This window comes from Dreissena polymorpha, unplaced genomic scaffold (assembly GCF_020536995.1).
Source record: "Dreissena polymorpha isolate Duluth1 unplaced genomic scaffold, UMN_Dpol_1.0 chrUn056, whole genome shotgun sequence".
Lineage (NCBI taxonomy): Eukaryota > Metazoa > Mollusca > Bivalvia > Myida > Dreissenidae > Dreissena > Dreissena polymorpha.
This window is the reverse complement of record NW_026273370.1, coordinates 8,732-80,820: the sequence shown is the minus strand read 5'-3', so window position 1 is coordinate 80,820 and position 72,089 is coordinate 8,732. Positions and strand designations below refer to the sequence as shown.

The window sequence follows — 72,089 nt, the reverse complement described above, 5'->3', positions numbered from 1 at the left end:
GCTCATAATAATATAAGGTATAAAATGTCGACACTATGTATTTAAGTTATCTTATTTTAAGCAATACTCTGTAAAACTGTAAAAAATAGCTATGTAAAGTTTAATGCCAAACATACGCAATAGAAACGAGTGGACGTAAATAAACGGTTGTAACTTAGCATTCAGTTATATAAAAAAATACATGACGGCGAAGAGTCTATACAAGATGTGTATAATGTTCAATGATCGTAAGAAAACAGTGCCAGTTTAGTATAGATCACAAAGAGAATCTTTTCTTGCGGTCTAATGACAAAGGATAAAGAAACATGAATGCGCACTTTGCCTCAATGTGTTCATCAAAGATATAATGCGTGGATGATTGAACATTTAATTTATATCTTTCAATAACACGTCACCTATACTGATTATTTGGAAACAGCGAAACAAATAACCCCGTCTCTAGCACTATGGCCATGAATTTCGTGATAAACGACTTTAACAAGCATGGTTCAACAAGCCTTTAAATCATATCTTTTTAATGTGACGTTCGTACAAAGCATGTGCATTTTCATTATATGCCGTTGGACTAACAAAATACCTAAGTAGTGATCGGTGTGTTCATGTGTAACACATTGCACTTTACACCTTCATAAATCAGATTAATATTACGATTTCCGACGATAATGTTGTCCTGTATTGAAAGCCAAATAAAACCTTCGGTGGGGGTTGAGAACATTTGTTACGAAAGTACGATGCGTTTTGTAAAGTAAAAACGAGTTAAGCTGGAAATATTTGTTTCAATGAACTTGAGCGTCATATCCTGTGCTATTTTCATCCTTTTATTAAATAAACACATTATGAACGATTGCTAAAAGATGGTTTTGACTTCGTGTATCGTGTTGTGTAGTTCACGACAAGGTAACGTTATGTAATTTTTATTGCTGTCATTGTTTGTCGAATAATTAGGTCATTATTTCCAGAGAGATGCAGGGGTAAATGTTGATGACTTAGTTTTTATGCTATTGTTGTTAATAATGTATACATAATAAAATATATTATTTCTTATTAATATTTACACGTTATCTCGACTTTATTCTCTACAAATGTTCTTAGCTGGAGCTGTTAGTTTTTGGTTTCGCTATGAAATTTCGCATCGAGTAAAGAACGAATTTTATTACGCAGTAAACGCAAATGACTTACTTGCTGATATGGCTAAAAATGAAAGGCATTTGAAAAGTTTATAAAAGTAATGAAGGGTATAAAACGACGAAAAATACCTGTCTGCGCATAGACGTTGCCATCTGGTTTGTCACGTGATTACCTCCTATGAAAAAGTTATACGATTTGTTAAAAAGCAATTATCACACGTGTGTTATGATTGTTTGGTTTTGAATTTTGTTTTGTTTGTCAGTACGAAATTTCTATTATTCAATTCAGAATAAATATATAATAAAATGTTGTTTATAAAAACTGTTTCAGCATACAAATATGTCCATGTTTGTTTAATGGTTGTTTCAGTACTGCAGTACCACGTTTAAAATCATATTATAATTTATTTTATACCAACTATTAAAGACATTGGAAATGCCAAAGCTGCTGTGATGGGTAACATTTATTAACGCCTTTCACGGCAGTGATAAATAAGGGTCTAAGGTTTGATCGCCCATGGGTTAAATTTCCTTCCGCTTTTACGACAGTAGTTGATAAATGTTTTAGGGTAGGTCGACCTCCCTGAATACGAACAAATTAAATGTCATCAATTTTTGTCATTTTGTCATTAACAGGGTGATCAAAAATATTGATAATTTATAAGATAGTGTCATGTGTAGGAATTACATCAAATAAACGTTTAATACAGCAATTTTTTCCATCACCACCAGTCATTACACACATATAAATGGTTTAACATAAAGGTACGTCAACTTCGCTATTTTTAAAAAGTATATAAATACCATCGACAATAACACTGCAATTAAGTAATCTATATGTCGGACAATAAGTTAACCTTTCGCATACGATATATCACAAAATAACGACGCATAACATATAAAAAAGGGTTTTATTCTTAGAAGACGCACAAAGTGAATTCTTACCAATTGACTGAAGACTGCAGACGCACTTAGTGTTTTGGCAAATTTTGTAATTAGTCATAATATTAAGTCTCATAATTATTTTCGACTATCAATGCTGTAAATATATACAATATTAAAGTTTTAGAATTAAAAGTGACTATTTTCGCTACTCTTCTTGCATTTATATTTTTATGTAATTATGATCGATAAAGTGCGTGGACGGACATATTGTTTTGCCCTGTTTGTCATTTGGAGAAGAGTTCATTCTAAAGGTTTCATATTTTACATTGCGATTATTTATTTGATGATTATCTGCTAAATATCTAGGGAGCTATTAGTTGTTGACTTAAATTTTTATTATACATTTTAAAAAGTCCTTCTACAGAGAAGATACTCAGTGATTTTGGAAGTATGTTATGATGCTCCGTGATTTTGGAAGTATGTTATGGTCAAACTGGTGGCCTATGTACATAAATGCATTCCGCTTAATATCTGGATAGTTATTAATAGTAGAGCTCTTGTTCATATGATTATATCGATATAGGCTAAGACAATGTGCATTCAATATATACAATGTCGATGCCACTTGTGTAATTGTGTAAACATTAGATTTATCTCTGTTAAATGTCTTCAGAATCTTTCAGATTTAAATTAGTGATATATACCGCTGTAGATATTTAGACCAAGTTGAAAAACGTCTCATTTTAAATCCCTGCAGATTTCTATATATGGTTACTTTATTTATAAGAAAACATACGTTTTATATTGCTATGTAAATGTAGTAGGTTACGTTTATTGGTATCAGTGAATATGACAGAAGTATATCGTATAATAAACAACTGTCAACTAACATACACGTTTTCGTTTTAATTAGCTTATCGATTCCCATATTTCTTGTCAGGATGGAACTTTAATTCGTCAATATATTGGCCAACAGGTTATTTACAGTCGATGAAGGACCAGATATTATTTCATTTAACTAAACAGCTTTAACCATATCGTAAGCATTAAGTATTCGTTAAGCCAACAACGTAAATAACACATGGTCACATTCATTAAAATATTAACATAATAAACATATGAAGCATCCTGTACACACTTTACACATCAACGCAACATACACCAATATATTAAACCATAACATTAATAAAGTTATCATTCAAAATAGTGTATATATATCATACGAATTCGAATATTATTTATACATGGGAACGACCAAATGTTACGTAGCTGCATTAAACATACATCCACAAACGACTTTAAATGTCCATTAAATCGTCCAAATCATAGGCCAAAAACAAGCCGACTTCAATTCTGTACCTCCCATGTAAATCGAGGAATATCCCAAATATTTCATGTGAGGCCTGTAAATCTTAATAAAATTGCAGGCATTTGTCAAATCACTTTTGTCATAAAGGAATCTTTTTTATCAAATAAAATCCGAAACAACATGCATATTTGTTTACTGCTTTCACAATTTTTTGTGAACGTTCGAGTCTCTCTTAAATCAAATATCAGGCGTTATTTGCCGGTACTTTAAATCGAACCGGTTAAATGATTAACTACACATGAGGCCTCGATACAGTTTTCAATTAAAATCCTATCTAACAAGTCATTTAAAGCTTCACACACAAAATCAGATTATAAAAGAACAGACTTATTATTCTTACAAAATATTTGTAAGGCTGTGTACGCAGTGGAATTTCAACCATTTTGTTTAACGTCTATAATAAAATCGTTTATAATTATACTCATCTTTGAAGAGTTCTATGCCTAGCTACGATGATTCACTTTCGGGAACTTGCTGCGTCACCGCTTAAAGCTCTTACTTGACCTGTTTGTCTATAGTAGTATAGATTGTCTCTATCCGCATGCAAAGCAGGGGCCCGGGGGATCTGCTTTGGTTATCTTGGTGGAAATTTCGTATCCAGGTTTAGATACAGTTCCGATTTTCCGTTGTCTATCGCCGATTAAGATTGTTTTAAACTCTCCAACAACCGATTGTTTGATCTGAACGGAACTGTATTCCCTTCAAAACGCCATTATTAGACTTCAGTTTGTTCATTTCAAAAAAAAAAATTGAACGAGAATTACCAAATATTTCGCTCTTCAAACTGGTTAGATCCGATAAAATATCCTTTGATTTTGATTGATTTGGATTGAAATCCCCACAGCTGCTATCTTTGTTTCTAAGTGGGTTATTTTTTTATTTCAATCAAGACAAACAAGCACCCAATTCTTAAACCCAAACGACGAAACTTATATTTTTTTCCAATGATTACGTCATCGAATACTATCAAAAACATTTAACCTTTATACTTAACATGCTATTTGGTCATAACAGTCAATTGGGTTTGATCTTATTTTCAGAAGCATTGGAACGGGTGTGTCCCAATTTTTTAGATAAACCACAGTCCCTACACTTAACTTGCTAAGGCTGTGAATGGGTCTTTCTTTATCATTCATTTATTAATTCTATGTTAAGTGAGCATCTTATTTGACCTTCATTGTATTTGATAAATAATTTTGGAAGTTATTATTATAACTTGTTTAATATGCTTAGTATTTTCGTGTTTTTAACTTGTGTACTTTTGAACATGTTCGCTATAAAATATTGGATGAGTACTTATCGGTCATGGTAGCTGAATGTTATGGTCCCTGGATGCGATAAAGGTGTTATGTGTGAATTCGGTTTCCGTTCGACTGGAAACGAATCACACTTATGTCAAATTAATAGCTGTATGATCTTTTGCTTATATAAGAGTGGCAAGGCGTTAAAGTCACTGTATAAAGGCATTTGTTGTAAACACATTTTAAAAAAATCGTCATGTGTTGCAGTTTCCATTAATATTTTATCAACCCTACGGAAGCGAACAATCAGAGCAGATATTATTGTTTACGGCATATCGATATATGTATTTATTTGCTTCAAAACTCATACATCGATTACTAAAAGTGAACCAAGGGACTAAGATAAAGTGAACTGTATAAATGAATAGTGTAGGACAGAGAACCAGAAAAAAAAGTAAAACATGTTAACCTTTGATAGTATAATTTACAACTCTTTTCTCAGCTATTTTCTTTGTCATTTTGCATTATTTAATCATTATTAATGATAAAAACATATCTCGTTGAACGTTCAGTGATCTCCATGTAAACAGTTATGTCTTAGTTACAAGTATAAGATCTCATTCACAATTTACGCAATAAACGAGTTATATATTTGTATTTACTGTACTACGATGGACAAACAGGTGAAGCAAATGAATGCCGTTATATCGAACTTAGTTAAGTATACAACGTCTTCTACGTCTTCGTTCATGTTTTCATAAATGTTTATGTTTGTGTACGTTTTCACCTGTCTTATGGACTGTGCCGGTCACGTTAGAATATTTTCCTACTTCCTTCAACTAGATGGTTGTGTTATAAAAACTATATAATTATTAAGCTTTTTAAAGTTGCATGCTTTCTTGATTATTCTCTCTTTTCCGGCTGCCATGATGAACCTGATGGGACTAAAGTAAAAACATAGACTTGAACGATTTAAGTTTACGATATTTTTCGACAGTCTTAATCCGGATATTAACGGTGCCGACAAGCTGAAAGCACTTGCGCCAAGCCGCCTACTTGTCATTCCTGTTGTCATCCGATCTGATTATCATATTGAACACGCGTCACCATTGTTTCATATGTGATGTTGTATATGGTTGCTATATGTATTCCAATCTCCTTCGTCGTGATGTAGCAGTATCAATATATTGTGTAAAATGTGTTAAATGTGTTAAAAGCTTAACGTGCACATGTAGCTGCGTGTATGATTAACGTAATAGTTATTTGTGAACTAAAATTGTTCCAATGCATAGTATGAGCAGAATGCTGCACCATTCACAATAATATTGTGTAATGGATGGATACATAAATAAATGAAACTTCACCAAAAGTAATCAATACGTATTTTCTTGTTAAATTCATCTAGTGACACACTTGCTGTGTGATGCAGTGCAAAACAAAACATGCACCACAACATAATACATACACATGATGATATCTATGGTAACTGCTTTGGAACTCGCAATATAAATAATTGAAAAGCGCCAAACAAACATAAACACACGTGTATATAAACATAAATATCATGGCATAGTAATTCAAATTTATAATAAATAAAAAAGTGGTATTTGCAATTTATAATAATGCAAAACAAAGCATTCTGCACGATTATTTGTTATTTTTGTGTCATTGGTTGCAAGTATTTGGTCATTATTGGTATCAATCCAATGTTCTGTAGGTAAAAAACAACACATTTTATCATTTGGTAAAAAGTAACGCTTGCCACTTCAACTGTTCCTTATTGATACTTTTTTAACATAACTGTATATGTTCGTTGTTATTTTTTTTTTATAAAAGTGACTAAATAAGTTAAGTGTTTGTTTGTTAAAAGAGTGAAGAACGTCAGTGCGTAAACTGGATATAAAACTTTATTTGGTATAACATGTTCTTTAACTAGCCAATAAAGTAACATTTATTGTAAGCAATATAATACTACAATATATATGATTTGTGTGAGCGAAATTTAAATGTTATGAGTTTAATTGTGTCTTTAAGATTATTAAAATAAAACAAGAGCACCGCATAACGGGTGCCAACGCTCGGCTGCGGTGCATTTTTTGAATAAATGAAATCTTATCAGAATATTTTAGAGGTCACATTGACCTTGACTTTTGACCAAGTGACCCAAAAATGGTTATGGCGTGTAGAACTCAACAAGGTACCTCTACATATGAATTTTCAAAGTTGTAGGTGGAAGCACTTTGATTTTAGAGCAAAATGTCAATATAGCACGACGCCGGCGGACGGCGGACGACACGACGAGCTGGCTATGATAATACCCCGGTTTTTCTCCGAAAACAACCGAGCTAAAAATTAGACTAATAGAAAAAATAACATAGCTCATATTTTAACCAATCACAGCGAGATTGTACGATTTTCATATGTGTTAAAGTGTAATTTATTGATAAAAATATGTTACAATAAAACAAAATAGGCAAGAAAAATTATACATTAAAGACGAATTTCATAAAATGAAGCAAGACAAATAGGCGCGACGAAATGGAGATATTTCGTACATATTTTCCCACATTAACCGAAGCATTCGTCTTTCTATTAGGAACGGAGTTAGTGTTTGTATGTCGTATGAATAGATATCGTTACAGGAAATTAAATTGATCAGTAAAACTAAATTTAGATTCACATCGTACATGCATGATTTACATGCTGGCGAATTCGATTGTACAGACATTTTCGATTTCAGAATTAAATGTCTGGGTTATTTCGCATTTTTCGACACATGTTCTTCTTAACTTTTATTTTAATTTATATTGAAATATATGTATAATAATGTTTTACACATTTAATATAAATTAAATAACATTTGACAAAATCGTGCATAATAACTTTAAACCAATAAGTTTTTATAATAGACGGCGTTTTTTTTTCCATTTTTTTCTTATAATGAAAAAAACGCCGTCTATTATAAATAATTATTGGTTTAAAGTGAGTTAGCACGATTTTGTCAAATGTTTATGTTTTCATGAAACGAACTGATAATTCCAATCTCTACGCGTATGCATCTTCATGGCGGGCATAATTGCATTCTAATTGAAATAAAGAAACAAAACATTTATACCATTTACAGACAACGTTGTCCTGGTTGGTTTAGGACTACTGCATTTATATTGTAGTCGTCGATTGTTCTCTTGAGACAGCTTCGTCTGTTGAGGAATTTTTAAGTGCCATTATCCAGACCCGTGTGTCTTTATAAATGTCTGAGGCATCCCACTCAATTGTGTTATGTGCCTCTGATGTTGACGTGTTATTCTATTATTTTAGCTGGATTTTACACAGAAGAGACGATTGTTACCGATGAAGGTGGATTATGCGATATGTTCCATATCATTTTGAAAGAAGCATTATTCATTTAAATATCGGTTTATAAAATAAGGATAGGTAACGGCTCTCTAAATAATAACGAATGTTAAATTTGAATAGCTCGAAAGCCTAAGGTTTATTTGAAACGCTATCGAGTCTGTTTCCTGAGACTAGAACCAGTACTTGGTGTGTATGGGGGAGATCTTAACAACGCTCCCACATTTGAGGTCGAACCCATGACCGCCCGGTCGCTAGGCGGATATCATATCCACTACGCCACGTTAATCCTAAAGCTAACCTGTACGGTTATTGCAATACTGCTTAACGTGTTTATTACCTTAGGACATGTCTGTTTAAACCATTTGAGTATAAGGACGCTTAAAAGTACATTGTCACGTTTTCGTAAATTGACAAAATTCAAAAATGTTGTTTCAGATTCTCAAATTTTCGCTTAGCTATGATATTTGTGAGGAACATTAATACTGAACATTAACCATCCTCTAAAATAGCCATTATATGCATCTTTCGACGATTTAAAAACCCGATTTTATAAAGCGTTGCAACGAGAAACGATTAAATAATTTGGAGAGTTCTGTTGTTGTCGTTATATTTTGTGAAACTACGAGGATTGCTTGTATAAAGTATAAAATACATCAATCATGGTACAAGAAAGGGTGGTCGAGTGGTCTAATATGTAGACTTTTTACTCCAGGACTCCAGGGGTCAGTAATTCGAGCCCTGATGAGTGTTACTTTTTATTTCTTTTTTTAAAATTTTATTCTTGATTTTTTTACTGGAGCTTTTTAGATCCAATGTTTACATGTATCAATATAAAGCATTTAATGACAAACTTCAAAACATGCCGAAATCTGAGAAATGGCCCCGTTAAATACAAAATATATCTTAAAACGACATTAATATGTATATCTTTAGTAAAATTATATGAATGAAAAGCTATGTTCGTCTTCAGTTCTTAAAGAGAAAGAACCTCTGAATTTGATATGCGAGTGTTTCGCCAACAACATCCGATGAACAGATTCTCTTTGTGTCTAGTGCTATATATTCAATCCGGAAGGCGAATTCTTTTCCCAACAGATTGATGAGTCCATTGCATGTTTACTGATTGAAATGTCATACCGATGTACTTTTTCAATTTCTTTAATAAAACTAGGAAATAGTTTGCTTCACATATTTATGCTTAGATACAAGTACTATACAACCACCCCCAAGCAGGAAAACGGATGATACTTTGCGTTGATCGGTCGCACACCTTTTTGTTATCAAATGTTCAACAATATGGGGTGATTTAATATGGGTTAATACTGATATCGATCTTCCTTCAGACAAAGTCAAAATGTACATTTATCTCAGAGTGGGATAAATTAAGTGTTATTCTTTATTTTGTATACATTTTCAAAGGTTATTGCATTAATGCGCATACTTAAACGTGTTCACTTGAAACCAATCGCTCATTAGTTATGTAGTACATATGTTACCACAAGACGTCGTTAAAGGCAAAGTTCGGCTCAAATAATTTTATTCAAAACTATCAAATACACGACGCACTTGTATATCGATCGAAAGTTGTCTTGTAGTTAATATGCGATAAGCTTGTTTGATGAATGTTTCAAATAAATCTGCATAGTAACGATCCATAAAACGTTCGGATTTATTTCCGATCATCAAAATTGACAAGCACTTCACTTGACTTAAGTATTATTTTCGGTGGTTTTCATATAAATGTAAATATATAGAGAATAAAACGTGTTTAAATAAAGTGGTGTTGTAAAACGCTTCATATATTTGTAAGTGTTTTATTAATGTTAATGTTAGCTCCAGTGAAAGTTTATTCTTCGAAAAAAATTCTACCTTGACAAAATCTTCTAAGTTATAATAAATAGTTCATGTCTATGACAAATTCCAACAATTTATATCATTTAAATTGCCTGTATTAACGGAAAATGGTCTTACTTAAAACTAATATCAATGATTGTCGTAAAAAAGGAAAAAAAAATCACCCATAGGCGATCGCCCTTATACCCATCATTAATCACTGTCGTGAACAGCGGAAACACATTTTATCCATCACGACAGCTTTGAAATATCCAATGTGTGTACATATTTTGTAAATATTACATTATAATATGTATAAATTATTGCAGCACTGAATAACCATTCAACGTGGATATAATTTTTAGGTAACCGGTTTTTAATGTAAAATGTGAAATAATATATTTTCTGAATTTTGCAATGTTCATTCATTACAAATAAACACAATCCACAACCAAATAAGCATTGCCAACATGTTTTAATTGCTATTTCAACCAATCGTTTTGCTTATATAACGAAATTACATTCAGATCGGATTTTTTCATTAACAGAGGTTCATTAGAAAAAAATGTATAAGTTCTTCATGCTAAAATATTTTAAGTCTTAAAAGTTATTTTCTTTTGTTCATGTACAATCCTAAAATAGTAAGTATGTTTTTCTTATCTCCTAATGACATGGACATATAAAAATATATTCACCTTTAATGTAACATGTGTAAAAAGAAATATAACATTTTTCTTCCCGTGAAATGAGAGCTTGACAAATCTTTCAATTACTATTCGTATAGTATGAACGAACGTTTTAGTCGACATAAGTAACGTCTTAGACGTTTAGGTAGTACAAATAAAAACAATTCATACAAAAATTATATTTAAGATTATTTGTACATTTTCATTTCTGGACTGTCAAATGTTTGTATTCAATGTTGATAACAACAATCTTTGATTATGTTTTGTTTTTAAATTCAGAAATGCGTTTTGTTGACAGATTAAGACAGGAAAAAAATGCTGAATACGTACGCAAATACATATTCATTTAGGAGTATAGTGTGGGTATTTAGATTTTACATCGAATAATTCTTTCCACCATGCAAATTTAGAGCATCATAATGAACAACAATTAAAATTTTAGTGTCACTGTCTAATTTAAACCAGATGTTCATTACGTTCAAATATATGGGTACATACCGTAGATATCTGCCGAGTTCAAAATAATATGATGCAGAACAAGTTTTGCTTATTACCACCAGTAGTTATTCACACAATGTAAGGTGAATACTGTCAAGTTGCTTCGATTGTGTGTAACCCGAAACATAATAGGTTATGACATCAAGTGTTTTGGCGAACAGATCGAAATCGTTGCATTTACGAATTAAAATATTTTAGGATTTTATGGCCTTGTTATAAAGGTAATTAGTGAATTCGGTCATACCAGGTTTAATCGATTATGTGTTGTTTGATATTCATCTCACTGAATACAGCAAACAAAAAATTAAATTATTCGACAGCGGAATAGGTTCGTCAAATGGGTGGGGTTATTATCAAACGACATAGGGTGAAGTCAGATAACCGCATGTAGCATGAACATATGCATGCTTAACTGCATTTATAACACCAACAATGTGACTCTTTAGATGTAGCCTGACAAAAATGAAGTCAATATATTTCGTGAGAATCACGGGAAGTAAAATGCAACAAATTAAGTTATCTTATATAATAAGTGCACCTATCAAAAATGTTCACAGCGAAGCCGGCTGTTACATACAATCTTTCTTCAAACACTGTGTCTTATGAAGACATTTTGTCTATCGCATTATAATAGTCTAAAATAATTCAACTTCTATCGCTTGACCTAAAGTAAATCCAACATCACGTGAACCTACGGTGTCAGTGTTGCTCTCAATGTGTTCTGTGTTGAATATTGTTGTCCTAATACCGCTGGATATTTAAATGGGAGACGACACTCTTAAACCATTATCCTGAGAGATACGTATTACTCAATTACAAAACATTCTGATGTGTTTCCAGATCGTTCTCTTCTAAACTGTGAACAGTTTTAGAGTCCACATCCGCATAATCACTGTCGAACGATTAGTACCATTGAGGTTTTGCCTTTGCATTGAACTCTGTTTTGTCGTAACTTCAGTTAATCAAACCCACCATATTAATCAATTAATCTGTATTACTTGAGATGCTGTTGGGATGTTCAGAGACGTAACTAATAAGTATGAATTGTGAAGTTCATCGTTCTTCTAAACATGTTAAGTACACCAATGTATGCATTTGCGAAGAATATTATTTTACTGCACGTATAAAACCGATCTGTATTCTGTTGATGAAAAAGTACATATTTTTTGCGTAAATTTGAAATACAGCTTTCTTCGGTATAAGTAAAGCACATTGTTAGTATGTGCATGTGAAGTACACAATTCCCCTGTTAATGTGGACAATTTCCTGCTTCTGTAAATGTGAAGTATGAGCTTTTACTGTACATCGAAATAACGTGCTGCCACAGGCTTTTCCTAAAAATATATATTTGGATTTCTTTTTCTCAAGCCATGCTGGTCTTTTACACATATAAGCGAGCCAGTAATCACAGCGACAATATTGCTGACTTAGTTATATAATGCAGCATATTGATAATTAATTAGGCAAATTATTTTCTATGTATTAACGATAATATTAAATATACTACGTCAAAGTTAGTATCGATGTTCACACAATTAACAAGTAATTTATGTGACAGACAAGCACTATAGCTCAAAGACTGTTAGAAATAAAAAACATTGAACGTAGTTGCTTGCGAATTGCTCATACGATGATGTCACAAACATCGCATGACAAAGAAGCTACATTTTACAGTTGGAGGTTTCAACATGTCTCATACTCTCAGTCATAAAAGAACTTAAAAACAATGTATATCGATCGTTCATCAATTCAGCTGTGTGTATCATTACATTTTTTATTAAATAAAGGGATGTTTAAAGAATACGACGTTCAAGTTCATTTTCACGAATATTTCTCTCCACACCCGTATCAACTTTACATAATATATTGTACTTTAAGTCAATATATATCTCTGTTTTTATTTAGCATTCAAGTTAATATTCAATACGATATTATCGACGGAAATCATAATATTATTAAGAAGGGATAAAGTGCAACGTCTTAAATTACAAAATGATCACTGAAATGTATTTAAGAATATTATACTTATTATGACCAATAATAACAGATTTTGTACAAAATACTCGCGTTTGCTGCATGCTGTTATGTACTATCTGCATATTCTCCATATAATTTAGAAAAACGATGTATGTATAACATTTATCGGGACATTAAGTGTAGCCACCAATGGTATTTCGTCCTTCAATTATTTTAGGATGTTCAGTCAAACATTGTTTTCTTTAGTCAATATAACCGTATGGCTGCACCGCTTTGTTTAACACATCGTTCCACCTTCGGCACAATCATATTTATAAACTCGTTACGTTTCGACATTAACTGCTATTATTATTACCGAAAACGCCCATTATCTTAGCAACAATTCCTTATTAACGATCATTTTCTTAATTCAGTTTTTCTTCGCATTGATCAATCGATTCATTTTCAATGTTCATCTTTTTATCTTCGATTCCGTTCGCTTCAATCACGGTGGACTCATTATTTGCGTTAGTTATCAATATTTTACCAGTATTACAAAATACCGTCTCCTCTTCAGCGCCATCACTGATTGCAGATTTGTCGTCGTTTAGTTTCATCTCCTCGCGCATCGTCGAGGGGCGCACGTGCCTTGATTCCCCACTAGACCTGAGTAACGTTCCGGAATAGACGCTGTGTTGAGACCTCTGGAGGCGAAGGCGATGGAAGAGGAAGAAAGCCATGGGGTTCACGACGGGATTAAGATAATAGCTAAGCAGGAGAAACGCTAATGACGGGTGGTTGAAGCTTGCGTATATACCCATATACACCACCGTGAAGAACGGGATCCAGGCTATGAGGAAACCTAAATGAAACAGGATCAATCTCGTTATATAGACAGTATTTCACGAACAAAGCTGTAAGTGGAATGCTCATTTAATAAATAAGTATGTCATTGTTACATATATTCTTAGAGTTGTCTTATATGACAATAATAATACATTTACGCCATTTAGAAAAAAACATAATGTGCATTATTTATTTGTAAAAGCATTTTGTATCGTAGTTTTAATATTTTAACAGGGTAAGGGAAATTAACGGGTATAGTTTCTTTCATTTCATGAAAAATCATTGCTTCTAAAGGAATACATTCGTGACAGTTAAAAATGTATCTTGTTTTTATATGTGTCTATAATTCTGATCAATACCATCCATTTTAACATGTAATGGCAGCTAAGTAGACTTAAATATATTTACAATTTAAAATATTCACGTCAGCAGTTATTTAAATTTGACTTGTTTAATGTTAAAGTGATGTTTGCTGTATTTACGTTTACTCCATACAGAAGACTAGAATCTCACCGGACACAATTCCGCACATTAACTGAACGCTCCGAACTTTGGACCTTGGTAAATTACTGTTGAATACTCGGAAAGGGCGTGGGTCCTGCTCGCTAAGTGATCCTGAAAATATACTCTTAATACGTTGGTGTCATCCCCTATTGGATGCTTCCTTCTAACGTTGCTCAGTTTGGTATCGTTTGGTATCGTGTAAAGCCAAAGGCACATCATGAAAATGAAAATAAATCGTATACACTGGTATACACGTCAAATTAAAAGAATTGATTTAAAGGCTTGTTTAACCGTGTTTATTTAAGCAATATTTCACGGAAAACATGACCATTAGTGCTATATACAGGATTGATTTCGTTCGCTTTCGCCGTATAATCAATGTTTTTTAATTGAAAGATTAACATTAAATTTTCATTCATTTAAGCATTTGAGCTCGGATGAACTCCTTTAGGTAAAGGGCGCCTTCATATATCGCAATGCTTTGTCATGGGACCGCAAGAACAAATATTGCATTCGATCGATTCTAAAACGGTAAAGTTTTCTCATTACCATAGAATATTAGTTGTTTATATGTCACAGCGTAAATATAAAGTTAAGTTAATAATTAACACTTTGTTTTTATTATATAATTGTAGAGTAGTTTTAGTTATTTCTTATATTTAACCGAGACTGTAACCTCATTTAATTTATAGTTAACCTATAGATGAATCTAACCTATTCTGAACACGTGCACGTAACATCCAATCATTCACTTTCCCCCAATATTTAGTTAGCTTGTTGAAAGTTGTTTCAGACACCCATGCAACACTGGACATTATGATTGTGTATTTTAATTTAAATAAATGCATTTATTTGTTTATTATATTTCAAATTGCATGTATTAATTGAATTGTTTTTATTTCAGATATCCTTATCGACCAATGAAACTTTAGAAACTTCCTTTGAATCGATTGTTTGTCGCTCGAACCCAAATACGCAACTTGCGAGAAGCTAGGCCGGCAACACACACGTTGGGAATAACACTTTACTATTCATGAAATAACTCATAAAACACGTTTTACATAACTTATGTAACACCTCTCCGGAATTTACTCTGGTACGTTTCATAACGAGCAAGATTACCTATCATTTAAAAAAAAAAAAATATATAGTCAAACACATAATGAAACGTCTTGTTCAACAGTTTTAGTCAGGTGTCATAAGAGAGAAAGCCTGTATATTCTGAACAAACTGATATGTTAGACCGAATTCACTGTTTACGGACGTTAGCGATCGCATTCTGAGTGATTACTGCTATGATTTTCGAGTAATCTATACGTCTTCTATAAGGAGCCAGTTTGTTTGAAATATGTCTTATTTCAATCATAACGATAAGCCACGTCGTCGTAACCCATTGATAATATGTATATGTCAACGTTGTAAACCGTATGAAAGTTTGTTTTCAGTATTTCGATTTTGTTAAATTAAATACTAACGCACCCCTTTTTTTATCGAGTTTAGGCCTCCAAACGTAGAGCATTACTAATTTGGCTGCTACTCTCATTTTCATAAAGTAGAACAGAAGGGTTCGTTATACGTGCACGTTCAGCGTTATTTACGTTCTCCATAAACGTTAAGATGCAAAAAACTTCCAAAAATTAATGTCAGTAAATTTACTTGTGCTAGATTTAGCAATTCTGACCGCTTGCTGTGTATATATTACGATAGTAAGGGTATTAAGCAACAATGATAGACTGCTTAGCTTGGTATGCCAAAACAAAGAGTCGGCGCAAACAATAGGGCTGGTCGGTTAATTGGAAATAAACATTTTTTGTTAAATTGCACCTTACAGTTTGCTTTAAATACAAGTCAAACAGCTGCTTTTGTTAACAGTTGAGTATGTTTGAATTTAAATATATACCTTTTACGCGAATGGATCCTTCAATCCGTCTAATAAGGGATGTGATCAGCAAGAGGTAGCTGCAGACGACAACCAGAAGTGGAACCACAAATAACGCACCAAACAGCATATGTATAAGTACCTACAATATTGGTTGAATCTCGTTTGGATTCATATCAGTATACAAAACCCTAACAGCATGCAAATAATGTTTACGACCAAAGGGAAAAAACAATCAATAATAAGAACACATTCTAGAATACGCAATTTTTCCTTGTTTTACTACTGTTCAAATCTTCTTACTGCTGCAAAGATGTGTATGCTCGTATACAAAAACTACTGAAAGCGATATGCATATGTAATATGCAAAATAATTGCCTAAATAAGAGCGGGTAAAATTGGTCGGTGAATTTCATGAACTTGGACTTATCAATTGTAAGTGTGCTTGCAAAGACAAATGTGTAGTGAGACTCAATATCGCTGATTGCCAATACTCATGAAACATGACTTCTGCTAACGTCTAATAGTCAAATTGTCAAAAAGTATATCCAATGTATCCATTATTCTATAACTAGACCTCGCGCATAAACCAACACATATTTCAGTTTGTTTAGACATACATGTAGTGATTGCAATATTGCAGCAGGCCATAATCATCGCCCTTATCTTAGGCCAACATAAGTAATGTTTACATCAACTTAGAACGCAAACATGTTGACGCTAAGCGCAATGATAAAAAATACTTAAATTTCATTTTCGATAGAATCAGAGGTGAGCCAAAGCGTGAATAATATTGTGCTCATATGTGTCGAACATGTCTGCTGCAAGCATTCAGCTTAATGAATGCTGCCCGTCTGTACCAAAAATTGTTAAACGGATACTAAGCCGATCGTGTCGTGAAATGTGTAGGCTTAGCCAAATTAAATATAGAAAAACAAACACAACTTGGCAAATCCCACGAAGATCGGATTAATTTTTGTGGTCAATTCAATTGGTCGTTAAGAATTGAGAGGCCAATAAGACTGTTTGCAACACAGCGAAATGGGATAGCGGACAGCAGCGCTTTTCGAAGTTGGTAAAACCAATACGCTTAAATGAGTATATGGGATTTATATGTTGACATTATTGCAAAATGAACATACTGTTTAGGAAACATAACTATGTTATGTAGGAAGATACCTATGTCTTTGAAATAATAAATCGCCACAGAAGGTAACATAACATGTTTTTAAAGCAAAAACTTACCGCAAAAGGAAACACGGCATTGTCATGATGGCAGACCACAATTTGTGTGCCCTGAATTTGCTCAGTATGGAAGGAAATGTACACCGGGATATTGCAGCATAAACTGATTATCCAGCAGGCTGCTGTAAAGATTTTCTGCATTGTAAACCCTGAAAGATATTAAAACATAAAGTATTGTATTTATGTGTGTGCACTCTTCATTCTCGACATTACTTTGATTTTAAACGCTAATACAGTATACGTACTGTAGTTTCCCACTTCAAGATGTTAACGCAGGATTGCACATACATGCCGTAATAACATAATTAACATACATCATATACAATAAATAGGGAATTAATGAAATAAGTGTCCATTGTATAAATTATAGATTGGTTTTATATTTAATCAAACACAAAAGTTGAAATAGTTGTATTATGTAAAACATGAAGTGAATTTATTATAATCAACTTTTTAGAAACGCACATGTACAATCAATTACATGTGGTTTTAAATGGATAATGAGGATAATGTTATTATACGTTTGTTTCTTTTCTTCCCGAGCTCGTATTTACAGAAACTTAGCTCAAACCAAAAATGTACTTTTGTATTTAAATATTATTTTGTACTTAACATTGTTAAAGATTAATATTTTTAACAAAGCAAGTTGACACCATGTTTTTTCAATACTGAAACGAAATTTAGATTGTGCATTTATTTGCATCATTATTTAATTAATGTACCTAAAAAATCACCTCATTTAAAATGTATCATTGGCTTGGCAATTACAATCGCTCTATCCAAACTTGTGATCGCCAAAAGAAAGTTAGAAGCCATGGCGAATGCGTTAGAAAACGACCTCTGAAGTTTGCATGCCTGTGTACCGGCCGACCAAGGCATAAGCAAGATTTGGTAACCAGCAGTTAGCTCTATTGCTCGCACAACGGCGTCGAACACACCAGTAAGAAGATCTTAAAAGGAACAAGAACAACAGCACGATACAGCATTTTAAAGTAGAATTTTACGACATTTTGCTTAATCGTTGCATTTAAAGATTTCCGCAATACTTTTCTATTGGTTAGCTTACAGAAAATTCTCTCATGTTCGAGTATAAAACCATATAAAGAGTAGATTTACATTAATAATTGCCTTATTAAATAGCAAGCTAATCAAAGAAAAGCCATTGATAAAATAACTAGGTATGTGTAAATCAAAAGCCGTTCTTAATGTTAACGTTTGTCTGTTAACATATTTGAACGACTAGTTTCGCACCAGCTACGGCCATATTCAGCAACAGGAAGTAGAGTCTCGATGGTTTCCGGTACTTCAGTATGGTCACAATGACGGCAATGTTTAACGCGGGAACAAGTGTCGCAAATACCCAGCACATAGCCACGGAAGCTGTGAACCAAGCCTGAAAGACAGTTCGCAACAAACAATAAACAAAGGATATGTGTTGGTTTGGGTAGATTTTCGATTTAACTTGCCGAGTGATCATAGAAACGAGAGAATCGATTCGGTAATCTACCACAAACCAGAAAGTATATAATTGTTTGTTCCAACGTTTATTTAAATTTTAACTAAGTTCAGCGTATGAATTTCGCATAAATAATAACGCAGAGGTGTAAAAAAAACCAGAGGAATTATCACAGTAAAATAGTAAATTATATCAATACTTTTCATTGTTCTCTATTTTTATTGTTTATTTGTGTGTATACGTCATTGATATTTCCTTATAAACAACATAAAAGCATTTACGAAACAGTGTTTGTGTCTATGTCACACATCTAAAATATATGCCTCTCTACGCTTGTTTTCTTTAAAAAAAAAAAGAAGGCAATTCTGTACCACTGAAAATGTGTCGATGATCTTCATATCTTTACCTTATATATTGAGAGAAGATGAAACAACTTTACTATCCTATCAAATATCTTTTCAACAAGTGTAAGTTCCGACATAAGTTCGTACCTTCGATAAATAATCGCAGAACGTATTATTAAAATTTAAGAAACGGAAAGGACATGTGGGAGTAATGAAAACAGCATGCAATAACCAGAGTATTTAAATACGTTTGTTCTAAGCATCGTTAGGTGATTGTGACGCACGATGTTCAATAAGACGTGATCAATTTGTTGTATCAGTCTGTTTTTTACAGATTTTTCTGAACAAAAACACATAACTAAGCAGGTATTCTCTCCAAGACGATCGATGAGATATCGAGTCTTGTGTTATAATGATATGTATGTATTTAATGTGTGATGCTCTACATTTAAAATACATTATTATAATTAAAATAAGTATTAAAAAGGGCTGTATTTAATTGATATTTGGTTCGACCAGCTGCAAGTTTGTATATATTCAGGTACACAGAAATGTAAACAGCGCTTGAGGAGGAAAATTTTAACCAATACGCATTTCTCAAAAAGTGAAGAATGTGTGGGCGGAAAGTATGATAACATATGGTAAACATGGTATGGGACTAATCAAATGTATGCTACAAACAGAACAAGAATACTGCTATTTGCTATAACGATACAATATTTGAGACAAAATATGCATACTATAATATCCCCAGAAGGACGTTTATAAATCGCGCCCTGTTATAACCATTTAACAGCAGGTTGTGAAAGTGAAAAACTCTTTTAAGCCGACGACAATCGACTCTTTCTTTAAGTTAACCTAAAGGATAGTGTAATGATGAAAAGTACATATACATGTATTTTTTCATCTTGTTTGAAAAGCCGGACATATTATCTTTGTATACTGCATACATTAATAACTGTTATATTTTATGTAACCAAATTGCAATTCATTGAATATTATCATTTTTGTATTATCTGTCCATCAAATTCATGAAAACTCAAAATTAAGACCACCTCGATATTAAGACCACTTTTCAAAAGTCCCACAGGTGGTCTTAAAAGCGAGGTTTCACTGTGTTTAAAACGGGTAATGTACAATTATGATACTTTTTCCAGACAGATGTTTAAAAAAGCATTCCTCTTAAATCAGGAAAAATAGTTAATCTGTTAGTTTGACCTTTGTATTTATTATGTTATGTATGTAATTTTACTGGACTTATTATTTCAAACTAATTTACCAGTATACAAATGTATAGAAACGCCTCTCGGTATATATTGCCACGGATTTACAGTTAAGTGTTTGGTCGTATGGATGATGAAAACATGTGGCTGTATTAACAAAACAAGTATAAACCCATGATCAACTAAAGGACTGACTAACTTTGTATGGAAATCGTCCGGTTTTTAAACCACGCACAAGCACACACACACACACACACACACACACACACACACACACACACACACACACACACACACACACACACACACACACACACACACACACACACACACACACACACACACACACACACACACACACACACACACACACACACACACACACACACACACACACAGACACACACACACACACACACACACACACACACACACACACACACACACACACACACATACGTGCAAATGGTGCAAAGTCACTACACTGCATTTTCTCCCGGAAACCCACTACCACCAGATCTAGCTATGCCAGCGATTTAATATTTGGAAATATTATGTTAAATGGGCTACTTTACTGAACGATGATTTTATTATTTCAATATAATGTATTTTAACAAACTTATATTTTACCATGTTACCCACTACATACACGCTTCTGAAAAAAACACCGGGTGAATCACTACATTTATACACACTAGTTTGTCACTACATGTACACACACATTTTCCCAGACAACTCACTACTTGCAATAATATCAAAATATAACTACTGGACGCTATGGGTTTCAAGCAATACTTATTAGATTGATCAGGCAAACAAAGCCAATTATACACGCACTTGTTCAAAATCTCGATATTCCATGAAGTCTAATTAGTAGATATACAGCTTGTTGTCAAACCGTTCCGATCCGAATACTTAAATATGAAGTTTTTTATGAAACAATCATAACTGCAATACAAGTCTAGCTTTTATCACGACTATATATACATTATATACATATATAAATGTATTGCTCAAACATTTTGTGAATCTATATTGATATAAAATGTGTTAATTGACCTTGTGCTGAAATTGTTGTGTGTGATTTAATTAACTAACAATGCCTTTAGTAGTGGAACATAACCAGACAAAGTACTTGTCCGATTAATTGTGTAAGGATTCGTTCTCAGTGTTCTCGTATTCTGGATATAAAACGCCCCAGTTTATGTACGAGAAAGACGTTTACGAAGTTGCGCCTTTCTTTCGGTAAGTACCGAGCACAGTACACATATATAATATGATATGATTATATATTGTATAAATGGGTAGATTAATGATAAAAGAAGTTATGACCAATTTTAAACTCTCACTACGAATATCATATCTGTAAGAGTGCGATGATGAGCCAAAATACATGAATACGAATATGAATGATATTTTATAACATTTTTTTGGATTTTAAATTTGCTCCTGTTATAGCCGATTCAGTGCATAACATACCAGTGCAAACCGAAAAAGAAAAGATTTTGTATAAGTGTTAAGCATACTCGCTAATGAAGGCATTTCTTGAGTGCGCGAATATTCATGGAGGAATTACGCGAACATTGTTTCTCTATTTTTGAGAATTAAATATCTAGAATGTGTGAAGCGCGTCAGAAAATTCATATTTGTGCGCTTATAGATATTCATAAAATGTAAGTTAATACCAATAAGGGGGCGAGGTATAAAACCCGGAAATCTTTTTGGTAAAACCCGGAAAAGGTCAAAATGGTTATAAATGCATTATCATTCGACCGATATGAATTAAAATGGTACCGTTTGAAAGAATAACCTCCAAAGTTTCTAACAATGTCAAAATATTGTATGGCAGGGTCACAGTCAGCCTGTAAATCGCGGTCAAAGTCGGCCTATTTTAATGTTTTTTTTACACACACACATGTCTAAAGGAAAACCTGGAAAAGGTAAGAGTGGTTATAAAAACATTATTATAAATTCTATATTAATAAAATGCTACCGTTGTAAAGAAGATTTTCTAAGATTCTTAACGATGTAAAAATGGAGTTTGTCGGTATCAGACTCGGGCTTCGAATCGCGGATATAGTCGGCCTATTGATATGATTTTTTTTACACAAAAAATGTATTGAGGAAAACCCGGAAAAGATAAAAGGGGTTATAAAAGCAACATTTTTCCAACCTACCATACATTATTTTGTACAATATAATTAATGTAGAACATGCATTGGAGACAAATACCATTTCCTAATGAACCGACCACATATTTTTCAGATGCGTCACATTTGAATGTCCACCATTCCTTTGCAGTTATAAAAATGTTTAACATCGAAGTGTCATCAACTTTAAGCCATTAAGACTGTCTAAATAAATTGGAGTACATTGGCAAAATTAGATATCTTTACCAAATACCCTAGTAAAATATAAAATAATATGTAAATGTACTGCGTTCAAGAATGTGAAAACGTCAAAAACGACAGTTATAAAAACAAAACAAAAAAAACACGCATTCTTATATCAACGTATAACATAACTTTAAAAAGATAAGTTGCATTCAGGATTAGTTGGTAAACGATGACATTTTGTTTATATTTTTATTTTAGTAAGTTCCGAATCCTAAAACGTCATCCTACGTTTTTCAATTCTAATTCCCTGGGCGATGAAATAACCCATTAAGCGGAACCGGTAATTCATAAGCTTATATGGATAACGGATGATGCCAGGATGCTGATAAACGTGTAGTATTGTTGTTGGTTTTTGAAAGAAAATGACCAATTGTTGTTTGTGTCGAAAAGTATGAGCCGACAACATTGATCTGGCATTCATTTGCTTTCGTCGGTGAGTCGTGGATACTGAGGATTACCAATACACTTGTGTAACTTAGTGCTTGATTATAGTTCATACATGTATACAGTCATAATAATTAGCTATTAAGCCAAGCGGTTACGCAATTCCCTGCAGATCCAAAGTTCTTGAAATCGAGCCTCATTTTCTGCAATTGTTTTTTTTTGCAACTAAATGTTCTTCTTAAAATACATTATTTATAAAAACATTTGATGTACATCATATATTGATAATCATTTCGATGCAGTATATATTATTCTATAAACATATCTAAAAAAAATCGGAATTTGGCGCAAAATCGGGGTGCGAAGTACCTTTAATAAAGAGAGCTAAAATCTCTAAACTGTTCAAATAAATTCATGTACGTTCGTGAAAATAAAATGGAAGGCATACATAACTATACAATGTGAGAAACGTTAAGAAAGAACCTTGGTACACAGTCATCAGTACATGTTTATGCTGTATTAACCGTACACAACATATTTTTATTTCGATTTTTAACATTATCTTTGCATAATTACTTACAATTAGACTTGAAAGTAAAAACTGGAAATATGCGTATACTCACATTCGGACTAGGTGCGCAAATGGAATTTTAGGCTTGACTACATAACACCCTTGCAGGGACTTTTCGCTCTTGCACAATGAAGAAAAAACACAAATATTAATAAATATTGAACACATGTAAAATAAAAATAAAACGTATTATTGTGACTCCTTAATACTGGTTCAAAAGTAATTTCTTCAAACATCCTTACGAGCTTCTTATACCAATCGGTTCTGAAATGTTGACTTTGGGAAAAATTCTTCATACTTTTAAGAAACAGTTTACATGCGTGTAAGAGCATGGGCCCATAGGATAGGGTATGGGAACGCGGCAACACTATTTTTGGGGGTATAACAATATTTTCGAAAATTAACATAGCTTTGAGATTTCTTCCTGGTCGGCGGCTGTTTAGAAAATTGGGCCGCGGCTTCGATAGACTTAGGGCCGCGATCTCGATCAATAAACAAGTACATAAGTGCCAAGAAGCTTTATATAATCGGCGGAAAGTTTTTCCTCTATTTAAACACGAGGTAAAATACCACAGTTCTGTATTTGGAATTGTCAGATGACTGTTCTAACGCTAATTGAATTACGAGGTAATTACCAAAGTTATGCATCGAACCTGCAGATGACTGCCCTTTTTTCACACAAAAATAACCATTAAATGTTTGGCTAATAAATATTTTATTGCAAATAAAAAGGCGTGAAAACATTAATTCGTTCTTTTCTTTAACAACTTGGCCAAAATATTTATTAAAAAAATCCCAATAATAAAAATGTGTAATTGAATGTGCTGGATAAAATAGTTACGTTCTTTCATTAACGTGTTTGTTTCTTTAATCCAAAGTTTAGTTAGTTAACGATCATTTGGCAACAACCCGATCAGAGATCTTTTAATTTGTAGTTGTTTGATACCTATATATGTATCCTTATCCTATGTGTTGTAACTTGTCATGCGCAACTCAATTATGTACACAGATTTTCATTCAATAACACTAATTTGCAAACTTCTCAGAACAAATCTGTAAATTTTACAAAACAATTTTAGTAAAATATACCCGGGGTGGGGGGGGGGGGAAACTTCCCAAATTTTAGAGTAGGTGTGTCCCCTGTTTTAAATGAATATTGAATTTCGATTATAGAACGAAAAAAAATGGGCAGAGATTTTATTTAAAATGTATGGTTATTTTTACCAGTTTTAGTTTGACAATTGTATGCATGTCTCGACATATACAAATAGTTTATGGTGACCATGTAGACAAAAATTATTTTCCAAAAAGTGTGTTCATTGTTACTATTAACAAAGTGTGATCTGTATTTTAAAATTATATCTTAAGCAGGGGAATGGCCATGAACGAAATATCGGGAAAAAAGGTATGCTATCCCTCATAATCAGTGCGTATAATATCGTGTTATTCCGTAGTATGTTTGCAAGCAATGGACATCACAAACAAAGCAATACTAAATCGTATCCATGATGTTCTGTTTGAGAAGTGGATGTCCAGTGGTCGTATTCCAGAAACATCTTTAGTCATTTCTTCAATATGTTCACTTAAGTTCAAAATTACAATGTTTTGTATTTCTTTACTAAATAAAGACATGCATGTTTTTTTTGTATTCCTCAAATAACATTGACATAATGATGTTATTTTGATGTAACGCTCGATGCATAACTATTGCAGTATGAAATGAAACACTTAAGTAAAATCCCAATTTAAGGATACACATAAAATTTAACTTAAGTTTCTTCTGGAATACCACCCCAACCGTCTACCGATATAAGGCGGACTCGCGATCTTATTATGAATCAATGGTAAGCGCTTTTTTGTTTAGATTATTCTTTTATTCAATTGACATATGTCGTATCAAACAATATAACCATGCTCCTTGTCTTATTACTGTTCACTTAATTTTAAATTATTTACCGTAGTAGTTTTTATCATTAAAATGCGTGTGAAGACATTTTTTTATTGTAATTCACGTTGTAAAAGCTGCACAGCAGATCTCCCGATAAGTCGTTCTGTCAGCGTAAACAGACCGACGCATTCACTTAAAATTTTGCAAAAGTTTTTTAAGTTAAAATCAACACATGTAATACCACGCTGTATGGAGGATTAGTTAGACACCCACTGTATGTAAAAATCATATATATGTTCGTATAGTAAAATGTTGGCTTAAAGTTGTTTATAGTAAGGCAAAAATATATAAAAACTGTTTACTATGTGAATCTATCAGTTTTTAAGTTCCATACTTTATTGAACTCAACTTGTAAAATTTAACTTATAAATGTGTATAAATATATGAAGGACGCTCTAGCCGTCAGATATTCTATCACAAATAATATAGTTAACGAAAAATAAAGTATTTCCTTACTGTCAGGAAAATGATAATTAGTTACGGTAATATAAGTCGTACTCCTTGTTAAATATACTTTGCCTAAAAAAAATTTAGATAACATTTTGTTATAACCCATACGTTGTTATATATAGACATATGACAATGTTTTGTATTACATTTTGTGTATTTTGACGATTTGCCTTTGTATAAGTTTTAATAAACTGTCTGTTCTATTATGTTCTGTTAATAATGTTTAGAGTCCGTGAGTGCATATTCCCTCAGAAAAGCACGAGGCACGATGGCATTATGTTGGCTCATTTCTTGCACAGGCATATTCATAAATCACTTCTTGCACAGGCATATTCATAAATCACTTCTTGCACAGGCATATTCATAAATCAATCTACACTTATTGGATGAGTGAGTAAAACATGATTTATCAAACTTTGTGAATTACTTAAAAACATTATCAGACACGTGTTTACACTTTAAGTACAGAAAATACATAAAGCTTTTCTTTGCTAGTTATGAACAGTCTTGAACCCGGGTGTAAGGAATTAATGTGCAAACGACACTTTGAACCCGGGTTCAAAGTCTCTAAACTATATAGTTAACTGTTAAACCGTGGTTTAATTCAATAATGTGCACTTCGATAGCCATACTACACGTTTGTGTATCCACACCTTGCAAGTCACTACATTCGCATGTTCACACACGATGCAACTCACTACATTGTGTTAAACCGCTATGTAAGAAACTAAATTATCTACTCAAATCATATTTGTTTGTAGTGTATTGCATAATATGGTATCACACTTGTTCCTACTTCAGTGTATCAGTGACTTTCTATCTTGTTTCTCAGTGTTCCAATACCGTATTATTTTAGGGATTTCTAAATAACACTGATATCCATGATTTAAAGAGAGCATCTGGAAATTAACATACGAATAAGGAATTCCACTTTTCTTCTATAATATTTGTAACAAAAATCAAGTTGGCATTTACCTTAGTGACGCAAAACAAAAACTAGAACTGTGTCCAGAGGACACTGGTACCCCCACTTCGCACATTTGCTAAACAATTTGAGCATGAAGTCGTTGCAAATTCTTATGTCGTTTGCAGCAAAAATTCCCTTCTTCATGGTCATCTACACAATAAGGGTGTTTATCCCTGTAAGTAAGAGCGAAACCCGCTTTGTTTAAAAGGAGTTTCGTTCACAAAATTCGGGACGTTTGCACTAAACTATATAAAATTATGGGAAAATAAACAAAGGGCCATAATTCTGTCAACTTTTGGTTGCAGCAGAAATTTATTATTTCATGATCATCTACAAATATAAGGTGTTTATCCGTAACATTTTTAGCTAAATCTGCCAAGTGGTTTAAGAGGAGTTGCATTCACAAACTATATAATTGAAAAACCAACAAAAAGTTATAATTCTGTAAAAATTTGGTCGCAGCGAACATGCTCTCCTTTAAGATCATCTACACAATACTGGTGTAAGTGGAAGTTTGATCAAAATCCGCCAATCGGTTTAAGAGTAGTTGCGTTAAAAAATTTCGATACGGACGGACAAGGGCAACGCTATATGCCGCCCACTTTGTGGGGGCACAAAAAGGGCCTATTTACACACACAGTTGTTTCAATAGTTCATTACGAACTAGCTTTAAGCTATCAATAACGAATGCTTGATGACCGCTCATCTCCATTGATATTCACTGATCCATGACAGCAACCCCAATTTTTCAAATCGAATTACGGTAAGCTCCTAAGTACATACCGGTAGTATTGAGGGAAACTGTATGTTAAATAATCAACCTAAAACATGCGACTTATTATCTATCTACATTTTATACGCTTTACTGCAATTATTGGTTTTGAACCGTTTCTCCTCAGGAAGTTCCAAGAAATTGTGACACGAGTTTGAATGAATAAATATAAATGAGAGAAATATTCAGCTTTAAAATTTTATTTCTCATGTATGCTGCATTCAAAATATGTTCATTTCATGGGTACATTTCATACATCGATACCAACAAACAAACCAAGAGAGTGGTATTCAATTGATTCTCTGGAAAATGACATAATTCATTGGTCAAGACAATGTAATAGTATAACAATTTTAACGTAAAACATTTAAGATGCAGCATCTCACATGGTCCCATTGTCCATTAAAATCATGCGGTTGTAATCCCAAGATGACCAATTTCACAATATGGGGCCCTCAATACGTAGGGATATAGCAATTTTGTGACCTTCGCTTTTGACATACTAGTCACCTCAGTAAATAAAAGTAAGTTAATTAAAAAATATAACCTATGCAAATATTCAAGCATTTCCGTTTTTTTCTATGACAATGGGGACCATTCTGAGATTCAGTACTTCAACAATTTAATTTAACATAAATTACACCAGGTTTTTAATACATCAACTAAGCTGACCAGATTTGTAACTCAAAACACCCATATTGTATTTTTTTGCAACAAGGTATGAAGTTCATTTTGAAAATTCATATTATCACAGTATAAAATCACCTGTTGTTAAACACTGACATGTTAAATTGATATTAAGGGCACACATTAAATGAACGTTATGGGATTGGGTGATATAAAGGTATTCAAAACAAACAAGAACAATTGACAGTTAAAACTATAACTGTTAAAAAACTTGATGTATATAGATAGTTAATTAACATATAAACTTATCAGAAACATTTAAGAATCTCCTTTTAAGGGAAATATTTATTGAAACAACTTTTTAAAAATATACTTTTGTTATCATATGGACAGGTTAGTTGCTTTACATAAAAGTTTTGAATTATTTTTTGCAGTGCACAAATGACATATGATATACAGAATTTAAAAACATATCAGAAACATCGACATCACCTTAGAACATGTTACTATCTTAACATCAACGGCAGAATAGCCACACCTTTACAACTATACAATTCAAGCAAATTTATGCACTGTATGAATACACGCAAATATTTTTAGTTTCATTAAATTTCAATCGATTGTTACTGTGAAACAGCTCTGGCCTGACACAATTAATTATATTCTAATTTATTAAGGAGGCATAACTCAAAATACCAAGGCTGTTGAAGTCATTTGTTTGAAGTGAGCAAAGCTAGCCACGATATTTATGCAAGCACTTTTTACTGTAAAATATTTTGCTTTCATCAGTTGTTCACTGTAACATATTTTTTCTTGCTTTCACCATGTTGTAAACAGCAAACTTTATTTTTTTCCAATTTAAATTAAGAAGGCACGGATGTTTTCTTTGGGCATTTATACAGTCAAGCTTTCCTGGGACCTTTGATAATCTCAGATGGTTTTCAAAATAGGATTTCAGAGCCTGCTTTTCTTCATGGTTCCAAGAGTGTTTATCTGAAATAAGTTAAACAAATCACTAATATATAAATTAATATTTGTGAAGCAATAATTTGGCATTAATATATTTAATGATATTTGTTCATTTTGATTGTTAGCAGTATTCAACAGTATTTCAGTCATATAATGGCTGTCAGTTAATCTGCACACACTTCCTGCATAAGCTGGTTTCCAAGTACTAAGTGCACATACAGTAAATGACAACTGCCCAATGCCCATCTTGAATCAGGAGTAGGGGGAGATTGGCCACAGAAACTAGAGCTTTGTCACAGACGTGACAAATACCCGGCATGCCGCATTGACACAGAATATGTTGCATGTTGTCTTCACAAAAAACAGCGGACACCATGCTCAATGTTTAAAACGCATTAAGTTACCCCGTGACCTAGTTTTTGACCCGGCATGGCCCATGTTCCAACTTGACCTACACATCATCCACATACAACTTCTGACCAAGTGTGGTGAAGATTGGATGAAAACTACTTGAATTAGAGAGCAGACAACAGGCTCAATGTTTAAAAGGCACTAATCGACCCCCGAGACCTAGATTTTGACCCGGCATGACCCATTTTCGAACTTGACCTAGACATCATCTAGACACAACATCTGACCAAGTTTGGTGAAGATCGGATGAAAACTACTTGAATTAGAGAGTGGACACTTAATACGGACCGACAGACCTACGACAGACAAGCTCACTCCTATATACTCCCCGAAACTTTGTTTGTGGGGGTATAATTATTTTATGACACAAGTTATGTGGCTGGGCTGGGAATCGAATCAGCAATCCTCGAATTTGTAGTCCAGCAATTTACCAACCGAGCTAGCCAGCCCGGCTTATACTTGTGAATTAGTTACATACTTGTTTGACTCATATGTACTAAAAGTATGACACAAATACGATTACTTTTGAATTGCAAAATAAATATATGAAACTAAATATATTTTCTACAGAGAAATGTGAACATTATACTTTGCAGTCAGTTTTTATTATGCTAAACTAGATGTCTCACAGACACTGATGCACCCAAGACACATGCATGGGCACAGACAAATGACACTTTGGCAAAACTTATTTTGCCTCCACAAATTTATGTCATATACATGTAATATCTTATAATCGAGAACATAAAACAATGTCACAATTCGGCCAAATTTGCTTGCAAAGAAAATTACTATATTTACGATCACATACATATACATATTAAGATTTTACAGGCGTAAATGTTTGAGCGAAATCTGTCCAGCAGTTAAAGAGGACTTGACTCCACAAAATTTTGGGACTTACATACTAACAGACAAATGCAAAGCTAAATGCCGCCCAATTTGTGAGGGAATTAAAATCTGGTGCTCATGCCTTTAAAATTACTACTTAAATCAGGTATTACAATCAACATCACAAATTTGTCTCCTATGTGCGGTATTTCCCATTTTAACTTATGATATATTTTATATTAACTACTCCCAGTTATCAGAAACAAAAACCAACACAACTAATTTTCAGACACCAATCCTAAACCAGTTGTGCTAGGCACATTAAACATATCAGAAACAATTTAAGCTCATATTACCTGCTGTTTTCTTTGTTTTTTTCTTAGGTTCCTCCTTTTGATCCTCAATAAAATCTGCAATTTATAAAATTTTGTATACTTGCATTAAAAGAAACTCAATAGAAAAGGTCACTTTAGCAAATAATAATGTTCTTAAGTTAATGAGTGGAAGGCATTCTTCATATTTTCAAAACAAAGACCTTGACATAATCGACCCAATATGCAATGTCTCACCATATGGTATCTATTTTAACTTAGTTTCATTAAAATATTTCATTTTGTTCTTGTGTTATTCAACAAAACCTGTATGTTTTTTCAATTTATACAACAGTGACCTTGACCCCACTCAGCTCATCCCAATGCAATCACATTGAATAAGGGCAACTTATGTATTGTTTTAGGGCAAGTTAAGTATTGCATTAGGACAAGTTTTGTATTGCTTTAGAGCAAGTTATGAATTGTTTTAGGGCAAGTTAAGTATTGGTTTAGGGCAAGTTATGTTTTGCTTTAGGGCAAGACAAGTATTGCTTCAGGGCAAGTCACGTATTGCTCTAGGGTATCTATGTATGAAAAATTCGTTCTCAATTTATCAAAAGTTGATTCTACCACCCCACCTTAAGAAAAAATATCAAATGGTTAAAAGGCCCATAATTCTAACAGATTTCTAATAATTTTCATTTTAATATGGGGAATAAGGGTGTCAACTTTGAATAAAATCCCTCGAGACATTCCTGAGCAACTAGCTTACAGAAAAAAACATTAATATATCTACCTAGTTTAAATGTAACATTTTTGTGTGTAAAAAGGCCCATAATTTTGACAAATTTCACACACATTTGCAAAATCAAACAAAATAACCACCAGTTAACTAAACCCCTAGATGCAATGAGCATTTTATTAAATATTTTAAGCATACCATCTCTTCTGGGTCTCTTCCTTGCAACTTTTCCAACAGCTTCCTTGTCGCATTGGGTGTGGGCGACATCTGTATAAATGAAAATGTGTTTGATTTCATTACCCCACACAAACTACTGTGGAATCGAATAAATGCAAGGATCTTTCATCATTGGCATACTGACTATGCAAGCAACTAAATTGGCATACACAATATTCAAGTCCTAAATTTCACAAGGACTAAGATGACCGCTTCATTGGCATACAATTTTTGCAAGTCACTTTATTGCCAATAAGACTGTGAATACTGCTACATTGGCAAACACACTATGTAAGTAACTACAGTGGCATACAAACTATGTAATTCATGAAATTGGCATACACACTAGGCAAATCACTACACTGGCATACTAACTATGGAAGTTTCTTTTTAGTACTATATAGGCATACAAACTATGCAAGTCATTACATTGGCACACACACTATGTAAGTCATGAAATTGGCATACACACTAGGCAAGTCACTACACTGGCAAACAAACTATGCAAGTCATTACAGTGGCACACACACTAGGCAAGTCACTACACTGGCATAAAACAAGTACAGTGGCACACACACTATGTAAATCATGAAATTGGCATGCAGGGATACACACAAGGCAAGTCACTACACTGACATATAACTTTGAAAGTTACTACATTTGCATAAAACTATGCAAGTCACTATAGTGGCACACACACTATGTAAGTCATGAAATTGGCATACAATGATACACACTAGGCAAGTCACTACACTGGCATAAAAACTATGGAAGTTACTACATTGGCATACAAACTTTGCAAGTCACTACAGTTGCACACACACTATGTAAATCATGAAATTGGCATACACACTAGGCAAGCCACTACTCTGGCATAAAACTATGGAAGTAAAAACATTTGCATACAAACTATGCAAGTCATCACAGTGGCACACACACTATATAGTCATGCAAATGGCATACACAAGTCACTACACTGGTATAAAAACTATTGAAGTTACTACATTGGCATTCAAACTATGCAAGTCACTACAGTGGCACACATACATGTACTAAGTAAGTCATGAAATTGGCATACACACTAGGTAAGTCACTACACTGGCATCAAAACGTTGGAAGGTATGACATTGGCATAAAGAACTATGCAAGCCTTTTATTGCCACAAAGACTTTAAAGTGGGTTCATTTACATACACTACAGCAGAAAATGGTATACATCTTTTACCGGGGTTCCATTTGACGATAATGTGCCAATCTAGAGAGCAAACATTTGATATAAATATGCGTCCCAGAGTAATGAGACTTGTCACAGACAAGTATCTTGCAATCAGAAAGCAGGTACTAAAAGTTTGTGGCCAATTATTATTACATGCATGTTTTTCAGTTATTGTCCAAATAAGAATAGTCCTTCTACAAACAGCACACAGTACACCAGCCAATAGTTTAATTGGCACTTAAAAACAAGCACAGAATCAAGATTCAACACAAACATTCAAGTTCACAATGCAAGCAACTAAAGTCTTTGCAATTGTGTGAACTTCAACCATCAACTAGAGTTTAAATTAATACCTGGATGGTCTAATGTGTTGATTTCTTCATCTTGATCAGCTGCATCGTCATCATCGTCTGTATCAGACTCCACAGCTTCTATAACAATAATATATCAAAATAGCAAATATTTCCAGACAACATGACATCCTTTAAAATTATTTTGTTTGCAGTTACACCACTGTGTCAGCTATCTTATAGGATCAAGTCACCAAAACAAATTAAAATCAGACAAACTCAAAGTTCATATTCTACTTATAAATATAGTACATTAAAAATAATACAAATTAAAAATAAACAAGAGCTCTGCAGTCGGAGACTCATGCCCCCTCAAACTGCGAAACATCATTTCATTTACATTTGAACATGATCCAACCAAGAAAATTACCAAGGATCTTTATGACTATTTGGGGGTTTTTACCATGCGTCAATTTCGTGATTTCCATGAGAATCACGGGTCAAAACGTGCTAGCTCAGGTCAAACTAACACCCTGTGTGAAATGTGTCTTTTAAGGACCCATAAAAAGTGCAAAGAACACTGTTACAGGTTAGAGGGATCAAATAGTAGTTTAGTCTAATAATAACATACCATCTGGATTGAAGGTGATGTCTTCAAAGTCACACCCACTGTATTTGCTAATGGATCCGTTGTTGATGCATCGGAGAACTTTGGACATTTTCGCAACTTGCAGTACATTTTCAGGAAGGCGATAGAATTCTCTATGGATTCTTATGTCATGCCCCTGGAATGTTGCTAACAGATCTTGAGAATTTTCTTTCAAGTTCAATATTTGTGCTAAGGTTGCAAGCTGCTTTCTGAGGTTAGTTGATGTTATCAACGCTGGATCTTTCATTCCGCAACTGTCTGCCATTTTCCTCAAAGCATCTGTGCCCCTGTATGGTTTCTTTTGATTTCCTGGTGTGGCAAATAATAGGCCACCATTAGATATTCCTGCTCCTGATCGCATTTTTAAAAGCACTTCAATATTGCGTTGCATGTCCGTTGTGAAAAGGACAGGAACTTTTCGACCTTTCTTGCCCCTTATCTCAACTCGAAGGTGGGTCTCGCAAAGTTTTTTTTCAAGTTCTGTCAAAATGCTTTTGACAACTGGATCAACTTTACCACCTATTTTTGCCATTTGATATTGTTCAACAGTCATGCGTTGCGCCTCCCCACTCCTCCTTCTGTTAAACAGAATCAACTGAGCCAGACAGACTTTGGCAAAGTCTGGATAATTTGCCGAATGTTTTTCTGTTTCAACTGTATGCACAACTGCATCAGCCTTTTTTTTCAGAAATTTGTTGAGTATAACAACATCTTCCACTAATGGTAGGTACTTTGGTTTGTTGTACTTTATGTTTGCAAGACTGTGTAAGGCCCTTGATGATATGCTAGATTTCCATTTTATTTTGTACATTTTAAGGAAAGACTCATATTTGTCCATTTGAGCCGTGTCTTCTAATTTCAATGCTTGAAAGTATGCCTCTTCGGCAACACTTTTCATTCTGTAGCCAATATTCAAGGCTAATGAAGGGGTCCTAAAATTGTTATTGTCAAACTGACAAATATCCTTGACACATTGGATAAATATGTCCCAATTACAGGCCTTTCATGCATTCTCCAATGGACATGATGTTTCTCGACCTCAAAGCAATTAGAAGGCGACCTAATTCCCTCATTTTGTTTGAAGTATAAACAGTTTTGTGTTCTTCGCCTTGTTTTTCATATTCACTCATTCCAAACTGCAAAATTAATGAATCTGACACAACAGCTTGCTTCACAGCATCATCTCTCATAATGTGGAGGACATTCATTTCAAATTCTTTATTTGTACTCACTTTTGGCAGCAGCTTTTTTCCAGCTGCAATTGGACCAATGCTTATACCAGAATTACTTTCATTTCTTTTACCACAAGACTTTTGGTGTTTCCAAAGATCTTTTTTCTTGTATAGTCCAGAACAAAACTGACATGGAAGCAGACTGCTTATTTCACTTTCTTCTGTTTTTCTATATTTTGGAATGATCTGTCCATGACCTTTTTCTAGGACAGCAAAATTATGGTTGAAGTCTCCTTTGTTTACCAACACTTCCCACATATTTCTTCTTTCCTTGGTTTTAGGCGTTAAGGCAAGAATTCTGCCAACTTCTAATTCTTCACTGTGTTGTCTTTCATAATGCCTAGCAATATTCTGTCTCATTTGTAGGCAGTAGAGACAAGCATGTTCCTTGTTAGCTAAATTTCCTTTAGAGTTTTTGTTTGATTTTTGTACGTGTAATGTCTTTGTACTTGTGGATGAACTTATTATTGGAATCACTTGACTCTCATCCTCGCTGCAGGAGACGTGGCTTTCTTCATCTTCTTCCGCTGTAAAGAGATATATAAACAGATTTCATTTGAAATATAAACATTGTACAAACATTTAACAGGATGTTATGCTTAATATGTGACCATGCACCAGTATTCAGACAGTATATGTGCAGGGGTCAAAGTTTTCCGGTTTGTACCAGAATTCCGGATTTTCAGTCCCTGCCGGGTAGTTTTTCCAATTCCTGCAAATCCGTTGAGAGCCAATATGTCAATGCGTTAAATTTTTTATAGATCGAAAACAATTTTCACTCTTAATGTGATAGTGACCTTGACCTTTAACCTAGTGACCCCAATTTCAATATGGGTCATCTACTGTCCAAGGCCAATTCACATGGTTAGTATCAAGCCAATATGTAAATTTATTGACACTTATTGATCGGAAACGAACTGGTCTACCGACAGACCGCCTGACTGACATCCAGTATAACAAAAATATACCCCCTCTTCTTTGAAGGGGGGCATAAAAACTATAGATTTTGATGTCTTCTGCTCAGGTGAGGTAAAGGGTAGGGCCAGTAGATTGATCATAAATGTTTTTGTTTTATTTGTTTGTTTTTCTGTAAAATGTTTCATTATCTGTCATTCATTTAATCATACAAAAGTGAAAATATTTGTCTTATCAATAACTAAAACAGTCTTGGTCAAATTCGCCACTCATAATTTTATTAACACCCACACATACCTGGCAAATCTTCATCAGAGGATTTATCTTCATCAGTAGGGTCATCTTCATCAGTGCAATCGTCTGATGTGGGAACATAATCTGAATCTGGGTCCTCGTAATCATGGTAGTCCTGAAAAAAAAACACACAAGTATATCACTGAACTGATGGATGCTTCCCAGTGGGAATGCAGTCAGGACAGCATAGTCCAGACAATTGTTGTCTGTATTATATATATTTCAGCAGTCAACAAAGTCCCATAACTGTAAAAAAAATGATTGAAGCGCAACATCATTGTTGAGTGCACACCTCCTCTAGGTTAAAAAGCTACAATAAAGTTTATAGGCTATAAAGCTACTATAAAGTTTCATTGATTGCATACCAGTCATTTCATAAAAATAGACCAGACAAGAATTGTGCACTAAATTGTTATTTCAGAAATCTTCAAAGTCCCATAACTCTGAGAAAAGTAATTATTGAAGCGGAACGTTCTGGTTCTCTGCACATCTCTTTGCAATATAGCTTCGAATGAAGTTTCATAAATTCTGGTCAGTTGTTGCTGAGAAATACTCTGGACAAGAAAACAGGATGGATGGACAAAGCAGCAACTAAGTGCTCCCTTGAAAAAAATCGGGAGACCACTGTTAATACAACTCACTGTGTATGAAGATAAGTATAAAGACCTTGGGTTCATATGTCCATTACTGCAATATGTTGAAGTGTACATACCCCCTCTAGGTCCTCTACTTCATCTTTGTCTTCTTCTTCGCATTTGTCATTGGGGTCATGCTCTCTGCCTCCATCTGCATCATTCTCAGAAGCCTGAAAGCAGAGGCCCAGATAAGATGCATATTTACGTAAAATATGCCTGAACAAGATGTGTTTGTGAAACACTATGCCCCCCCCAATAAGTATTTGATCTTTGACCTTGAAGGATGACCTTGACCTTTCACCACTCAAAATGTGCAGCTCCATGAGATACACATGCATGCCAAATATCAAGTTGCTATCATTAATATTGCCAAAGTTATGGCAATGTTAAAGTTTGACGCAAACCAACCAACAAACAGGGAAGAAACAATATGTCCCCCAGAATTGACTGGGGGACATAACAATTCCTAAATACGCATGAATAATGTAATTTGATGGGTGAAAACAATCATCATTAACATTGGCATACGCATCATGTGCAACAATTATCAGGTTGACAAACAATACCCAATTTGGATTATTTGAACAGCCATTTCATTAATTTCAATATGCATGTACTCCTCCATTCATAATTGGAAATCAGAAGCAAATAATAATTGATTTCTTTCATTAATTATTTGAGGTTTACATGTTCTTTATAAGAAATACATATTTTGCATTTACATGTATATAAAAAATACTCATGCAAAAGTCTTTGACTTTGTATTTTACTCATCAACTAAAAAAGTCATGAGAAAAATACTCCTTGGCTTAAATAATTATCTGAAGCTCTGCCGAAAAAATAGTCAGCAGCTTAACTTACATGTGAGATTTTACTGAACGTAATCAATTCCACAAAAATACCATATTGATAATACAACTGTGTATGACGCTGAGCAAAAAAACCTTAGGTTCATGCATCCATTACTGCAATATGTTGAAATGTACATACCCCCTCTTGGTCTTCTACTTCGTCTTTGTCTTCTTTTTCGTATTTGTCATTGGGGTCGTGCTCTCTGCCTCCATCTACATCATTCTCAGAAGTCTGAAAGAATAGTCAGCAGCTTGTCTTACACTTGAGATATCGCTGAATGTGATCAATAGCACACTGATAATACAACTGTGTATGACGCTTAGCAAAAAAACCTTGGGTTCATATGTCCATTACTGCAATATGTTGAAGTGTACATACCCCCTCTAGGTCCTCTACTTCATCTTTGTCTTCTTCTTCGCATTTGTCATTGGGGTCATGCTCTCTGTCTCCATCTGTATCATTCTTGAGAGTCTGAAAGAATAGTCAGCAGCTTGTCTTACACATGAGATAATATCGCTGGATGTGATCAATTCCACAAAAAATACCATATTGATAATACAACTGTGTATGACGCTGAGCAAAAAACCTTAGGTTCATATGTCCATTACTGCAATATGTTGAAGTGTACATACCCCCTCTAGGTCTTCTACTTTGTCTTTGTCTTCTTTTTCGTATTTGTCATTGGGGTCGTGCTCTCTGCCTCCATCTACATCATTCTCAGAACTCTGAAAGAATAGTCAGCAGCTTGTCTTACACATGAGATATCACTGAACGTGATCAATACCACAAAAATACCATACAACAGAACTGTGTATGAAGCTCATCATCAAAGTTTATATTACCAAAATACGTAATACAACAATTTATTGTACAAGTGTAAATGTAAAGTAGTTGAAAGTCTATAACAATAATGTTATTAATAACATATGAACATGCCTTCTGTTTCTCTAGTCGAAATCTTCTGTCCATAACAGAGAAAATATCTCCCCAATGCAAACATCTCACACTGTCTGTTTGAGTATAGTCGGTTAAAAACACCTATAGGAATAAGAATGTAAAATGTTATATTCTTTCAACTGATAGTTTTACAAATATTTGTTATGTCTTTGTCAAGATGTTTTCTCACATGTGCACCAAATTAAGTAATGCATAAAATGGAAACTATGCCTGGCAACCTAACTTAATTACTATTACACAAAATCGTCGCTTCTCATGTGTGTGAAAATCCTATGTCTGACTGGTCAGATGTGGATAATTTACTGTCAAACAAGTACATTGTTTATGTCTAGTGTCCACGTACTAGTACACTTTAAGGGTGTGAAAGAGATGCAAAAGCTAATAAACATATTAATATAGACTTATACATTTCAAAAACAAATTATTTTCTATATATTATTTAATTAACAAATATATATCAGAAAAGATTGGAATAAAAATTATTGTTTTGACAAGTAACTGTTGCTTATGAAAAAAGTAGATTGCTTCAATTAACTTGTCCATGGACAATTAAACAATTTTGATATTTCCACATCCCTGCCGGTGACATTGGGCAAGAGTCTCGTGGTGCGTCAAATAGATACAATTAAGTGACTTGCATATTGTGAACTGTGTGTGTACTCTGTAGTGACTTTCACTGCGCATACTGTGTTGTGACATGCATAGTGTGTACAGTGTAGTGTTGTTTATTTGCTGGGTTTTAAGCCCTACCAACATCTTTTCAGTCATATAAAGTGTCCACCCGAAGCATCGTATAGTGCTGCTTCCACTTTATGATACCTTGGAGACTTTGATATTATACCAAACCCAAACACATTATCTTGACTACAGACTGAACCGTCCTGGACTACTCTCAAATGTCAAGTGTTGGTGGGGGAGCTTAACGAGTACTTATCACCACTTCGATATACAACGGTTAGGGATTGAACCTGCCCCCTTCTGCTCTGTAGGCAAACGCAGTTACTACTAAACCACAGAGGTGTAGTACTGTGCATTGTGTCTGCTGTGTAAAATTTTGCATAGTGTGTACTTGCTTTCATAGTGTGTACTTGCTTTCATAGTGTGTACAAGCTTGCAAGTACTAAGTATGTACTTGCTTGCATAGTGTGTACTGTGCAGTGACTTGCATAGTAGTAAGTGTTTACTTGCTAGCAAAGTGTGTACTTGCTTGCATAGTGTGTACTGTGCAGTGACTTGCATAGTAGTAAGTGTTTACTTGCTAGCAAAGTGTGTACTGGCTTGCATAGTGTGTACTGTGTAGTGACTTGCATAGTATGTACTGGCTTGCATAGTGGGTACTGTGTAGTGACTTGCATAGTATGTACTGGCTTGCGTAGTGTGTACTGTGTAGTGACTTGCATAGTGTGTACTGACTTGCGTAGTGTGTACTATGTAGTGACTTGCATAGTGTGTACTGGCTTGCGTAGTGTGTACTGTGTAGTGACTTGCGTAGTATGTACTGGCTTGCGTAGTGTGTACTGTGTAGTGACTTGCATAGTGTGACAATAATGTACTGACTTGCATAGTGTGTACTGTGTAGTGACTTGCATAGTATGTACTGGCTTGCGTAGTGTGTACTGTGTAGTGACTTGCGTAGTGTGTACTGACTTGCGTAGTGTGTACTGTGTAGTGACTTGCATAGTGTGTACTGACTTGCGTAGTGTGTACTGCGTAGTGACCTGCATAGTATTACTGTCTTGCATAGAATAAAGTTAATAAACATATTTCAATTTAAATTTGAAAGAAAGTTTAGAACAATCATTGCTTTCAAATGCACAATAAGCTTGTGTAAAGCAATGATCAGTTTTCATCTGAGCATACCAGTTAAATTGACAGTTCGCTTAAAGTACATAACCCTAATAAACGCTGGAAGACATCGACATTAGTACTTGTTTATTTATTGTGTATGAAAGCGTTTTCTTCGTCATGTAATGCTTTAATGTCTGCTTTCAAGTTTTATTGTCATTTTAATCTGATTATTTTACAAATAACTGATAGGAAAAATCAAATGTACATACTTTAATAAACCAGATATGTTTACAATGCTACAAGTACTGTCTTTTACATAATGCCAACAGGTTTAATTACTATGAATTAATACGGGAAAAACTATTTCTTTTCATGTCCATGGAAAATATTATTATCCGAAAACGTAGAGGGGTCTGAAAACTTACCATACTGTAAGTTCCTTGTATGTTACTTTCATACTGACTATTATATTGGAAATAACTAATTGAAATATCAAAGTTAATTACAAATCACATATTTTACTTTCATACTGACTTTTATATTGGAAATAACTAATTCTATTGAAATATCACATTATCCACTTCCTAAACAATGTTGTGAAGAGCTAAAAATATAGTTTCAAGCTCTTTATTGTTATTTATCTTAATTAAGATAGCTTTCCATTTTCTTGCACTCATGTTTGCTGTGCTCTTATTTGTTACAACACAGCAAATATGGCGTGAGGATTGATACGGACATGATTTTGTCAATTATTACAGATCAAATTGCTTAACCTGACTAATTGGTAAGATTTGATAAAAAAAATAAAAAATTATTAGAGTATTAGGCGAACACAATTGATTGCTTGCTCAAAAACACAGTTCTGTAGCTAAATGCAACATTTGTCATATTACACAATTCCATTAAGTATAATCTACAGGTTTTAAATACTTACCTTTCCGTTGTTAACTTCAAGTTGGCAATGGACTGGTCTCACGCCTGGCTTGGATAATATAACGTCACAGCTTTTAGAACTGCAGTTTAAAAATAACAATACTGTTTGGATTTTAAAAAATGTTTCAAATTAAATAGCAACATTTTATGTATATATTTACTGTATTATATTATGCCCTGACAAGCTGTGTTTGAAGGCATGGGCTATTTTGTAATTTATATTTATAATCCCAGTAATGTGTTTGCACTATTTAGTTTATATATTAGAGCACAAATAACACATTAGGCATATTTTTATTTTGCTTTAAAACAAAATGCTGCGTTCACTGCAAACACATGCTCACTGCTCCTGCTGGATGACCCATTTCTAATATTTAAAGTACAAACTACGTCAAGGCCAAAGTGAGGTTGGCTGATATGGGTCATTAGGCCGTTCTCAGACTAAAATTGGATATCATAAGTATTTCTCCAGAAGCAATAATAGTTGAACAACTTTTTAACTCAGCAATTATTTTTTTCTACAACAGGCAGTTTCAAATTGTAACCTTAATAAAAAAAAACACAAAGTAAGCAAAATTCATGTATTGATTTCCACATTTAAGAAATTATTGCAAAACATAAAGAAAAAGAAAGCCCTAACAAATAACGATAAATACTTAAATTGCTCTATTATTGCATATTGATTGCTCAGCACACAAAAAATCATCGTGTCAAATTAAAGTAAAGTTCAAGTTTTCTATATTTCATCTTTATTTAAGCAACACTGTTTTATAATAGTTTAAGCGAAATATGTAATATTATACATTGTACATTGAAAATATTTTTATGTGCTTTATTATTTTGCCAATTTCAATTTTGATAATCATTTTGATTTTTATGCTATTGTATGCACTATCATGGATAATGCAAATTAGCGTATTTTGATCATCGGGACCAGTATAATCAGTATCAGACAAGTACATGTAGGCTTTGCCGGTAGCCAGTCCTGTGGACCATCCCCTCCCAACAGAAAAGGATAATCCCTGCGCTAGGCGATCCTATGGACGGATTAACTGATGGTCAAGACAATCATTATATGTGTCCTGCATCAAGATGTCAGGGGCATAAAAAACTCTGTATAAATAAAACTGTAATTTTTAATGACTTTACTTTGTTTGCTACCAATCAATATATGAAACATAGCAGCAAATATGACACAACAACTTAAATTTCTTTCTCACAAAATGACAAGAAGACTTTGAACACAATATAACTTCAATGCATTGAAGGTTGATCAGTTTTAGATAATCAATATTTTACGAATGAAGTTTTTCTTAAGTGGCATCTCTATAAAACCTTCAACAGGGTATATCTATTGCTGTAATTCAAAAGTATCAGATGATCCTTGAATAATGTTTAATTATGTTATGTATACATACTTTCCTATCAAACAGTATTGATTGACCAATGGAAATCGGTCGCTATCTTCTCCAGTTCTTGCAATAACCACAAGTTCTGGTATGTTGTTGCAAAATTCTGAAAAATAGTGAAGGTCTCTTACTAGGTTGTTGCTTTTTACAGATGCAGGACTAATATCTCCAGACTTATAATAGAAGGAAAAGGCTACTAATTGGAAAATACCAAATGTGTCTATTCTGTGCTTGATAAACAAACATTGCTCTGGTTGGTGATGGATAGCCCATTTGTTAGCTTGTTTTGGGAATGGTCATAAGCAACAACAGTGTAAGTATCCAAGTGTTGTTGTAAGCAGTGTTGGTGCTAGACGAAATGGTAAAATCTACTTAACATTGTCATAGACGGGAGGACAAACAGGGCGATCAGTTTCAAGACAAAACCATAGTTTTGGGGCTTTCAAAACTATACCGAGTAACACATATTCAAAATGAAAACAAACAAGGCTAGGGATTGCTGCCAGAATTTTCTGTCAAATGTTAATTTTCTCTCAGTATGTTTATAACACTTGGGCTTCATTTTGGTCTTATACATATTTGGGGGAATGTAAACATTGCTAAGTTATTGTTTGAAAGTATGCATGCACGAACCTCCATGTAAACCAGTCCTGCATCTTTACAAATATCAAAAGCACATTGGTCATTAGTCAAATATAATACATGTTGAAAATACATAAAGTGGGTGTGCAAAATATGGCAAAACCCTTACTTCAATATATAACATTATGTATTAAACCTGCAGTACAAATCGACTACATATTTACTTATTGATAGAGAAAATAAAGCAAGTAAACTCCTATAGTTTACAATGGTGTACATGTAATACTATTTCTCATCTTAAATTTATAAAATAAAGTAGACAAAATGAACATCACTATGCCATGAAAATTAATTTTAACCTTCAGTTTCCAAAACTACAATAAAACACGAGTTAATTTAAGTGTTTCAACAAGTAATTTTATTTAAAGTTTCATCAAAATAACAGAAACTTATGTTGAATAGGGGCACAATCGTGATTGTGTTATATCCTATTTTACAAGTCGATGTGCTGACTTATAAACATCTAAATATAAAAGACAACCGTTATTAACATTAAATTTCATGAAAATGGACGAGTAATGCTATAATTGGCAAGCATCAGTTCATTGTTTTTGTTGAATGGTTTGTTTAAAATAAAAATTATGATAATTAGGTCTTTCATGTACCAAAACAACCAAAACACAAAAAAAAGAAAACAACAAATTATTTAAAGTTTTTTTTTCTAGATACTCCTATTCAAATCTTGATCTGGAAACTATGCTTAGGATCAAACATTAGACCTTTAAAACAACTGGAAACAGTTTCAAATGTCAGAACATTGAAACTTACCTCGTTGCTGTTTTTTCTTTAAAAAAAAATAAACATAAAATTAACAAGAGCATAGCATGTGAAACGCTCGGCTGTGGGTGCAGTTTTGAATAAATGAAAGCTTGTCAGAAGTTTTAAGTTAGAGATCACAATGACCTTGACTTTTGACCACGTGACCGAAAATGAGTGTGGCGTGTAGAACTACATAATAAAGTTTCAAAGTTGTAGTTGATTTTAGAGCCAATGCTAAGGTTATAGAATGACGCGGATGGCCGACGGCAGACGAGCTGGCTATGACAATACCTCGTGTTTTCTCTGAAAACAGCCAAGCTAATAATAATGTTAAAACTAATTTCCTTATGTTTATATCATAAAAAATGCTTGTGAACTCTCTAGAAGTCGCATTGTTTGCCCAATCATCATGACAAGAGGCCCCAGTGGGCATTGGGATGCTCACCTGAATAACTCTGCAATCTTCAAGCTAAAGTTACAGTCTAACTTCGCAGGCATCTTATAACAGGAAAACCCAATAGCCCCAAGCCAAGACTTAAGTTCACCCCTTAGGGAAAATATTTCAACAATCTTTGTACAGATTCAACAAATTATATTTTGTACCAAATAATCTAAGCTTGAGGCCTTGAGGTCCACTAGACAATGTTTCATGCCAAATATGTAAGCCCTAGGCCATGCGGTTTTCCAGAAAAAGATTTTTGAAGTTTTTATTATATACATACAAGAAACACATTTGTCCCCAGCAGGACGGGGCTTATTTTGACCCCAGCGGCATAATTTGAACACTCTTGGTAGAGGTCCACTAGATGATGTTTCATGCCAAATATGTAAGCTCTAAGCCTTGCGGTTTCCAAGATTTTTATATACATATAAGGAAAACACATTTGCCCTCTGGCGGGGCTAATTTTGACCACAGGGGCATAATTTGAGCAATCTTGGTAGAGGTCCACCAGACGATGTTTCATGCCAAATATCTAAGCTCTAGCAGGGCTTTTTTCAACTGATTTTAAAGCCAATATTTGGTCATATTCCAAATGGCAAAACATATCTTTTTTCCCGAAAAACCAGTGAAAAAATTCCCCATGGATAGTTTCAGTTTTGACAATTTTAAACAAAGTGATTTTCAGTGTAGATAAAGGACTGATAAGTTAAAATAACCATTTACTGATTGGTTTTCTTTCATAACATTTTTTAATGATTTTATTGCCCAAGAAATTCATTAATATTTAATCATATTTTCCCAATTTTGGTTGAATTGACATTTAAATTCCCAATTTGAAGGGCTTAGGCCATGTATTCAAAGTGGTGAAAAAAAACCTGTCTTGGCCTTGCGGTTTCAGAGAAGAACATTTTTAAAGGGATCTTTTCACGCTTTGGTAAATTGACAAAATTGAAAAAAGTTGTTTCAGATTCGTAAGTTTTCGTTTTAGTTATGATATTTGTGAGGAAACAGTAATACTGAATATTAACCATGCTCTTAATATAGCCATTATATGCATCTTTTGCCGATGTTAAAACCTAAAAATTATAAAGCGTTGCAACGCGAAACGATTGAATAATTTGGAGAGTTCTGTTTTTGTCGTTACATTTTGTGAAACTACGAAGATTGCTTATATAATGTATAAATTCCGTCAAGTATGTGTACTCGGCGGAATAGCTCAGTAGGCTAAAGCGTTTTTACTTCAGGACTCTGGCAGGACTCCAGGGGTCACTGGTTCGAAACCTGCTCCGGGCAATGTTCTTTTCCTTTTTTTATTTTTTTCTTGATTTTTTACTGGAGCTTTTACGATAAAATGTTTACATTTATCAATATAAAGCATTTAATGAATAAGTTAAAAAATGCCAAAATCTGTGAAAAGGCCCCTTTAAAGTTTTCAAGATAAACATATAAAGAAAACACATTTTCCCCATGGGTCAAATTTTACCCCAGGGGCATATTTTAAACAATCTTGGTAGAGGTCCACCAGACAATGTTAATATAAAAATATCTTTAGTCCTTGTGGTTTTAGAGAAGAAGATTTAAAAAGTTTTCACTACCGGTATACATTTATACATATAAGGAACAATACATTTGCCCACAGGGTTGGGGCAAATTTTGACACCATGTGCATTGTTTATACAATCTTGGTAAAGGCCTACTAGACCATGTTTTACTCCAAATATGTATGCTCTAGGCCATGTGGTTTTGAGAAGGAAGAGAAGTTTTCACTATATAGAAATAAGGAAAACACATTTGCTCCCAGGGTGGGGCAAATTTTGACTCAAGGGGCATACACAGCAACGCCGATATATCGCGGTTGGTGGGGTCCAAAGATTGCAAGCGGGATATATTCGGCTCGTGATATAACTTGAGAAATGTTTTACTTAATCTTATTGCGGTTAATATGTGATATTTTCCCAATGTTTTCATTTTATAAACGGCGCTCAGTGCTCCAGATAACATGCGTAAAGGCGTAAAAACGAATTAAATTTCGTAAATAACGATTTAAATTTAAAATCTTTGCGTTAAGTTACGCGTTGAAAAAATAAAACACGAAATCGAAATCTTCGAACGTGCGTAAAACTTCCAGTAGCAAATTATGCATGGTAAACATTTCATACCGGTTCTGGCTCGTCTAGGCGCTCAATTAAAGCTTCAACTTTAAATCAACGTCACTCAAGCGTTTGCTTTGAGGAAGAGCCAAACCTAAGAACGGTCGAAAGGCCAAACGGTCTCGATTCTTTTCTCCTAGATTTGCAGGCGAGTCAATACTGTTTATTGTACCTTTTTAATTACACTTATCGTAATTTTTATACACCAGTAATATACTGTATACCTATTCAAAATGCCATTAAAATTAAATGTTAAATATAGTTTTTGATATGACTTTAACGGCGACCAGAAGGCCACTATGACCTATATAAAGCCGAAGTGTGAGTGACCGTTTTACAGAAAAAATCTAAATGGCCGACGGAAGCGGTGTATTGAGGCGTGGAAGGCAACATTTCAGTGTCAAAAGTCCTCGCTGCATGCATTTTTTCAATTAGATTCAAATACACAAAGCATGGTTTCGTCAATAATTGATAGACTTATAAGCTCTTGCGTAAATGACTGTGAATCTAAAGCACTCAAAATTATTTGGTAATATATTGTTAAGAATTAATTTTATAAATAGGGGGTAAATAAGAATTAATATTTTTAACAGGGAGTAAATAAGAATTTGACCAAATTTTTATCTGGAGCTCTGACGGCGCTGCTACATATTTGTATCGTTATCATTGCAAACCTATTCTAAGATGAACAAAATGTAAATTATATTTTTTATTTTCAGATATAATTGCTCACGAATCTTAAGAGAAGAATACTTACCGTAAAATATGTATAAAACATAATTGTGCATACATTGGAATTTATCCTTATTAATAGTCATTTAGAATACGTAGGCAGCATGCCACTATTGTTTACAGTTGTTTATATTTTATATTTACAGGCATACCGAGATATCGCGCAAGAAGAATATGCAGTTCTAACAAAAATACAGTAGACAAGACGATTTGTTTAATTGTTTAATAAAGCATATGTACATGTTTATTTATATGGCGTTCATATGCACATGACCAGCCTTTATCTCGTCTATTATCTCGATCTGCTCAGTAATCGAGAACTGTTTACGTTTGCGTGTGACAGTATTGCTTGTAGCCATTTTTGGGATGTATTTCGTGTGCTGAGACAGAATGACCAGTTGCAATTTTAACAATTTTTATACCATTTAACTGCCGTACCTATGCAGTGACACTAATTAGTTATTTCTAAAAAATATAGGGTGTTAATACAAGCCAGAACCAGTTTTCTGCTTTAGTAAGCAAATTCTCAGATTCAAAGATGTTATTTAGTTATCATGCTATTCAGATTTTCGGAAGCCATAGGTGCGATATACTGGTTAGCACGATATACCGGTCAGCGCAATATACCTGTCAGTGATATATCGACGTTGCAGTGTTCTTTAAACAATCTTGGTAAAGTTCCACCAGACGGTGTTCCATCATTTTCATGCCAAATATCTAAGCCTTAGACCTTGCAGTTTAGGAGATTGTTTTCTCCTTTCGGTTGGCATGGCAACCAGAGTTATGCATGGGGTGCAATTCTAAAAAGAACACTTGCCAATTTACATCAAGATCGGTTTAGTAGGAGATGTCATTTAAGTAAAAATGTTGACATACCACCCACCCACAACAACTGAAAAAGACATGTCATAATAGCAATGGCAAGCTAATAAATTACAGTTTTTTTCAACAATTGGGAATTTTGGGGTAAGAATTGGGAAAAACTATGCATATTTGGCATTGGGAAAGGGTCAGACTATCGAATCTATGAAGGCAGTAAAAACAGGCCTCAGGCAATGCATCAGGCAGTTGGAGAACGGCCAAATTTCAGGACAGACAGATCATGTAGTAGTTGGGGTGTAAAAAGGGCCACTTAGAGGAAACATTTCTTTATTTATAAGTACCTTTTTCCTCCATGGATATGGTCCTGCACCATAATTATACACAACTTCTTCTCCTGGCAGAATGTCACGGAGGGCAACGAAATACAAGCTTGGTAGACCCTCCTCCTCAAAGCACTGCACTTTGCAATTGGGGTGGGAGGAGTCATTTACAAGCCTTCCAAAACTGCCATCTTCTGTAGATCCATCAGACCTAATTGAAAGAGAAATAAACAATACAACTTATAAAGATTTGTACAAGTTAATCAATATATATATTTAACCATATATTATATAAAATACATATAAATATTTAATATTTATATGCAAGTCACTACAGTGGCACATACACTATGTTAGTCATGAAATTGGCATACACACTAGGCATGTCACTACACTGGCATACACACTATGGAAGTTACTACATTGGCATACAAACTATGCAAGTCACTACAGTGGCACACACACTATGTAAGTTATAAAATATTAAATAAACATTGACAGAAATACTATGCAAGTCACTTCAGTGGCACACACACTATGTAAATCATTAAAATTGGCATACACACTAGGCAAGTCACTACACTGGCATAAAATGTATTGAAATTACTACATTGGCATACAACCTATGCAAGTCACTTCAGTGGCACACACACTATGTACACACACTACATGTATGTAAGTCATGAAATTGGCATACGCACTAGGCAAGTCACTACATTTGTATACAAACTATGCAAGTCACTTCAGTGGCACAAACTATGTAAGTTATAAACCATTGAACTTGTTTAATTTTCAGGTACTAAATCAAATCTTACAGTAACTTAGTAAGACAATAAATGCAATTATTGAACAAATAAACTAAAACTTAACATTCTTTGAAAAGCTGTTGAACCTTTTTATTTTACAGTGTCTTTATATGATTTTAAATACATATTGAAGAATCAAGACAACAAAAGTTGGTGAGCATAGTTTGTGCGTTAATTAATTAAAGATTAGGGCCCAAGGGTTCCCTGATGCTTAAAAGCGCCTGGGGAAATGCCTGATATCCCACCTAAAGTTCCATTGTGAGGGCATAATAAACATAACACAATTTGTCATTGCATCCAACTCTGAAGCGAAATCAGCAAATCAAAATTATCCATGGTAATAAAAGCTCATTTTTAAATTACAATTACCATAACATAACAATATTTTGTGCAATATATTATTAATAATAATGGATTTTTACAGTATGGTAAATGAATTAGTATATTTCTATGACAGAATAAAGTATTTAAATACACTACAGAGAATATTGCAGTTACATATACATGTAAGAAGATATTGGAATATAGTTGCAGCCCTTATTTCAAGTTTCACACTCGGCAATTATTTTAACATGTTTATCCATACATGGTTTACAGAAAAAACACAGTATTTCTGTTAAAAGATTTATACATACCAACACTTTTCCCCCTTGAAATGGAATTCAAACACATATGTGTCATCTCCATTTGGCTCCTTCCTTGTTAACCTTCCTTCATATTTTAGAAAAATATCCCCCTTTTCAATGTGGGCATGTGTATGCACACATCTTCCTATAATTAAAGAACATTAAAACATACATTATGTATTCTTGTTATAATTACAATCTAGTGCAGAGGTTTTTCACCCAAATTTGTGATGACAGCCTAGCCTGGTAATTTTGTCAAAATTGTGAAATTTTAGAAACAATATAAACATGGTTGAGCAATAGGCACAGTTTTAAAACAATTGTGCAGATTGTACTTTGACCATTATCTTTATTAAAACATCTACATTTTTATTGAGCCCAAGATCAAATAACTTATACATGAACATTTATACTCTTGAGTGTTCATTTATTTATTCCAGTTGTAAATGTTTAGCTCAGAATTGTGCAAAAAAACACACTACTTTTTGGAATTGTGAAGTATTCTGAAATAGGCCTCTGTTATTATAAGGTGAAAAAGCCCTCTATGGGTCTATGGTTTGGGGGAATTATCCCAATAAATTTGGCATAGGTGAAAAATAAGCATCCAGGTAAATGCTCATCTTGGGAAAAAACAGGCTGTAAACAACTTTACCAAGAAAATAAAGGAACAATTATTGAATATAGGAATATTTTCCCCAAAATATAGGACATTTTGAAAATTTAAAACAGTGATTAACATGTGTTACATATACATGACCATGTGGAGATGTTCGGAAGATGTCACTTTATCGCTAACTGTTGGTAACTAAACAGTGCTAAAATAAATTTGATACTAAAAAATTACTCCTATAAACAAGAATAAATTTTAAGGAAATTTGTGAAGGTAAATTTTTTGGCTGAAATTGGGGGAAAACTAACTACATGTATATACTTTCTTGTTGGAGGAACGATGCAGAATTTCGGTATGAAACGGAGATTGAGATGTATATCTTTGCACAGGATATTATTTAGACACAGTGTGTATGTACATGTAGAGCAGTGCTTACAAACTACTCCTATAAATATATATCGACCTAATATTGTTGAACGTCCATTTACAATAGCATCGTTCCAACAAGTAAAGTAAAGTAGGAAGCTTTAACAGCTGCAAATTCATAAATAAGTGCAGATGATTATGCAAGAGTGACTTAATATAAAATATAAATATTATTTTACTTGATGCATTACAATAAAGTTAATAAAAACTTACAAGTAATGCTATTCCAGATCTTAAAACACTATCATTGTTCCAATTCCGTTAGCAGCCATATGGCACTGTGTCAAATGAAAGTTGCATAGTGTTACGTCATAAGTCGGTTATATTATAAATAACTTGTTTCTCTATACATGTACGTAGGATTAAACAAAGGACTAGACAAAATTAATATACCTGGACTGCGAAATCGATTTTTGGCTAGATATTTAATCTTGCCATGTGTGTTATTAATATTACCATGTGTGTTTATTAATATTATTAATTATATCATTCTTATTTTTTGTATTTCATTAAGAAATATATTATGTAGACCTGTTTATTAACTGATTTTAGCAAAAGATAAGGGCATGCAGACATAGAACTGCTGTATATTTTCGGTCAAAGTCAAAGCAGTTCTTTAATTGAAAGTAACAGATAAATACAATGTGTAATGATTTTTTTTCTTCAAAATGTATATAAAGTTATTTTCTGAAATAATTCTCACACTTTTTAGGGGCTATCGTTGTCAGTAGGCACGGTTAATGATGGGAATGCTGTGCTGCTGGGGCAGCTGAAGTTTCACCTTTGTTTATTTTACTAATGATAATTTTATGTATTAGCAAAGATTAAACAAGAAAAAGTGAAATGCAGCTTGAAATCAATTTATTTTTATTATTTTAATTATTTTGACTTAGCCTATATCAATTTATTTTTGTTATTTTAATTATTATGACTAACATGTAGCCTACGAACATGAATTGTTCGGAAACATTGAAATGTAAGCCGATTCGTCATATGATCCAATTTTGCAGAAAGTAGATCCCGCCTTTGCGTTATCTTAAACACGTACCCTCGCGCGTGGTTACAGTACACTGAAGAATAGAAGTTCGCTTTTCATGGTGGATTCCAGAAGTAATTGAAGATAACCAAAGCAGATCTATATTTTTGATACATGTATAAGATATTTCTTATCCAGGTAAAAACATATTTTTATGGACTCAGTAGCTCTAGATTCTATATAAATAAATAAAACATTGAATTAATGCCTATAAACTATAAGCTATAAGTACAGATTTTAATCTAATATAATGGAAGCAGTGATTTTTTTTTGCTTTAATTTGTTACAGCCTGTGCATTTTGAATTGGGAAAATTAGCGCGATTAACCGTGAAATTGGGAAAAATAGCGCGATAAACCATGAAATCGGGAAAAATTAAGCATTATAAATAAGATTATAAGTAACAAAAGTGATATTGTTTTTGAGTGCATGTTCAGGGAGTTTTCTAGAAAAGGAGTCTGGTCAAATTGGGATTTTTTTTAATCAATAAAAGTGGCAAGTTTGGGAATGATTTATGGACAAAAATGACTAAATTCAAGTTATATATTTTGTAAGATGGTTAAAAAATAAAGTTGAGACCTAGATTTATGAAATCATAATTAAGTTATATGAGACTTCTTTCTAAAAAAAAAAAGAATTTTTTTTATTTTTTTTTTATGTTGGGCTTTTTTGGGGAAATTTTGGTCAGATTTTTGGGAAAAAACGTGTTTTTTTTGCGATTGGGAAGCAGCCGAAAATCGGCTGTAAATTTGAGCAAAAAAATCACTGGGAAGTTGTAAACATTTTTCGATTTTCTCCCTGTGTTTCAATATTTTTTTGTGGATGGTAATATATAGATATAAAACAGATATTTTTGTGTATGTATCCTTTGAATCGGACACAATGGCCTGCATTTAAATTTTCACAAGAACAAAATTTTTACTACAAACCAATATGGATGATTTTAAAATGAGTTGTTTTCTGTTCTTAATTTTAAACAATTGAGTTTCGGCTAGTTTTTCAATGTCAATATAGTGAATACCTATATTGTATGTATGCAATATTACAGCAGCTCAAAATTTTTATCTTAAATTAATATACATGTATATTCGGTTGATTTAAAGTCCGGTCATTAAACATATGGTATACACCACCGCGCTTGAACTGTGACATACACTCCTCTTTTTTCTATCTCGGTATTGAATCATATACATTTTCTTAATGAGTATACCTGGAACTATATACTTGTTTATATAAAGAAATAATAATGTTTTAATCAAAGGCAGATATCTGATTTTCAAAGAAATTGTATATCTCTGTCATACATCTTTAAAAATTTCGCTAATTAACGTCTCCTGAGTAATAAACCTTACAATTCACAAAGTTTTCTAAAGATTTTATATGTGGAAATAACCTTTATAATTATCTTCAGATAATAAAATTCAATAAAGAAATGTGTTTTAAGCAAAAGGCATAACTGACAGGATTTCTATAAAAAACAAGCAAATTCTTAGAGTACATATCCCCCGCCAATATGCCTCTGGACACTCATACTAAGTTGCAATGAAATCCGCCAAAACACTTCCAAGATATGGCTCCGGACACACAAAAAAGCATTTTTAAAAGATACAAAAGGCCATAACTCTGTTATTTACCATACATGCCAGACGTCCCGATCTTGGCAGGACAGTCCCCTTTTTGGGGTGTTTGTCCCCATGTCCTGATGTGACAAAATTTTTCCCGACATACTTACAAAATGACATAATGTTCTATAAGGTCACAATATAATTCGCAGTTAAAGCCCCATCTTGCTTAAATTACCATCGCTAATCCCTTTATTGCCCCCTTATTAACAAACGATATCTACTAGTCGAGAGATCCAGTGTTGTTTTTGACACCTTATCAGTACTCTATCAACAATTTTTTTATTTTAATCGGGCATTTACACCACGGTGTTTATATGATAGGGGTCGCTAATTGCTAGCGATAGATGCATCATAGTGAATTAAAAGCCGACTACATTTGTATTTCATGGCCCAAATCAAGTCCAAAGATTCTTTTACACATTATTCTGTGTATTATACCAGCTGAGGCTAAAAAACCAGTTTGTATATCAAGCAAATCGAGCGCTGACCAATACACATTGAAGTTTGATATAAATTTATACTTAAATTTTTTGACTGATTTACAGAAAACAACTTGTACCTATTGCATCAATCTAAATTTAGAGTAAATTGATGATTGGTCGAATAAAACAATGCTCCATGCACGCACATCCCATTGAACAATTACGCATGCCCCTGTCCAAAATTGAAGTCAAATAGAGGCATGCCCTTCATTTCACGTTATTGATTCATCCGCATTGTGCACATGTGTGTTTAATTAAATTACTTTAGGAAAATTGAGAATGATCGGGTTCATGAAATTCATAAACACATTTATCTTTTATATTTGCCAGAAATTATAAAGTTTTGTAAGTAATGTCCCGATTACTCATCATTACTGACTACAGTAAAGTTGGCATCGTTTTAGGTGTCCCGCTCTTTGGTCAAATGTCCGGAAATTGTTAATGGAATGTCCCGATTTGGACCTGAAAATTTCTGGTATGTATGGTTATTAAAAGATGATGTACAACGCCATTTGGCGTGCATGACATCCTATTATCCATATATATACTCATACCAAGTTTCAATGAAGTCTGCCAAAGCACTTCCAAGATATGGCTTCGGACAGACAAACTAAAGACGGACAACGCCAAAACAATATCCCTCTGCCTATGGCGGGGGATAAAAGTACAGCAAATTCGTCCTTCATTATTACATGAATACTTTGACGATAAATTCTACATTGCTGTTATTTGTCAAATTCGTCAGTACCAAGATGGCGGCGGGGTCAGGTGATAGCCAATATGGCCACGGTCAATTAATTTATTTGTGGATTGTCTATATGGAAAATATTTGTTTAAGTGTAATATAAATGCTGGACTGCGCAAGAAAATAAGGAGCAAAGTAGCCTACACTGTAATGTGTAATAGACAAGTCGACGAGTGAGGTCATGCGCACCTGCTATTTGCAGACTGCCCACTGGTTAGCAAAAGGCAGTTGGCTTAACGCTTATCTATTGATTATGTTGAAAATTACTGTAATTTCCACAATAATTTTAAATCCTTAAAACACAGTGAAACTCAATTATATTATTTATAAAAAATTACTTTTATAGAAAGAATAAGATTGTATTTTTGTTTTCGCTAATAAAGCATTTGAAGTCATTTGACATTGCTTCTAAGTTGAAGACCAATGGGCAGTGTCAATCATTTAGGCTAATAATAACAAAAAATAACAATATAATTAATTCAAAGCCGATGTTGGTTTGGCGTGATATAGTTATAATATTCATTGATTGTGTTTGAGTAATTATTTTAGAAGTTCTTACTTATTTTCTGATGAAAACATGACTAACTGCATATATTTTCCATATCAGTAACCAGCGCTTTTGCCAACCAGTGACTGCGCATGCCCAAAAAATACCGATTTTAAGCAATAACAACCAATTTGTCTTTATAACAATCAACTCATATGCTATGTTCTCGTACATTGGTGCCCCTTAGGCTTAACTATGTATTTCGCGCATGCGCATACAATGACAAATATTTTTAGCATTGTATAAAATTTATATCCTCAATAAAATACTATTTCAGTATTAAACCATCTGAAAATCGTCTTTGTTTACATATTTACTTTTTTTTTCAACTCGTGAAGATGAAGGCCAATGATCTGCATCATCCAGAAGATTATTCTCATTGGATTCGTGCTCCTCGCTTGACCGCGTTCTAAATGGGGCTCCCAGTGGGGAAGTTTTTTTTTACGTAACGGATTGCAATGTCCTTTTTCTAAGACACAATTGAATGTGTATTTAATGATGGAAGCGGTTTATTTTCAAATATAAAATTCCAAATAAAGCAGGAATGTAAATATTTTTAACCATGGTTACTTTCAACAAAACAATGCAAACGCTCGATCAACTTGAATAGAATCCTGACACGCGAAGTATTTGGCGAGAGCGAAAATGACGTATTAAATTTAGCACGAATCCAATGAGAAGACACGAAAGTATGAGAACGAGGCATATATATGAAGAATTGGAACACAATTAAATGCTTTCCTTCATTGATGCACATACCTTTTTTTTTCATCCTGTTTTAAAAACAGGTCCGCCTTCTTGTACACCCACTTACACCCTTTCTTGAAATTCTTTCTTTGAGGTCTCATGATGTTATCACATGGAAGAAGAAGAACCTGACGGAAAATTTTAATGTTACCTTTTGCACAAAACATTTAGCCTTTTAGGTTTGCAACAAATTTGTTCAGTACCTACATGTACAATGCTGTAGGGTACGAGCTAAGACTAGGTACAATGACAATGTACGAGCTGACAAGTTACCGATTATGATTCACAAAACTACAATCAATGAAATCGTATTTGGCAAATACTAATGGAAATTAAATCAAAGGTTGTTTTGATTTCTGAATACAAGCTCGGACGAATGACCTTCGTTAGTTCAATCGTGTCTGTTTATATCCGAAAAGAAGCAGTTTAAAAGCCAACGTGCGATTTATTTTAAACAAGAATAACATTTATTATTTAACCGCCTAATATCGTAATTAAAATTAACGTATTCAGCTTACAAATACCTTATATTTAATTCCCCATCACGTTGGACACGGTATTGGAGGACATTTTGGAATAATCGCGCATGCGCGAAATTATTGGGGCAAAATGTGTGAGACATGAAAATGGCAACATCGCTATGCGTGTACGACAACACACAATTGCGAATAAAAACCGTCAAGTCAATTCCATGGTCAAAATACATTTTTTATTAAGATTATGTCAAATTTAGCCGAAAAAACAAAATGTCAAAGTCACTACCAGGTTTCGTGTAGTGGGTTGCCAATATGTAGTGGGTTGTTTGGTGTGTAACGAAAGACCGGTAGTGGGTTTCCACCATTTACACACACACACACACACACACACACACACACACACACACACACACACACACACACACACACACACACACACACACACACACACACACACACACACACACACACACACACACACACACACACACACACACACACACACACACACAAACACACACAAACACACACACACACACACACACACACACACACACACACACACACATACGTGCAAATGGTGCAAAGCCACTACACTACATTTTCTCCCGGAAACCCACTACCACTAGATCTAGCTATGCCAGCGATTTAATATTTGGAAAAATTATGTCAAATGGGCTGCTTTACTGAACGATGATTTTATTATTTCAATTTAATGTATTTTATCAAACTTATATTTTACCATGTTACCCACTACATACACGCTTCTGAAAAAAAAAACACCGGGTGAATCACTACATTTATACACACTAGTTTGTCACTACATGTACACACACATTTTCCCAGACAACTCACTACTTACAATTATCTCAAAATATAACTACTGGACGCTATGAGTTTCAAGCAATACTTATTAGATTGATCAGGCAAACAAAGCCATTTATACACGCACTTGTTCAAAATCTCGATATTCCATGAAGTATAATTAGTAGATATACAGCTTGGTGTCAAACCGTTCCGATCCGAATACTTAAATATGATTTTTTGTATGAAACAGTCATTACTACAATACAAGTCTAGCTCTGATCACGACTATATATATATAATATATATGTTGCATATTTTAGATTCTAAGAGGATCCCCATTTACAATTATATCGAATGAATAATGCTTGTATAGTCACTTTTATCATATCCGGATTTTACTGGAAACACAGTTTGTCATTGTAATGAATATAAAAATATACACCAACTTCGGTCGCAATTAGCAGTAATAATATGCTATTCTCACAATATATTTTTACATATTTAGAAACGATGGAGGAATACCATTACAACGGTACCAAATAATGTATGGTCGGTTGGAAAAAATGTTGCTTGTATAACCCCTTTATCTTCCCGGGTTTTCCTTAATACATTGTTTTGTGTAAAAAATCATATTAATAGGCCGACTTTGGCCGCCCTAATATTATACCGACAAACACTATTTTTTACATCGTTAGAAACCTCATATGATCTTCTTTACAACGGTAGCATTTTATTAATATCGAAATTTATAATTATGTTTGTATAACCACTTTTACCTTTTCCGGGTTTTCCTTTAGGCATTTTGGTGTGTAAAAAAACACCCTCACAATAGGCCAACTTTGACCGCGATTTACAGGCTAACTCTTCTGACCCAGCCATACACTATTTTTAAATTGTAAGAAACTTTTGAGGTTCTTCTTTCCAACGGTACCATTATTATTCATATCGGACGAATAATAACCTTTTTTTACATTTTCCGTGGTTAACCTTAAAGATTTCCGAGTTTTCCGGATATTTCCGGGTTTTATACCTCGCCTACCATTTCCTAATGAGCCGTCCACATTTTTTTCAGATGCTTCATATCTAAATGTCAACCATTCCTTTGCAATTATCCAAATATTTCTATCAACATCGAAGCGTCATCAAGTTTAAGGCATTTAGACTGTCAAAATACATTGGAGTACATTGGCAAAGTTAGATCTCTTTACCAAATACCCCAGTAAAATATAAAATATTATGTAAACGTACTGCGCTCAAGAATGTGAAAACGTCAAAAACGACAGTAATAATAATAAAAAAGACAACACGCATTTTTATATTAACGTATAACACAACTTTAAAAGATAAGTTGCATTAAGGATTATTGATACACGATGACATTTGGTTGATATTTTTATTTTAGTCAGAACTTTCCGAATCCTAAAAAGTCATTGATATTTTTGTAATTTCAAATCATAAAACGTCATCGTACGTCGTTCAACTCCAATAACCTGGGCGATGAAATAAACCATTAAGCGGAAACGGTAATCCATAAGTTGATATGGATAACGGGTGATGCCAGGATGTTAATAAACGTGTATTATTTTTTGTTTGAAATAAAATTATCAAATCTTATACAACCTAACTTAATGTACTTGATTAAAGCTCATACATGTATACAGTCATACTTATTAGCAATTAAGCCAAGCGGTTACGCATTTGACTGAAGATCCAAAGAGCCTCATTTTCTTCAATTGTTTTTTTTCGCAACTAAATGTTCTTCTTAAAATACTTTAATTATAAAAACATTTGTTGTCCATCATATATTGATAATCCTTTCGATGCATTATATATTATTTTATACACCTATTAAAAATCGGATTTTGGGGCAAAATCGGGGTTCGAAGTACCCTTAATAAAGAGGGCTGAAATCTCTAAACTGTTCAAATACGTTAATGTACGTACGTGAAAATAAATTGCAAAGCATAAAAATAACTATATAATGTGAAAAACGTTCAGAAAGAACCTTGATACACAATCAGCAGTACATGTATATGTTATATTTTAATTAACCGTACACAACGTGTTTTTATTTTGCTTTTTAACATTATCTTTGCATAATTGCGTACAAGTAGTCTGGTACAATCTGGCCAAAATATTTATTAAAAAAAATCACAATAATTAAAATGTGAAATTGAATTTACTGGATAAATAGTCACGTTCTTTCATTAATCTTAACGTGTTTGTTTCTTTAATCCAACGTTTAGTTATTTTACGATCATTTTGGCAACACAATATGAAACTACTACACCCCGATCAGAGATCTTTTAATTTGCAGTTGTTTGATGCCTATCCTTATACTATGTGTTGTAACTTGTCATGCGCAACTCAATTATGTATAAAGGTTTTCATAAGATAACAGTAATTTGCAAACTTCTCAGCACAAATCTGTAAATTTTACAAAACAATTTGAGTAAAATATGTGTTTATAATGAACATTGAATATCGATTTTAGAACGAAAATGAATGAGCATAGATTTTATTCAAAATGTATGGTTATTTTCACCTATTTTTGCAACATTTTTATTTTGCTTTGTGAACTGTTGTACTTAAAGGGGCCTTTTCACAGATTTTGGCATTTTTTAACATACTCATTAAATGCTTTATATCGATAAATGTAAACATTGGATCGTAAAAGCTCCAGTAAAAAATCAAGAATAAAATTAAAAAAAGGAAAAGAACATTGCCCGGACCAGGTTTCGAACCAGTAACCCCTGGAGTCCTGCCAGAGTCCTGAAGTAAAAACGCCTAAGCCTACTGAGCTATTCCGCCGAATACATATACTTGAAGTATTTTATACCTTATATAAGCAATCTTCGTAGTTTCACAAAATTTAACGACAAAAACAGAACTCTCCAAATTATTCAATCGTTTCGCGTTGCAACGCTTTATAATTTTTAGGTTTTAAAATCGTCAAAAGATGCATATAATGGCTATATTAGACCATGGTAAATGTTCAGTATTACTGTTTCCTAACAAATATCATAACTAAAACGAAAATTTGCGAATCTGAAACAACTTTTTTCAATTTTGTCAATTTACCAAAGCGTGAAAAGATCCCTTTAAATAATTGTATGCATGTCTGGACATAGAATTTTAGTTTATGGTGACCATGTAGACACAAATTATTTCCCAAAAAGTGTTTTCATTGTTACTATTAACATAGTTGCGATCTTTATTTTAAAATGAAATCTTAAGCAGGAGAATGGCCATGAATGAAAGATCGGGAAAAAGGGTATTCCATCCCTCATAATCATTGCGTGTAATATCGTGTTATTCCGGTGTATGTTTGAGAGCCATGGACATCACAAACAAAGCAATACTAAATCGTCTCCATGACGTTCTGTTTGAGAAGTTGATGTCCATCGCATACAGCGGTCTACCGATATAAGGCGGACTCACGTTCTTATTATAAATCAAAGGTAAGCGCTTTTTTATATAGATTATTTTTTTATTCAATCGACATACGTATCAAACGATATAACCATGCTTCGTGTCTTATTACTGTTCACTGAATTTCAAATTATTTACCGTAATAGTTTAAATAATTAAAATGCGTGTGAAGACATTTTTTATTGTAATTCACGTTGTAAAAAGCTGCATAGCAGATCGCCCGATAAGTCGTTCTGTCAGCTTAAACAAACCGAAGCATTCAATTAAAATTTTGCAAAATGTTGTTAAATGTTAAAATCAACACATGTCATACCACGCTGTATGGATAATTAGGTAGACACCCACTGTATGTAAATATATATGTTCGTATTATAAAATATTGGCTTAAAGTTGTTAATAGTAAACATAATTATTATCATGCAAACTGTGTATAACCAAGCAATCAATGTTTGTAATAAACGGTTTACAAAATGGGTATCTAATGTACAAAAAAGTTGTTAAATGATTATTGATTTTCTAATACATTCGAAAATGTAAATACGATTAGTACAAATTCGTTTTTATGTGAATTTAAATGTAGAATTATAGAAACATTTAAACAAGAATGGTTTGACAATATGAATAATAGTTCAGTTTTAGATATGTATAGGGTACTCAACACATCACTAGAATATGAAACGTACTTAGATTTACTGACAAAAAGAGAACTTCACTATACTGCTGCCAAAAAGTTTGCGTACATACATACCCCAATGTAGTAAATTCCAAAGTTGTATGCCAGTGTTGTGACTTGTCTAGTGTGTATGCCAATTTCATGACTTACATAGTGTGTGTGCCACTGTAGTGATTTGCATAGTTTGTATGCCAATGTAGTAACTTCCAAAGTGTTATGCCAGTGTAGTGACTTGCCTTGTGTGTATGCCAATTGCATGTCAATGAAGTAACCTATTTAGTTTGTATGCCAATGTAGTGACTTGCCAAGTGTGTATGCCAATTTTATGACTTACATAGTGTATGTGCCACTGTAGTAACTTGCATAGTATGTATGCCAATGTAGTAACTTTCATAGTTTTATGCCAGTGTAGTGACTTTCCTAGTTTGCATCACTGCATGCCAATTTCATGACTTACATTGTGTGTGTGCCACTGTAGTGACATAGTTTGTATGAAAATGTAGTAACTAACTTAGTGAGTGTGTATGCCAGTGTAGTGACTCTCCTAATGTGTATGCCAATTTCATGACTTACATTGTGTGTGTGCCACTCTAGTGACTTATATAGTGTTATGCAAATGCAGTACCTTCCAAGGTTTTATGCCAGTGTAGTGAATTGCCTAGTGTGTATTACTGCATGCCAAATTCATGACTTACATAGTGTGTGTGCCACGGTAGTGACTTGCATAGTTTGTATGAAAATGTAACTAACTTAGTGTGTATGCCAGTGTAGTGACTCGCCTAATGTGTATGCCTATTTCATGACTTACATTGTGTTTTTGCCACTGTAGTGACTTGTATAGTGTTATGCAAATGTAGTACCTTCCAAAGTTTTATGTCAGTGAAGTGGCATGCCTAGTGTGTATCATTGCATGCCAATTTCATGACTTACATAGTGTGTGTGCCACTGTAGTGATTTGCATAGTTTTATGCCAATGTAGTAACTTCCAAAGTTTTATGCCATTGTAGTGACTTGCCTAGTGTGTATGCCAATTTCATGACGTACATAGTGTGTGTGCCACTGTAGTGATTTGCATAGCTTGTGTGCCAATGTAGTAACTTTCATAGTTTTTATGCAAGTGTAGTGACTTGCCTAGCGTGTATGCCAATTTCATGACTAACATAGTGTGTACCACTGTAGTGACTTGCATAGTCTGTATGCCAATGAAGTAACTAACTTAGTTTGTTATGGCAATGTAGTGACTCGCCTAGTTTGTATGCCAATTTTATGACTTACATAGTGTATATGCCACTGTAGTGACTTGCATAGTTTGTATGCCAATGTAGTAACTTCCAAAGTTTTATGCCAGTGTATTGACTCGCCTAGTGTGTATGCCAATTTCATGACTTACATAGTGTGTGTGCCACTGTAGTGACTTCCATAGTTTGTATGCCAATGAAGTAACTATCTTAGTTCATTATGCCAGTGTAGTGACTTGCATAGTTTGTATGCCAGTGTAGTGACTTGCCTAGTGTGTATCCAAATTTCATGACTTACATAGTGTGTGTAATACATACGCAGGCGATAGTATTAATGATGTTCGCAATAAAATTACGAGCGCACGCTTTAGTTACTATGTGAGACCGATAGCTATTACGTGCGCATGCGATAGCTATTACATGTGCACACAAGAGTGATAACGTGCGCAATAATATTACCCACCGCTATTAAATGCATATACAAATTGACAAGAGTCGTGATGTAATCTGCTTGCTATGAGTTTTTTAAACTAACAGCGGTGACGAATACCACTGGGGCAGCCTTGCGCAGACGCCGTACGTTTTCCGCATAGATTGCACTATATGAGGGCAATATGATTTAAAATCACGTACTATTTCACAACTTCATCATTTTCATAAATATACAGATTTTTTATTTAAGACTCAAAAGAATTATATAGCGTATATACAATTATATTATTGTCAAAAACATCAAATCAATCACAGTGTTGACAACACTTAGATGACCAGGTAGAGTAAAACAATTTTCTAGCTGAAGATGTCTCACAGTTTAGTAACTTGTATTTTAGTATCGGATTCAGACTCTAAATGTTTGTGAAAAGGGACGCAGGATCCAAAACAAAGCTTATTTTTATTTTTTGGCAACCGACCATCGAAAACAGTGTGACCCATCACTGAGGACAGTGTGATCCATAACTGAGGACAGTGTGACCTGTCACTAATGACAGCGTATTATAGGTCGACATGTCTACATGTATTTAAAATATGTCTTAAGTTAAAACATGTAAATATACATTTGCATTGCAATGTTGATAAGCAAGCTTTTAACAGACGCTATATCCTTATGTATGTTGGTTTGGTGGCTGCTTTCTGACATCTTATAGGTGTATAAGCAGGTTTGAAGGACGCCAACCAATCACGCCGATGGCTCCGACCCTAAACGTTTTCTAGCGCGTCTATACAGCGCCTGTAGAGATAACGATGCCAAAGATGTGTTTCTACGGCGTTTCATACGCACTCTCTTTATAGCCTCTTGCAAAAGTCATATTCAATGCATTTGAACGGCGACCCTATTTGAAATAAGGTCAAAGTAATCGCGGCGACATGGCGCCTATGCCTAGTCGCTGCGCCAAACGTTGCCGGCGACTGCATAACGAGCACCTTTGCGTTCTGTGTATATCTTGGAGGTCGTGAGTGCGCCATGCAAAGACCGATATGCTGAACTTGGGATATAATGGTTCAGCGATATTAAGAGAGCTATTTCATAAGTGATAGTAAATACGCGAGTACGCGATAGTTATCACGTGCACACACTTAAATTATTATGTGCGTTACACTATTATAACGTGCGCTCTTGATAGTATTACATACGCGGGCGATAGTATTGATCATGTTCGCAATAAAATTATGAGCGCACGCTACAGTTACTGTGTTAGAATGATATAGCTAATACGTGCGCATGCGATAGCTATTAAGTGTGCACGTAAGAGTGATAACGTGCGCATGCAATAGCTATTAGATGCACACGCGATAGCTGATCAATGAGAATAGGTGTTCGTTAATTTTTACTTAAGCTTTTGAAGTATTTATAAAATGATTGCTTATCACATAGGGTACGATTTTATAAAAGAAATATTTAACTTCATAATTGTAAAGGATTGTTAATGTGACACTTCGAGTGCACAGAACATCATTTGCAGTAGTGCATCGTTTTGAATAATATATATATATATATATATATATATATATATATATATATATATATATATATATATATATATATATATATTTATATAGAAAACAAGAGCTGTCACCATAGGATAACTTATGCCCCCTATAAACGCTTGATAGAAGTTATGAGCTTTGTTCGAAACATAAACGCAGATTTTATAAACTTAAACGCGGACCCTAAGTTCAAGGTCAAGGTCACAGGGGTCAAAATTTGTGTGCGTATGGAAAGGTCTTGTCCATATACACATGCATACCAAATATGAAGGTTATATCTCAAGGGACATAGAAGTTATGAGCATAATTCGAAAAATAAACGCAGATTTCGAAACCTTAACGCGGACCCTAAGTTCAAGGTCAAGGTCACAGGGATCAAAGTTTGTGTGCATATGGTGCCTTGTCCATATTCACATGCATAGCAAATATGAAGGTTATATCTCAAGGGACATAGACGTAATGAGCATTTTTCGAAACCTAAACGTAGATTTCGAAACCCAAATGCGGACCCTAGGTTGAACGTCAAGGTCACAGGGGTCAACATGTTTGTGCGTATGGAAAGGTCTTTTCCACATACACATGCATACCAATTATGAAGGTTATATCTCAAGGGACATAGTAGTTATGAGCATTTTGAGAAACCTTAACGCAAAGTGTGACGGAAGGACAGACGGACGGACGGTCCGATCACTATATGCCCTCCCTTCGGGGGCATAAAAATCGATTATCGTTAAAGGCACTGTAGTTGCGTATTTTTTATAGTTTTTATTTACACGGTTATTATAATAGCAAAATTCATGTTCGACTGCAGACGTCTATCGCAAAACGGACCTTATGATTATTTTTTTCCTTACGATACCTATTTTAAAACATTTCTATATTTGAAGTACCCGTTAATTATATTAAAGACATACAATCAATTAAATGTAAATGAAAGATTTGGATATATCTGGCATTCAGCGAGTGACCTTCATTTATAAACTTGACAGGCTGCATCATCGAATGAGCAACCAACTATACAAGATATATATGTACATAAATATACAATATGAACTTAATCCGTAATAACTCATAACAATAAGTTACTGTATTTATTCTTGATTTTCAGATACATGTTAATTATTCGATTGTGTATATTAATCAGTAGAATGCAAATTGTCAAATAGTCAAATAATATCAATCTGTAATTCAATTCTATCCGCAATTGTATAGAAATACTGTGTAAGTGTAAAAAAGACCGAATAGCCAAAACATCAATTATTATTCAACTAAAACTGTTTTTATTTAATATTAATTTATTGACAGTTGAAACACTTGAATTCAAATAAACAAACATTTTGCGCAATACATATGCAATTTTGAAAACTAGCCCAGGAAGTTATATTTATGACAAGTGATTTTAATTAAAAAAGATTAGACAATACTCATCTTAGATATCTGATTCATTTTGAACAGTAACTTTATACAACATAGAGCAAAATGATTAGAAAAGTACACTGTATTTGATAAATAACTAACTTGGTCAAAAAAGCAACTAAACTGAACAGTCGTTAAACATAAGCTACACAAAGGAGTCACTGATCAGAATCGGGAATAAAATTTTGCGGACACATTTAGTAATGAAGCTTCATATTGTGTTTTTTTAATGAGGCAAGCAGTAGTTGTACACAATATTTGATTCATATAATTTCATAGTTGAGCAGGTAATTTTACATTATATATTTATTAAAGCAGTCAACAAAGCCTCATCCTTGAAAAGAAGCAATTTATTGCAGCATATAGTAAAGCGACCAGTGTGCCATGACACTGGTATAAGGCAACAACATATTTTGTTTTTATTTAGATTTTTCAGTCATAAAACGGTTTTGTTTAAATGTTGTATCACTGTCAATGAGATGAATTGTAAGTCTTCAACTTGATGTACAAGCTCTGCACACAGATGTATTCCAGAAAGTAGGCTTTATGGAGGTCGCCTTTAGTGCTGCTCTAGATGGGGAACTGATCATGTGTCAGTGGTTCCCATCTCCAGGGCATCTGGCCTTTTCATGGGCGCTGGCAGTGACTTGGGCGCTACCAATCGAGCCAACTGAAGGGTGAGCACCTGTTCCAGCAAGATCCTCTCCCTGCACTTTCCATGAGCACTGCACATGAAAACTGACACAAAAACTGCATGAAATATTCATTTTATTTCAGTATTTGCCTTATAATAAGACACTGAAGATATGAACATCAGATTCTGTAGTTGAAAAAAGATGCACACTCGTTGAAAACAAACCCTTTTCTTTTTAAATTAAAAAGGGGTAATAATTATAATTAATTGCCAGGAGAAAGTGATGGGCCTTTTTTGAAGCATAAAGCTAATGATGGTGTCCTAATGATAAATCACATAAAGTAAAAATACATAATATGTCACTGCCAGCGTATATTGCGTATGTGTGTGTGTGTGATAGAGAAAATGTCAAAAAATTAATAACTATTTTAATATGAATATTAAATATCACACACTATGACAACATATACTATTATTTGTATAATTTATATGCACATTATGTAAGTTGCTGCTTATATGGGATCCCCACCAGGATTTGAACCTGGATTTCCTCTCCATATGGAAAGGTGTGGTTGCTTACACTATAAGGATTTTTCCAGTAACAGCAATATTGTTTACAATTATTTCTGTCAACTACATTTACTATTATCAACTAGTATAAAAATGTAAAACAAACAGATAAAGTCAAATACATGTACATGTGTACAAAGTACACGTGCTTGGAAAGTGGAATTATTTTATCCCAAATTTATTCAAGAAAGAGTAATGTACAAAAACATTATTTAGCTTAATAATAAAATTAACAATAATGTTACAGATATTAACACTTAAATTGTTCTTTTCAAAGTTTCCATGATAAATTAATTAAGAATACATCAAAATTTACATTGGCTAATGTTGCTACTGATGATTCAAGGGAAAACAATTTTTAATTTTCAACAACTAAACAGTTTCATGTACTCGTAACTACATACCTACCAAGCAGTTAAGGTGTGCTGGTTTATATTCGCCGGCTGAATGCCCGTTTCTTACATCACAAGCTGAATGTTGACTATCATCTTCTGTATGTAGTTGTAGCCTTGGGGAAGCCATCATTGGTGATGGAACCCCGAGAAGTTAGCACACAACTACTCCGCAGGGAATCTGCCAGGTGGCTGGACAAAGGTGATGGGGCAATGCACATCTGTAATTGTTATGTTTAAGTTTATGGTTTATACAATATGAATATTTTACACCGCACTTATAACTGAAATCAAACACAGTTTGAACTGGATATATATATACGTGTATATGCTTGCTTATTTGCTATTGTTAGTCCAAACATTAACATATGAAAAATGAAATAATTTAATGTGATGTTTGAACTCCAGGAATGATCTGTATCTGAGATGTCTTCTGTGACTTGAAGCCACAATCAATCCAACATTAATTTTTATTTAAAATAAATCGCCAGTTATAAAGTCTATGACAGTTATACATTGAAGTAATTAATCATCTAAACGCTTCATACATTTTTAAACCAAACCAATAAACTTTTCTTATCAATACCTTATTACAGTACATGAACTAACTACAAGACGAGAATCTAAAAAAACTACTGACCACCAAAAATGTCAAAACATATTTACAAACTCAACATTTGAGTGTTTTGGACAAGTTCTTCCTCGGATAAAATAAGAAATGTGAAGTATATGCATTTACGCATATAGTACTGTACATATTTTTCTAAAATATTTAACTCATTACAATTAATATATTATCAAAACAAAAAATGCTTACACTATTTGTCTCGAATCATAAGAAACATTAAAAACATTTACTTACACATGTTCCATATAGGTGAAAATACAATACAAAAATTTTAGGTTTCAATTCACTCTTATTAAAATATAATAACATTACGAACAGCTAAACTAAATAATGGTCTCACAGTGACAAATGTATATATAACAAGTATTTAATCATTTTGTTATAAAATGTACCTTGTTGGAATGATATGCCACACTCTTTAAAAGGCAAACTTTTTGCGGTTTGTCAGATCCGAGCCAAATATTTGCACAGCGGTTACCTCATGACTCTCAATCACATCTCAGATGATCTGTCCTCTGACAAAGTGCCGGAGGGCTGTCTGGGCTAACTATGGTGACCTTAAGCCGAATCGAACGTAGCTGCCTAGAAGGTAACCGATGCAGACTCATCACTGTACATGTAACAACATGACATAAGAAAACAGATTGAGCCACATACATTAATTTTAAAATGTAAACATTGTGACTGTCACTGTCATCCAACTTGTGCATGTGAGGTTGATCAACCAGTTCCAAAATAATAGAACTAGCTGGATGTATATGTAAACCTTTTTTTTTCAACATGTTTCACACCAAAGAATATCTTGCTCCAAGCTGTTTTGCACCTCCATATGTATAAATTCCTTCTTTATTTGAATCTAACCTTTGAATGTGGGGTTTATGGACAAATTCCCTATAAACTGAACTAGCCTGAGGTACATGAAATCTTTTTTTTCAAAAGGTTTTACAGAAAAGAATACCTTTATCCATGTAGTTTTGAACTCCATGCGTCAGTTCTGGATGTAGGCCATCTGGTTCAACATCTTAGTCGTGGACACTGCAGTCATCAAGAACTGTATAATATTATTATAACAAGGGACAAAATTGTCACAAAACCAGGTTTTCATTGTGAAAAAAAAATCTGATAAAGGGAGAAAACTCAAACTGAACTTTTGAAATGAACAAACAAAACTAACCCCCTTTGTAAGTTTGTTTTTAAAAAAAATCTATTTTTAGTCGTGGCGACCTTGACATTGGAGATATTGACGTGATTCTTTCGTGCGACACGCCGTCCCATGATGGTGAACAAATGTGCCAAATGATTTTAAAATCTCACAATGAATGACATAGTTATGGCCAGGACAAGCTCATTTATGGCCATTTTTGACCTTTGAACTCAAAGTGTGACCTTGACCTTGGAGATATCGACGTAATTATTTCGCGCGACACACCGTCCAATGATGGTGAACAAATGTGCCAAATGATTTTAAAATCTGACAATGAACGACATAGTTATGGCCCGGACAAGCTTGTTCCGCCCGCCCGCCAGCCAGCCAGCACGTCAGCCAGCCAGCCCGCCCGCATTCGCCAATCTAATAACCAGTTTTTTCCTTCGGAAAACCTGGTTAATTTTTCCTTCGGAAAACCTGGTTAAAAACCTGGTTAAAAAGTAATATCTTATTTAATTAGGACAGTGAAAAGTCAAACTGAGGACAGTGTAGCATTCAAATAGGGACACGCAGCAATGCAATGCGGTTGTAGTTATATGTGACCCATCCTGTTCAATTTAAGTGGATAACTGGCACATATTGCAGATAAAAGTTTTTATGAGCCCCACTTTAAAGGGGCCTTTTCACAGATTTTGGCATTTTTTAACTTATTCATTAAATGCTTCATATTGATAAATGTAAACATTGGATCGTAAAAGCTCCAGTAAAAAATCAAGAATAAAATTAAAAAAAGGAAAAGAACATGGCCCGGAGCAGGTTTCGAACCAGTGACCCCTGGAGTCCTGCCAGAGTCCTGAAGTAAAAACGCTTTAGCCTACTGAGCTATTCCGCCGAGTACACATACTTGACTAATTTTATACCTTATATAAGCAATATTCGTAGTTTCACAAAATTTAACGACAAAAACAGAACTCTCCAAATTATTCAATCGTTTCGCGTTGCAACGCTTTATAATTTTTAGGTTTTAAAATCGTCAAAAGATGCATATAATGGCTATATTAGACCATGGTAAATGTTCAGTATTACTGTTTCCTCACAAATATCATAACTAAAACGAAAATTTGCGGATCTGAAACAACTTTTTTCAATTTTGTCAATTAACCAAAGCGTGAAAAGATCCCTTTAAAGACAAATTTAATCCCTTAGCCAACAATATACATGGCACAGACAAATTCATTCTTTGAAAAGCTCAATACCTTATAAACATTAGAAAAAACTTTTTTACGCATGCCACAATGTTCAAAGAGAATTGTCTACATAACAAAATGACAAATATCCAAAAAATTGTCACAGATTCAAACAGAAATATGTCCAAATGACACAGGTGCCCTACATTCCACTTATGTCTGAAAACTCCAATAATGTCAAAACATGTATTATCATTACTCACATATCCTTAAAATATAGCTTTCAGTTATAATTTTTGATTGTCTCAGTGGTAACATGTTTGATTTTGTTACCAAAAGTATATAGTCAAAATTCCTTGGACCAGTTTTATTAAATATAGTAATTATAGTCCTAGGCTATGACAGATTTTCACACAATAGTATTCATAATGCCTTCAAAAATTAACACACTACTTAATACAAAGTACTCATTCACAGGGCTTTTTTTCCTATTTTTGTGGAGCGGCCTTGGCCCCAACCCTCCTTTTGTGAAAAAAAGAGTCGCGAACAGTTCAAAATTGTGAACAAATGAGTCAAAAACTGTTCAAAATTGTGAAATAATGAGTCGTGAACTTTCTTAAGTTTTGAAAATTTGAGTCACAAACTTCTTGAAATTGTGAAATTTGAGTCGCCAATTTCTCAAATTTGTGAAAAACGCCCATTCTCACAGAAGGAAAAAGCCCTGATTTAGCTATCTATGATGCATGTTGTTTTATCACCATGATCCGTACAAAT

General features: G+C 33.7%; 1 protein-coding gene and 1 long non-coding RNA gene across 3 annotated transcripts in view; both read right to left on the bottom strand.

Annotated features, from left to right (window-relative positions):
- Positions 1-28,121: 28,121 nt before the first annotated feature.
- On the bottom strand, positions 28,122-51,828 carry LOC127863898 (uncharacterized). Its single transcript, XM_052403587.1, is given in 18 exon segments — positions 28,122-29,557; positions 31,132-31,185; positions 32,027-32,095; positions 33,613-33,690; positions 34,181-35,185; positions 35,187-35,957; positions 36,643-36,754; positions 37,352-37,444; positions 38,265-38,357; positions 38,505-38,597; positions 38,759-38,851; positions 39,063-39,164; positions 41,806-41,884; positions 43,223-43,319; positions 44,624-44,639; positions 49,102-49,291; positions 50,518-50,657; positions 51,762-51,828. Coding segments are annotated over 17 exon segments (3,201 nt in total). The 5' UTR covers positions 50,574-50,657; positions 51,762-51,828; the 3' UTR covers positions 28,122-29,357.
- A 14,864-nt stretch (positions 51,829-66,692) lies between these two features.
- LOC127863893 (uncharacterized) overlaps positions 66,693-72,089 on the bottom strand; it is a 10,010-nt gene continuing 4,613 nt past the window's right edge. Inside the window, exons 4-7 of one of the 2 annotated variants that reach the window (XR_008041236.1) lie at positions 69,940-70,016; positions 69,460-69,563; positions 68,366-68,574; positions 66,693-67,495 (exon numbers count right to left, since the gene is read on the bottom strand). This is a non-coding gene — a long non-coding RNA (uncharacterized LOC127863893). The remainder of the gene's footprint in view (positions 67,496-68,365; positions 68,575-69,459; positions 69,564-69,939; positions 70,017-72,089) is intronic. The other variant, XR_008041235.1, reaches the window with a different exon arrangement.